We start from the raw sequence: 71188 nt of genomic DNA on the forward strand, positions 1-71188 counted from the left end.
AACGTAAATAGTAAGAAAATTTTAATAAAAAATTCTAAAAAAGAATGAAATCTTGGCATATGCAACAATATGGATACATGGATGAAGCTAGAGTATATTATGCTAAGCAAATCAAATCAGAGAAAAACAAATACCGTATGATTTCACTCGTATGTGGAAGTTAAGAAACAAAAAAGCTGAACATAGGGGAAGGGGGTGGGGAAAGAGGCAAACCATGAGAGACTCTCAACTATAGAGAAAAACTTGAAGGTTGATGGAGGGAGGTGGGTGGCAGATCAGCTAAATGGGTGATGGGTATTAAGGAGGGCACTTGTGATGAGTACTGGATATTGTATGTAAGTGGTGAATCACTAAATTCTACCCCTGGGGGAAAAAAAAGAATGGGTTTAAACTTAAGTGACCATCAACTTAATATAGACTGCTATATACAGAAGATGTTATATCCAAACCAAGAATCAAAACCCAGTAATAGATACGCAAATAAAGAGAACGGAATCCAAATATATCACTAAAGAAAGCCAACAAACCATGAAAGAGAGCAAGAGAAGAAAAGATCGGAGAAAATCTATGGAAACAACCACAAAACACTTAACAAAATGGCAATCAGTACATATCTATCAATAATTACTTTGAATGTAAGTGGACTAAATGGTCCAATCAAATGACATAGGGTGACAGAGATCCATCTATATGCTGCCTACAAGAGACTCATTTCAGACCAAAAGGCATCTGCAGATCCAAAGTGAGGGGATGGAGAAACATTTGTCACGCAAATGGAAGTCAAAAGAAACCTGGAGTAGTAATACTTACATCAGACAAAATTGACTTTAAAACAAAAACTGTAACAAGAGACAAAAACATTGTGTAATAAAGGGGACAATCCAACAAGAGGATATAACAATTGTATTTATGCATTCAAATACATAAATCAGCTAATAAAAATAAAGGAAATAATCGATAGTAATACAGTAATTGTAAGGAACTTTAACACCCCCCACTTACATCGATGGACAGATAATCCAAACAGAAAATCAACAAGGAAACAGTGGCTTTGAATGACACGCTGGACCAGATGGATTTAACAGACATATTCAGAACATTCCATCCTAAAACAGCAGAATACACGTACTTTTCAAGTGCACACAGCACGTTCTCCAGAATAGAACACATATTCGGCCACAAAACAAGCCTCAACAAATTCAAAAATATCAGGCATCTTTTCTGACCATAACGCTATAGGGGCGCCTGGGTGGCTCAGTCGGTTGAGCGGCCGACTTCGGCTCAGGTCATGATCTCCTGGTCTGTGAGTTCGAGCCCCGCGTCGGGCTCTGTGCTGACAGCTCACAGCCTGGAGCCTGTTTCAGATTCTGTGTCTCCCTCTCTCTGACCCTCCCCCATTTCATGCTCTGTCTCAAAAATGAAAAATGTTAAAAAAAATTTTTTTTAAATAAGTATGGACTTTGAGGCCACTGTACCTGGGTTCCTATCCCAGCTCTACCTCTTACTACCTGTGTGATTTGGGGCAAGTTACTTAGCTTCTCTCGGTCACATTTTCCACTTGTCAAAGCGAGAAGATAGTACTTCACTCGTGGAGTTCTTAGGGTTAAATTATTTAATATGTGTGAAATTATTTAAAACACGTGTAATTCAATAAGGGCTATTATTATTAGAAATATTTTCCTGTATCCCTTGGGTAAATTCCTAGCAGTGCTATTGCTGGGTCATAGGGTAGGTCTATTTTTAATTTTCTGAGGAACCTCCACACTGCTTTCCAGAGCGGCTGCACCAATTTGCATTCCCACCAACAGTGCAAGAGGGTTCCCGTTTCTCCACATCCTCTCCAGCATCTATAGTCTCCTGATTTGTTCATTTTGGCCACTCTGACTGGCGTGAGGTGATACCTGAGTGTGGTTTTGATTTGTATTTCCCTGATGAGGAGCGACGCTGAACATCTTTTCATGTGCCTGTTGGCCATCTGGATGTTTGGGATGAGCACTGGGTGTTGTATGGAAACCATTTTGTGAATAAATTTCATATATAAAAAAAAAAAAGAAGAAGAAGTAAAACTACAACAACAACAAAACCTGACTGGTAGGTGCAAGAGAGATGAGATAATTCTATGAATTCCAGAATAACATTGGGCATTCACATTAAATTAATGAAAAACCAAAAAAAAAAATATATTTTCACCATTGAATGGGACTTAAAAAATGTTTTTAATGTTTACTTATGTGTATTTAATGTTTTTTTATGTTTATCATGACCTGAGCTGAAGTCAGATGCTCAACCAGCTGAGCCACCCAGGCACCCCACCTGTTAGATTTTTTTTAAGACTCTAGTCACTCTCTCCAGCCAGTTAGTTACTAAATTATTTCCCTCCTTTTAAAGTCCTACTCCATAAGCTGTCCATTCTGGTTGTTGTTGCTGTGTTATCCTTTCCATATGTTGAGCGTGACCTTCAAGATCTCCTTTTTCCTCTTCTGTTTAATGTGTTCTCCCAAATTCCAACACTTGCATTAAGGAAATCTCTATTTTTCTTTTCTCAAGCATTTTCCACCTTGTCTTCTGCTGTTTCCTAAGCCATCTTTTTAGGTATTGCTATACTACAGAAAAGGAGAAATTCACCTTATTATATAAAAAGGAATTTAGGGGCACCTGAGTGGCTCAGTCCGGTGAGCATCTAACTCTTGATTTCCGCTCAGGTCATGATCCCAGGGTCGTGGGATTGAGCCCCACATCAGGCTCCACACTGAGCAAAGAGACTGCTTAAGATTCTCTCTCTCTCTCTTTCTCTCTGTCTCTCTCCCTCTGCCCCCTCCCCTGCGCTTTCTCTCTAAAATAAAATTAAAAATTTTTTTTAGAAACTTAATGAAAACCAATGATAAAGTACTTCAAAGAGTTTTACCATCAGCATTATGAACCCCAAGTCCATAAAAGCCTGAGCTCTCTTGCTTGGACCAAGTAAGTCACATAGCCAAACCCAGAGTCATTGTGGGAGGGAACCAGGACAAATCATAAATTCTGGGAGCCATGATTCATTGGAGACCATCAATATAAGAGCCTACCACCCTACCATAATATGTACATGCATCTTAACCATATGTTTCTTCTGTAACACTACATTCATGGTCAGTTCTTTCTGCTGCCTTTTCTTCAGTTTCTTTCTTAATTACTCGTGTTTCAGTTTTAGAGCTTCTTCTCAATGACCAATCAATTTATTAAATCTTTACATTTCAGTTTAGAAAAGGAAAACTGAGGGACTCCGTAATGCTCTGTGACAGATTATTATACAAGTTAGGAGAAACAGCTACACTGTGTTAATTGTAGCAACGAAGAAAGGAAATGGCAAATAGCTTAAAATAGGGCAGGGGAAAAGATGCAAAAAGATACCTCATGTCTCAGTGAGAACACAGGCATCTGAGCAGACCCTATGGGATCTACAGAATACATTTCAGCCATGATGTCTGCCATATTTGAATTAGATAATTTCTAGAGCGATGGAAAGATAAACAGGACCACCTAAGTTATGACTAACATTTGAGTGTCTTCTGAGTACCTCTGAGTAGGCAGGGATGAATGAGACAGAGCTTCTCTGAGGAGCTCATGGTCAAGTGTAGGAAACAGATTATCATAGAACTAAAATACACAGTTAAAACAAAAACATCTTATAAATATTAATGGGCAAATTTTTTAATAAAAAAATAAAATTCCCTTTATTTATATCAAACTCAGTTTGGCTAATGTGGGAGAATAGGTATTAGAAAAGGAGAAGGGGCGGGAAGCAAAAGAGAAGGGAGGAGAAGAGAAAAAAAATGGAGCACAGGGGCTGCTGGAGAAGGACTGGGGAACAGAAGGAAATGGAATCTACATGGTGATAGAAGATAAAAGGAATGCTTTGTCTGCTTCATTTTATCTAGACTGAAGGTGGAGAAGAAGTAGGCTAGATACAATTTTAAGTTCTAAACTATATTCTTGAATTCCCAATACCCATCCTCTCCTCATACAAAAGGCATTTTCTGAAGGATGGGGAATCCTATCCTGACACAGTAGACACCATTCTCAAATTGAAGGCCAGAGGGTCTTCCTGAATTGAAAGGAAGAGCCTTTAGAGACTTCCTTAATTAGAAGCCATGTCACTTCTAGGCCATGTGACAGCTTCACCTGGAGAAGTGTAGAGTTCTGAAACCAATCTTTCAGAGCCTTTCAGGCTTTGATCACTCAAAAATAGGCGATGAGCTCATTTTGGAAATGCTCTATTCCTTTTATGAAATGATGCAGAAAAACTGGTGGAAAATAACTAACAGTGGTATTTTTGATTGACATTCTAGACCCGCACAAACATTAGTAATCTAGATAGCGAGATTAATAAAATAATCTGGAATCAATAATCTATAATTAAGAAACTAGATAAAATCAAATCCCAGGGTGCATATTTTACTATGGAATTTATTCGCACTTCACAATGCCTGATTTAGGAGCAATTGTAGAAATTTACTTGTGTTTTGAGATGAAAGACACACATTGATGTTGTGCTAGAGAAATACTTTATAAAGATGGGCAGGAAGAGGCCCTGTGTTTGGATGTGTACATTATAGGGTACTTGTGAACACCTTCACCCTACCATTTCCTCTTAAATGTTTAGGAGAACAGCTGAGCCATTCTCTCCATAATGTAGACATGGTCCAACAAATGGAATTCTCAGGTCAGTTCCTGTATCTACAGACTTGAAATGTGATACAGAAGCCACTAGCTTTATAGCACACCAGCGATGAACTCAAGATGTAGCTATAATTAGGACTTGGAAACACAGAGGAAAGACAGAAGGAATCTTCAGTTTCCTTTACCATAACTTTGAAAATAGAAAACGGGTGCCATCCCTTTTGGGATGAGCACTGGGTGTTGTATGGTAACGAATTTGTCAACAAATTTCATATATATATATAAAAAAAAAAAGAAAATGGGTGCCATCTTTTGGTTATTTTAATAAGGTCGCTCTTAAACAATGACTTTCTGGAGAGGCAACTTAACAAAATCTCCTATTTCTTTCTCCTTGAAAATACTGTTAAAATTATCTTTCTTAAACTCTTGGACTTGGTACTCTTACAATCTGGAGATTTCATTAAAATGCTAGACCTACCCACATAAAAACACAATCACAATAATATTAGGTGACTACCAACCATGAAAAACATGGCAAGCAATTTTCATAATTCTTAAGAACCGCTCAACACCTGCCTCTCGGTTGCGAGCATGTTGAAAGGTAGGTAGAGGTTTTCGTAAAAACGGTGACATGAACACAGGGGTCCCTCCATCCTGGGAACTGCGGGTGGAATAGATCCAAGATAAATACCCACTTTTCAGCCCACTTATTTACTTCTAACTTTTTACAAGAAGAATATATGTTACGTTTGTAGTTAACAAAAAGAGTCACTAAACCAGGCATACGAGGTTCATCTTACCGGAGAACTGTGTTACTGGATGCTCCCCGGAAAGGTGACACCACGTGTGTGTGTGTGTGTGTGTGTGTGTGTGTGTGTGTGTGTGTGTGTGTAAGCTTTGTAGAAGAGGCACGCATCTTACCGTTAGGTAGTGTTTGTGTACTAACTTTCTGGGAGCATCAGGCACGCCACAGCCAAATTTGGGGCTGGATGGGCTATGAGTCAAAACACGTGCTCCCCAACGGAAGCCTCCGGGATCCTGGCTCAAGCGGCCAGAACTCAGACTTCTGCAGAATTTCTCCAGGAAACCGTCGTGTGGGACGGAGATGGGCGCTCGGTCCAGTGGCTGTTTTCTAATCTGCTGTCACGTTTGAGACCCTGGCCTTTCCTTCCCGGAAATGAGCCTTCGTCCCTGCAAGGTAGTGCCAGAGGCCTGGCCGGAGGCAGAGGCGCAGGCGGAGCGGGAGCCCCCAGCGGAGGAGCCGGGGCCCAGGTCAGAGCTGAGGCGGCAACCCGAGGCAGGGCCCGGGCTCAGAGCCACTCCCGGCCTCTAAGCACGAGTCAGAGCAGTTCTTCGGTGGAAGACAGGAACCCGAGATGACCTGGGCTTCGGGGCACTTGCCAGAGCCCGCTGGGGTGCCCCATTCACATCCGGTGTCAGTGAGGGGGGATTCTTCGCTGCCAGCATCACCGTCGGAAAACCAGGTGTCCGAGAGACCCCGTTGCCACACCGACTGCCTGGAGGCGCCCCTCTCCTGCCTCTTCCGAAGGCTGGGATGCGAAGTGGGCGCGCACCCCTGGATCTTCCTGCTGGTGCCCATGGTGCTGACGGCCGCTCTGGGCACCGGTTTGATTTACCTGCCCAAGGATGTAGAAGAAAACCTGGAGGAGCAGTACACCCCAATAGGGAGCCCAGCCAAGGCCGAGCGGCGCTTTGTGCAGGAACGCTTCACCGCCAAGGCGCGGAGGGGCCAGTCACCCCGCAGCCTGGCCTCAGCCTAAGTATGTCTGTTCTTGTTGCAGCTCCTTTCCAAGCCTCCCTCCTGCCTGGCTGGCTGGTTCCGATTCTGGTAGGGTCCTGGAGAGAGGGGTGAGGAAGGGTTTGGTGGCCAGGAGAGGCCTGTGGCCCCTGGGGTGGTCACAGAGGGTGAGAGCTATACCGGCTTGAGCTTTCCAGCCCTCGTGGGTCCGTCTTGTGGATCAGAGCAGGCGAGGAGGCTGACAGGGAGACAAATGATGGGGAGGGGGTAAGTTCACTCTACACACCATCCCCCCACTTTGGCTGGCAGAAGTGGTCTGGGGGCAGCTGTGGCCAGTGCTGGCTGGCTGCAGCTTCCAAGTTTCCCGGAGGTAGGGTGGGTAGGCCTCTGGTGCTCTAACTGAGCACTTGAGCCCCTTCAAGCCCGGGCGAAGGGGAGGTGGGCTCTGCCCCCTCCCAGTTCCCACGTGTCTGGAAGGGCCACACCAGTCCAGAACACTCCTGCTCCCATCACACACACATAACATACGAGGGGGGAGGGAGCGTACGAGGAGGGGTGTGGCCGTGGATAGTTAGGACTCCGCGACACCGCCGGGAGGTTTCCGGGCCAATTCTACGAGGAGAGAAGGAGTGAGAGGGGCCGCTTCCCGCGTGGGTGCGCATAGGTCCCGGGAGCGTTCTCCCGGCGCCCTCTGGCGGGTGAAAGCCGCGCTGCACCTGGAGGGGGCGAGACGCGGGGCGGCCACAAACCCCGCCCCCTAGGGCCCTTAGGTGGGCCCTGGCTTCCCCACCCTCCCACCCGGGTGGTCGAGACGCCCGGACAGAGGCCACCCGTCCGGCAGCGGGACTCCGCCTCCGTGCCTATGCGCGCCTATGCTGGGCCCTGCCCTCCGAAGCAGCCTTCCGGTGGCTCCGCCGGCGGCCCAATTTCCAAGCGACTGTTTCCCGGCGACCATGAGGGTGGGGGTGGGGCGGTCTTTTTCCCCGCCCGCCCCGCCTGCCAGCGCCCGCGAGGCCCCGCCTCTGGTTCGGTGCGGGAGCCGGGCCTGCCTGTGGCTGAGACCGCGCGCGCGGCTCGGGGCGGGTCCGCATTGGCAGAGGCATGGACCGCGTGGCCTCTGGGGTCAGCCACACCGCGGGTGGGCAACGTCCCTTCTCTGGGCCTCAATTCCCGCGTCTATTAACGGGGGCGAGAACAGAGCTTCAGGGCAGTACCGCCTGTGAGTCCCTCCTGAAAGCCCTGCCCCTGTGGGTCTGACCCGGTCTGGGGTCCAAACGCAGCGATGGACTCGCCGGCAGCGCCCCAGGACCGCCTGGTGGAGCAGCTGCTGTCACGGCGGACCCGGGCCCAGAGGCGGCTCAAGGTGTGTGTGGAGAGGGGAGTGGAATGTGGGTCAGCGTTGTGTGTGCCTGCCGGGTCCCGGTCCCAAGGGCTCTGGGACGTGACAGGGACCGGCAGGGCCAGGGTCCACCTGACTGGGCGCTGGGACCCCGAGGGTGGGGGAGGCTTGGTGCCGCTGTCTATAAATAGCCCTTGCTCCCCTTGGTAGCAGCAGCCAGCCACCCCCCGCGGCTGGATGGTGGAGGGTGGCCTCCCACCCCCTGGTACACTCAGGAGGGGTGAGTATTGAGGCCAGGGGGCTTCTCCCGCCTATGGAGGGCCTTGGATGTGTGTGAGGGGTCTGGGTCCTGGTGCCCTCTGCCCACCACCCAAGGGAGGACCCAGCCTAGGACTACTGCAGCCAGGCATCCTAAACTCTACACACACAGACACATTCTCAGGTCCCTGCAAAGCTACTCACTGAGGCGGGGGCAAGGATGCCTGTCACCCCCTTACCTGCCTTCCCAGCTCCAGGCCTTTGCTCACAGGCCCTCACCCCTTTCTGCCATTGAAACTCCCCACACAGACATGCCTCCATGTCTGAGCCGGGTAGGGAACAGGGCATCGGACTGCCCCAGGAATCCAAGCCTGCTCCTGACTTGCCTTGCCCCTGCCCCCCAGGATATCAACAAGCAGTACGTGGGCTTGGTCACACTGCCCGATCAGGTGCACCAGAAGTCTGTGAAGAAGGGCTTCGATTTCACTCTTATGGTGGCGGGTGAGTGGGCTGGACTCCCAGGTGGGGTGGCTTGGGCCATAGCCAGCTAGGCTTTGTCAGAGGGGTCCCAGACTTAACCTGACTCTTTCACTGTACCTGCTGGCAGGTGAGTCGGGCCTGGGGAAGTCCACGCTGGTCCACAGCCTCTTCCTGACCGACTTGTACAAGGACCGGAAGCTGCTCAGTGCCGAGGGTGAGTGGGCCCTATGCAGCCCTGGCATTGGTTCCCCATCCTCTGCTGTGTGACCCTTCAAAGGGGTCCCTTCTGGGTCCAGACCCTGCTCCTCTCTCCCCACAGCGTGGGTCTCTCCTGTTCAGGGTCCAGGAGGAGTGGCCCAGACCACAGTCAGGCCATGAGGCCAGGGCTAAATGCTAGAATGGATGAGAACAAGGGTCCTGGCTGCCCAGTGGGGGTGGGGTCTGAGAGTTGGAGAGACCCCTCCAAACGATGCCCCGACACCCACAGAGCACATCAGCCAAACGACAGAGATCCTGAAGCACACGGTGGACATTGAGGAGAAGGGGGTCAAGCTGAAGCTCACCATTGTAGACACACCGGGCTTCGGGGATGCTGTCAACAACTCTGAGTGGTGAGGAAAGCCTGGCTGGGGAACAGTCTGTGCCTAGGCTGATCCAGTGTCCCCCTGGCCTCACCAACCCTCCTGCCTACCTGCAGCTGGAAGCCCGTCACCGATTATGTGGACCAGCAGTTTGAGCAGTATTTTCGTGACGAGAGTGGCCTCAACCGCAAGAACATCCAAGACAACCGCGTGCACTGCTGCCTCTACTTCATCTCCCCTTTTGGACACGGGTGCGTGAATGTCCTGGGAACAGGCTCAGGGTGGGGGGTGGGGCCCGCCTCCGTGGTTCCCCGTTGGCTGCACCTGTCACTGCTTATCTTCTGCCTGTGCCCTCACAACCATGCCCTCCCTGAGCCCATCCCACCCTCTCTCTGTGCCCCCACCACCCCCACCATGCCCCTCTCCACCCCTGGATGCTCTCTGCAGGCTGCGGCCAGTGGATGTGGCTTTCATGAAGGCTCTGCATGAGAAGGTGAACATTGTGCCCCTCATCGCCAAAGCTGACTGTCTCGTCCCTAGGGAGATCCGGAAGCTGAAGGAGCGGGTGAGCCTGGCAACTGGGCCTGGGCTAAGTCTCCAGGACCCAGAACACCAAGTGTGCTGATCCTGGGTGCCAGCGCACCTGGCCCCGGGTCCCTGGCCAGCCTCAAATCTGACAGCCCTTGCCCTGCCACAGATCCGGGAGGAGATTGACAAGTTTGGGATCCACGTGTACCAGTTCCCTGAATGTGACTCTGACGAGGATGAGGACTTCAAGCAGCAGGATCGGGAACTGAAGGTGAGCGGCCTGGGGTGGCAGAGGAGGGAACTGGAGGTCAGTTTACATGGCACCAAGCATCCAGGTCCAACCCGGTGGGGGAAAGAGTCTTTTGTCTGGGCAGCAGAGCCCCTCCACCTGGGGTCGGGTGGGGTGGGGGGGTGGGGGTGGGGTACAGTCACTCATGTCCCCACTGGCTTGTGCAGTTTGGGCCCCGTGTGGTTAGCGTGTCACGGAGCACTTGCCAGGACCCAAAGGCACAGTCCTGGCCAGGCCTCCACCCTGACCCTGCTCCTCAGTCTTCTTCCAATGGGTCACGAGCAGAAGGGTCTGGCCTGATGGCCAGAAGCCTGTGTGTGCCCTGGCTCCCAGAATTCTGAGCTCCAGAGGGTGGTTGTGGCTTTGGGTGCCCCGGGATCTAGAGTGGCAATAACCAAGCCTAAGGCACGGGATAGGCAGCCACTGGGCCAAGAGCAGGGTGGAGCCCTTGGCCCCAGCCTAAGTCAGCATCAGTAACAGGAGGCAGGGGCTCAGCTCTGGGGAGGGAGGGATGGCGATGGTAGCTGAATGGAGCACTTCCTGATGGGGGATGGTGTCAGAAGGGGAGGATATGCCTGGCTGGGCACATACCCTGTGCCACGGGTATATGCCATGCCAGCTCTGGCTTCAGAGAAGCCACAAGGGTTGGGCAACCCCAGGATCTCTTTGGGGAGGGGCTGTTGATAGTGATACTGGAGGAGCGACCAGGTGCCGAGTGCCCATGTCCCTCTTCAGCCACTACCCCATACTCACACTAACTGGGCGCGAGCCCTTGTACCTGCCCTTCCCAGGAGAGTGCGCCCTTCGCGGTTATCGGCAGCAACACAGTGGTGGAGGCCAAGGGGCAGCGGGTCCGGGGGCGACTGTACCCCTGGGGGATCGTGGAGGGTGAGTTCAGGCATGGGGTGCGACAGAGGGAGTGGGGTGGCTCCCCCGGGCCTGCACCCACCCCACACCCGCTCTTGCCCCACAGTGGAGAACCAGGCACACTGCGACTTTGTGAAGCTTCGCAACATGCTGATCCGCACACACGTGCATGATCTCAAGGACGTGACATGCGACGTGCACTATGAGAACTATCGCGCGCACTGCATCCAGCAGATGACCAGGTGCGCAGCTCTGACCCGGACCTGGATCGTGCACCTCATGTTCCCAGCCAAGGCTCCCTAACAGAGGGCTGATCCTTGCTGCCTTCCCAGATCTGAACTTTGCCCCGACTCCCAAGTAGGCCCCCCACCCTGCACCTTGTCTTCCCAGAGCCGACCCAACGGTGTGGGAGCTCAGGAGGGCAGAGCCTCGGTAGTGTTGGGGGTCAGACAAACTGTGCTTCTTGTCCACCCCACAGCAAACTGACCCAGGACAGCCGCATGGAGAGCCCCATCCCCATCCTACCACTGCCTACCCCGGATGCTGAGACAGAAAAGCTCATCAGGATGAAGGATGAGGAGGTTAGTGGGGCCACAGGGGAGGAGAAGGGGTGGGGGTGGGGGTCCAGCCCCTCCTATCACGTTTGTCACTCTACCTTCTGCTATTCCCGTCTCACCTCCAGCTAAGGCGCATGCAGGAGATGCTGCAGAAGATGAAGTAGCAGATGCAGGACCAGTGACCCCAACCCAGCCCCGCATTGCCATGGATATACTGCCAGTTTCCAGGCTGGCCCTTCCCGTCCCTGGACCCCAACTGGCCTGGACTCCACCCTGGAATAAATCTGGATCTCCAACAGACCTGGGCACAACAGCAGTCTTGGAATGGTCCAGACCAGGACTGTTCCCGACTATTCCCAGCCTGACCCAGAGATGCAGGCTCATAGCCCCCAAACAACCCTAATTTATTCTCAGCACCAGTCCCTCCCCTTATTTGTATCTGCTTCCAAGGGGCCTGGACAGCAGCCCCCACAGCTGGCCCTCTTTGGCCTCGGGGGAACAGGAGCTAATTTGGGCCATGACTTTTGAGATCTACCCCTGCCCCAGAAGGTCATGAACTCCGACTCCAGGCCCTACTCAGGTAGGGGGGTAAAACAAGGCAGAATAGGGGAGCAGATCCTCGGCATCCCAGGTCTATTTCTCCATCCCAGTGCCACAGAGTGGACGTGGGAACCCTCATGTGCCCCCTCCCTCGGGCCACCCAGCTTACGCTGAGGCCTCACTTTGTGCCGAGGTGGGCCAGTCCTTCCCTACCTCCTCACCCCTCACTGGGTAGCTCAGTGGCAGGTTGGGCAACAGAAGCGCTTAGGATCCCTCCAGACCGAAGGAGAGCAGCTGGCTGCAGGCAAGGATCTCCCGGGGCTGGTGGGGCAGGGACGCCTGCAATTGCCCAAACTCCTCATCTAGGGCTGTGGCCTGGCCTGAGGGCTCCAGGAACAGTGGGTGCTGGGCAACCTGGGAACCCCTCACCCCTAGACTGCCATTCCCTGCCTGTGGCTGGAGGTCCTTTCTCCCCAGCAGCACTGTTGCCCTGGGTTGTCTAGTCCATCCCTCCCCCACCCCCAGCATGATACCTTCCCCCCCCCAATCCCAGTCTCCAGTTTTGTTCAGTTGTGAATGCTGCATCCTGTCCTGGTGACAGGAGAACAATGTTAGTGAAGTCGCAGTGGTGATCCGTGCTCCCCTGGGTTGGTGGGGGGTGGAAGCCCTGGTAGCCTGCGAGCCCTGGTGATAGCGCTCTATCTGGGGCCGCAGCGTCTGTCTACTGGGCCTCCGGGTTATTTCTGGCGGGTGGCAGCGCTGTGGTCGGTTTGGCCGGGGTGCTGGGGCCTGGCAGGGGCAGGGCGGCATTATCACTTGGCTCTCCAGCCAACGCTCAGCGCTCCAGAACAAGCCAGGTCACCATCCTCTCGCCATGGGCTCCGGTGAGTTTGGGGTCAGGCAGGCCCGGGACTGCGCTCCTTGAGCAGAGTCGGGTTGGGAGGCGCTGCAGTCATCTGGGCTGCAGTAGGGAGATTTAGGGCGGACTTCCAGTCAGCGCGCGGATGGTCGAGGTGGAGAGGCTTTCGGGTAAGGCGGGGCCCCGGGTCTCCGGGGTGTACAGGGACCCGCTCAGGTGCCACACAGGCCACCAGGCTCACTGCGGCGCTTCCCTTGCAGGGCCGCGCCGGGCGCTGAGCCTGCTGCTCCTGCTACTAGCGCCGCCCAGCCGCCCAGTCGCGGGCTGCCCCGCGCCGTGTGGCTGTGCGGGGACGCGCGTGGATTGCGGGCGCCGCGGGCTGACATGGGCCTCGCTGCCCGCCGCCTTCCCGCCGGACACGACTGAACTGGTGCTGACGGGCAACAATCTGACGGCGCTGCCGCCGGGGCTGCTGGACTCGCTGCCCGTGCTGCGCGCCGCGCACCTGGGCGGCAACCCCTGGCGCTGCGACTGCCGCCTGGTGCCACTGCGCGCCTGGTTGGCCGGCCGGCCCGAGCGCGCGCCCTACCGCGACCTGCGCTGCGCCGCGCCCCCGGCGCTGCGCGGCCGCCTGCTGCGGTACCTGGCGGAAGACGAGCTGCGCGCCGCCTGTGCGCCGGGCGCGCTCTGCTGGGGGGCGCTGGCAGCGCAGCTCCTGGTGCTCGGCCTCGGGCTCCTGCACGCGCTGCTGCTGCTGCTGCTGCTGTGTCGCCTGCGCCGGCTGCGCGCCCGCGCCCGCGCCGCGCACCCGTTGTCGCTGACCGCCCCGCTGGTGGCGGAGACGGCCGGAGCCAGCGAGTTCTACGAGTCGTCCTGAGAGGCGCTGAGCGACGCGGACGTGCCAGCCCGACAGGACCCTGCTCCAAGGAGCCCTCGCCCTGACCCGGACCGGGGCTCGTCCTCCGCCTGGGCACAGTCTTCCAGACCTCACCACCCCCCCTGCGGGCCCCGGGCCACACGCGCCCCTCTACAGCGAGGCGAGCCAAAGCCCAGGACGCTTAGGCGGGTCAAGGGGGTGAGCCGCAGCCCAGCCCCTGCGAGGTTCCCCACACCAAACTCCAGTGCAGAATAAACCCTTCTCCCAATCTGACTGGTCTCTGTGCCCCACCACCCGGAAATTCCCCTCCCAAACCACAGGACAAGCCCTAGGAGGTGATTCAAGGGGGATGCATCACATCTTCCTACACCCAACACGGGATCAGTGACTCTCCCAGACCACTCACTTTCAAAGGAGTTCAAGTGGAAGGCACACAAGAACTCAGACAGTGACCACATTATAGGGTAGTGAAGACATTGTGGGGACAGTGAAAACAGTGTTGAGACAGTGAGGACACTGAGGGGCAGTGAGGACACGGGGACGGTGAGGATACTGGACAGTGAAGACAGTGGGGACATCGAGGGCACTGCAGGACAGTGTGGTTGAGAGAGAGGATGTTTGGAGTTGGGGTCTCTGGGGGGTCAGTGAAGGGCCGTGAGGAGGCTCTGAGGACTGTTGGGAGCGTGGATGGGCAGATTTCAGGGCAGTCAGGGATGGGTCAGGGTGGTGAGAATAATCTGATGACCCACCTGGAACTCCCTGGGCATCTGAATTAGAAGCTCAGCCTCTGGAGGACAGGTGAGGCAGGTCCCTGCAGGGTTGAGTGGGTACCAGGGAGTTGCGCAGTGTCTGGAATCATGTTCTGCACTTGACCACCACTTCCCGTGGGAAGGTGCCTCTGACCGCTCGGACCAGCCTTGGTCCCTGGTCTCCCCTATCCCACCCCTGAACTCAGGCTGAGCAGCCAGGGCCTGGGACTCCTCCAGGGTGCCCCACTGTGGCGCAAGCTGCTAACAAGGGACCCAGGGTGCCCAAATGAAGGGCTGACACTTTCCTCAATATTGGAGTCCCATTCCTGCCCTGGGTGGGGCCTCCACCCGGCTGGCCCTGTAAACAATGAAGGCCACTCTTCATGGACCCAAACAGGACCCTGACAAGAAGCCTCAGGCCTGGGCCTGGGGCGCCTGGCACAGGAAGGCTCTGGCCCCCATTGGCCGGGTCGGGGAGGCTGCCGCTGACATGGCCTTTGTCCCAGTCTTTGTGGGACAAGATGGATGGCCCTCCGGTTGGGCTGATGCTATCTCAGGGCTGCCGGTCAGACGTGAGGCAGGAGCCACCCCCTCCTTTGTGGGCAGGTGCGGGGCATCCAGCCCATTGTGGGCTGTGGCCGACTGTCCAGCCGTCCATCCGGCCTTATCACTACATCAGGGATGGCCCCTTTTGTACAAATGAACTGTCAACCCCCCCACCCCCCCCACACACACCCTCAGGGATGGCCCAGCACACCCAGAGCCCCTGGTGGGGGTCAGAGGTAATAGTCTTTGTCACAGTAAGGTACACAGGCAGCCTAACTCAGTCCCAGCATGGTACAGGGAGGGGATGTTCCCCCTCACTTTCCAGAGGAGGAAACCAGATGCCAGAGAGGGGTCTTCCTGCTGGGCCTGAGCTTTCTCCACGCTGCACTGGAAGCAGAGCCCCTAGGACTCCTCTCTTACTCCTCACTGAGGCCTTCAGGGAACAAATGTAGGGCTCAGGAGAAGATGGCCTGGGGGTCTTAGGTGACCCCAAGCTAAGAGAAGGAAGCCTCCTGGGCTGTGAGCCCAGGCTCCAGCAGACACTATGGGGAGGGGTCAGCAGGAGCCGAGGCCCACTGCCCACAGGTTTGAGGGCTTCTGGGCTGTGTCCCTCTGAGAGGGTGGGCACAAGGAACCCTGAGAGCCCGGAGCTGCAGAAGCAGCTGGAGCTCCTCTGATGCAGGAAAGAGGCTGGTGTCACAGTCTGGTCAGACCTGAGGAAGAACTTCCTTACTCCCTGGTAAATAGGGCAGCTGAATTCCATGGTTCCTCCTAGACTCTCTCTCTCTCTTTGGTCAGTTCTCCATGATTTAGATTGGCTTCTGCCCAAGGTACTGACCACAGAGGGTGCTGGCCTGGCCTCCCTGGCGAATCTTTTCCGGGCTGCCTGGGAGTCCCCGGTCCCAACTTGTGACCCTGAGCTGACCCTCCATGCACTGACCCTGGGGCCTCCAAGGAGTGTGGGGAAGTGGATGGTCCCAGCTCAGCGCCCCTGAATGGCCCTGTGCAGGGAGGGGGAATGTACACCTCTACCCCCACCTCAAGGGCCTGCCATGCCCCTCCCCCCAGCGTGGTCCTCCATCTAATGGACACCACACCTGTCCCAGGGGCCCTTCCTTCCCCACTGACAGCCTGGTCCTCTCTGCGGTTTCAGACTCCTTCTCCTTCCAGATGGGAACAAAACGGTGGCCACTCAAGGCACTACGCATCCCCCCACACCTGCAGCCCCCAAGCTGTCCGATTCAGGGTCCTTTGCCCTACAGCCCAGGGGTCCTCTGACCACATCACTGCCCACCCCCAGCCTCTCTGAACAAGCCCCAGCAGGGCCAGATGGCATTCCTGGGACAGATACAGCCGTGACGTCCCTCTGGCAATCTTCGTGTCCTTGTCTGTGAAATGGGTTGCGGCCTCGGCTGAGGACCTCCCGCCCCCAAATGGGCATCCGGTTCTCCCCTCACGCGCCGCGACCCGAATGAGCCACCAGAGGGCGCTCGTGGTCTGCGGAAAACCCCCCACGTGGGGCGAGGGCAGCCGAGGTGAGCCCTGGGCGTGCAGACAACCAGGGTCCGCAGAGGAACAGAGGCCAGGAGAGGACGGATTTGCCCAGGCTGGTGGGGGTGGATCGCCGAGACGGCGGACAGGTCGCGCACCCCACGGGAACAGGGAAGGGTGCATCAAGTGGCCGCTGACAGGGAGGGGTGAGCGCGCCCCCTCTACACCCTTCCCCTCCTTTACCTTCCTCTCCCTTCCCCTCCCCGGGGTCGCTGACAGCTCATCAACAGGGAAGATAAGGGACTTCTTCCGCCAGGCGGAGGGAGTGTCAGCTCAGGTGCACCAGCCGCACTCCTGCCGCCTGTTTGCTCCGTAAACATATATTGGGCCCCTGCTGTGTGCACCGAGGCGGGGCTGGAAGGAGCGGCTGCGTGGTGGCCGGTGGCGTGGAGGGCGACTAGAAGGAAGAAGCCGGCGGGGATGGTGGAATGGGAGCCCCCCAGGGGGAGTGGAACAGACGCTTCGCCACCTCCCGACCAACCTGGGGGCGAGGAGTGGGTGCGGGTCCTTTGTGGGCCCCCTCTTGCCTGGGGAGATGAAGGGGAGCCTGGGGAGGGGGGCGGCCCCTCGGTGGGCGGAGACTTGAGTGGGGCCCGCGTGGACGAGGCCCTGGGAAGGTCTGGGGGCCCCCGAAGCCCTGGCCACGTTGGGGTGGGGTGCACCCGCCGCCCAGACAGAGCAACAACATTGGGGTGGGTGGCGGGGCCCTGGGGGCCCATAGCTCACTGCACCGTCTGCGCCCACCCCCGGCGTTTCCGATGGAAGACAGGCAGCAGGCGATAAATCACCGGCTCCCACTCCCACCCACCCAGGCTGCCTCGGGGAAGGGGGGCTGCATGTGACAGAGACAGAGCCTGAGACAGAGACAGAGACAGAGACAGAGACAACCACAGAGAGAGACAAAGGCAGCTATGGCTGGCCAGCTGACACTGGCCAGGTCCTTTTGCTCAGGGTGTCTGGCCTCCCACCCCAAGATGCCCCCTCTATCAGGCCCATCTGGAAACCAGCTGAGAGCCACCCCACCCCAACCGACCCCCAACAGGGAGGAGGAAGAGGGAGGGAGCAAGGCCTTAGCAGCCATAACTCTGTCCACCCTGGAGAACCATAAATCAGCAGGGGGCTCTCGGGAAGCACTCGCCCCCTAGGCTGAGGGGGGCCTTTAGGGTCATTGGTCCTGGTGACTGGGCCTGGCCTTAGCTCTTGTGTCCCGCCCTCCTTAAACAGCCCCTGGGGTATCCCCCAGGCCTACCTCCGTTTTTCCCCAGCACAGTCACGTGCCCAGAGCTGTCTACACCCAGGGCTGTCTACAATGGATGCAACACTCTCCTCGTCCTCACCTTCTCTGTGCACAGACAGGAAATGTCTGCAGAGGATGACGTCCTGTCCTATCAGGAGAACCCATGGGCTGGCCCTGCAGGGTCTGGGGATCAGCAGTCCTTCCCAGAGAAGCCTTCCCATGGGGATCTTCTCTGCCCCAGAGGAAACACGGTCTTTCCCTCCTTCTGTCCTGCTTTCCTGTCACCACCACCCCGCAGCGTGGTGGAGGCCAGCTGGACAAAGGGTGCTGGGAGATCGACCAGGTGGGGACCCCTCCATTACTGTGGACATCCCCTGGGGGGTCAGTACTCAGTGGGCAAAGCTTGAGAGAGCCCATGAAAATGTTCCCAAGACCTATGGAGTGTGCTCAGCACCCCCACTGCCCAGACCCCCAGTTCAGCCACTGGCCTCATGGATCCCTGGCCCAGGGGTCTGTCCTGCAGACAACCCCTCAGGGCTCTTGTGGCAGAAAGAAGGCCACTTATACACAGGGAAACAAATGTCCACCATGAAATCTCTCAAAGAGCGGAGGGAGCGGGGACGGGAGCGTCCTTCAGAGCTCTTGGAATTCTGTGCCTGAGAGAAACCCTGGTCCTCATCATGTGGATGATCCCCTTGACCCTCAGAACAAACCTGAGTGCCCCAGCCCCGGGACATCAAAAGCACTGACTGGTACGTCGAAGGCAGGTGGTGGGGAGGGCTCCTGGGGATGTTCAGGCTGAGGGAGCAGCACTGTGCTGCCAGGAGACGCCTGTCAGGGGAGGGTACAGAGGTTGCAGGGGCCAGAGGTGCCCTGGGCTCAGCCTGTAGGAGGGAGAGGGCAGAAGGGCCCCAGATGTGTAAGGGGAGCTCCATCCAGTCATTTGTTGGTTCTGAAGCATTCTTCCCAGCAGTGTGCCATCCCATCTGGAGGCTACTGTCTGCATGGTCTGGGGGGGCTTGGGGGTGCAGGTCCCTTGGACTCCAGCCTTCACCTATCAGAGGCTCCCACCCTCCTCACCCCTTGTCCTACTACAGGTGTCCTTGTGGGGAGGGCCTCACCTCACCCTGTTTAAGTGTGTTAGACAAATTGAGGGGCTCTCGGCCAGATAGACACTCATGTGGCAAGGGGTGGGGGACGGGAGGGCACCTTCAACAACAAGGACAGCCTGACTGGCTCTCTCCACCCACCCCAGTGCTGCTCTCCCTGCCTCTGTCCCAGTCACACAGGACCCTGGGATCATCCCCACAAGGTCACTGTGTCCCCAGTGGGGTAAAAAAAAAAAAAAAAACCCCTTCAGAAGTGGCAGGGGCCTGGGACATCTGGGTGGCTCAGTTGGTTAAGCGTCTGACTCTTGCTTTTGGCTCAGGTCATGGTCTCACGGCTATGTCGGTTTGAGCCCCTTGTCAGGCTCTGTGCTGATGGGGTGGAGCTTGCTTGGATTCTCTCTGCCCTTCCCCCACTTGCACTGTCTCTGTATCTCTCAAAAGAAGTAAATAAACTTTAAAGAAAAAAAAAAGAAGTGAGAGGGGCTGGAAGGGAATCCTTCAAGCTTTGCCTGAGGGAACCCCTGGGGTTTGGGGGTACAGACCTCACGGCAAGTAGAGGGTCCCCATGCTGCTTCTCTTGCCCAGGTGTGTGCATAGGCCTGGTGTGCCCATTCCCAAGAGGGAGACTATAGCCTGGGGCCAGGGGGCTGGGGAGGTGGGGGTGAGTGTCCGGGGCAGTGTGGGCATCGCCCAGGTGATTGTGCCCCTGGGCCTCTAAAACTCCCAGGCTTGAGCAGGGCTTTGAGGAGGCCTATGGGAGGCCTAAAGGCCAAGCTCTGCTGTGCTTCTGCATGGAAATCTATGTTAATGTGACTTGTATTTAGGAGCTCACTTTTCTCTGTGCTTTGTTTATTTAAAGATGCTCTTGAAGGATTCCAGCCAGATACGAGGAAAGGGCTTCTGTCTGGGCAGGGTTGCGGGGGGGGGGGGGGGGGCGGGGGGCGGGCGCCCCTGACAGCCGCCTGTCCCAACACGCCTGCGCCCCTGTGTGCCCACTGAAGGTGCTCACCGTGTTCAAGTTGCCTCATCTCCTGCAAGAGTGCGTCTTGGGGGTCCACACCCGGGAGGACACCAGTGACACAGACCAGAGCAGAGCCAGAGCCCATAGACAATGCCATCCTGAGATGTTCATTCAGGGGGGGAGTGGGGGAAGACCATTGGCTCTCTTTATAGGAAAAATGGGGACAGACTTGTTTGCGGGAGCCCTGGGTCTCTCCTGGCACAGAATGCCTCACCTGGGTACCCCTTGCTCCGGGGGTCCCTAGTGAGGGTCCCTATTTTATGAGTCTCTCTGCTGCAGATCCTTTATCTAGAGCCCCTGCTCTATAGGTCTCTTCTCTTTGGAGCCCTGGTATGGAATTTCTGGTGTAGGCGTCTCTGGTATGCTGGTCTCTCCTCTGGGGATCTCTGGTCTGAGGTCACCGTTTGGCAGGTCCCTGGTGTGGAGGTCTCTGGTCTCAGAGGTCCCAGATCGGTTCTCCAGGTGTCTGCTCTGCATCTGGAGGTCCCCAGTGTGGAGGGCAGTGATGTTGTCTGTCCTTATTTGGGGTACCATGGTTTTGCCATGGTGGTCTCCAGGATACCAGTCAGCCCCTTTGCCCCGGGCTGGGGATCCACCGCCACAGAAATCCTCCCGGGGGGCCACACTCCTGACTCTCTTGTGGCAAGGCCAGCACCCAGGGCTGCCTGGAGCCCCCCTCCCCGCTGAGCCCAGAGAGAGCCCTTTGCAAAGACATGTCTGCCTCATCGAGGATAGGTTCCTGTCTCCTCCTTTGTCCCCACAAGCACAGGCTTGCATGGGTCAATTCATACTAAAGGTCCAAGTGCCAGTTTTCAGTGACCAGTTCAACCATTTTGCAAAGCTTCAGGCCCCCTCAGATGGGGTTCCCACCAAGCCTGTCGGAGCTGAGGAAGATTCAGAAGTCCTGCCTATCACTTCAAGTGTTCCCTCCCTGCTGCATTCTTTATCCCCAATTCTAAATTCCCCCAAAGCTCTGAAACTTAAAGTGTTCGAAACTCTGTAACAAAGGCAGCCCTGGGCTGATGTGTAACCATGTGTTATGGCCTTTATTAATTCCAGTTCATGTGAATAGTCGCACTTCACTACCGACACCTTTTTTAAATGTTTGTTTGTTTGTTTGTTTGTTTATGTATTTATTTTAAGAGAGAGAGATTGTGAGCGGGAGACGGGCAGAGAGAGAGGGGGAGAGTGAGAATCCCAAGCAGGCTCCATGCTGTCAGCACAGAGCCCAAACCCGTGAGATCACAACCTGAGCCAAAATCAAGAGTTGGACGCTTAACCGACTGGGCCACCTGGACACCCCTCATTTCACTACAAACATCTTTAAAAGTTTTTTTTTTTTAATGTTTATTTATTTTTGAGAGAGACAGAGACAGAATACAAGTGGGGGAGGGGTAGAGAGTGAGGGAGACACAGAATCCAAAGCAGGCTCCAGGCTCTGAGCTGTCAGCACAGAGCCCAGCACGGGGTTCGAACTCACAGACCAAGAGATCATGACCTGAGCTGAGGTCGGACGCTTAACCTACTGAGCTACCCTGGTACCCCTCCACTACAAACATCTTAATGTGTTTGGTTACCAGCAGCTGCAGCCGGCTCCAATGAGTTATCATGTACTGTATGAGATATATGACAAATTCTGAATTCCAAACACATCTGGCCCTGAGGCTTTGGATGAGGGGTCTGAGCGGTGGAGTGTCCCCACACTGGTCACAGCTCTGGACTACATGGAGGTCCCAGTGGAGGGGGAAATGGGCGTTTGACACAGAACTTTGCAGAGCAATGCTGCTGCTTACATGGCTTTTTCATTTTCTGAGCAAACAACTCTGTGCTAGGTGCTGGTGATTCAGAGATGGAGGAGGACCAAGGGGCACACAAGGGGCTAGGGAGAAAGGAGCGCTTCCTGAGTGTGGAAGGTACAGCAGGCCATGTCCTCCTAAGGGCGCTGTCATTGGGGGAGCTGGTGACCACAGGTCTGCCTGTCCTTTCTGTGGGACCGAAGACTCCAGATATGACATCTGAGAGCACTCCAGGGAAGCCAAAGGTACTTGGGAGTGTGATAGTGACGGAAGACAGGAGGCACTCATGCTTGAGAATCTTGCCAATCACTGAAGGTCTGGGGCCTCAGTTTCCCCATCTGTAAATGGGGTGCAGGCCCTGGCCCTGCCTTCAGTGCCACTGACTGGCCTCTAGCACAGGAGGCCGAGATCTCCCTGCCCCCCTTCTCAGGGTGGTAGCAGTTCTGGCTGCCATCTGCAGAGCAGAGGGTGTACAGCTGGGGTGGGGAGTGGGGGAGCAGGCAGGCTTGAGGTCGGTCCGTCCTGTCCCAGATGTCAGCTCGGTTACTCTTTAGAAATAATCCCAGAAAATAAGCCAGAAAAAGAGAAGAGGGACAACGGCCCAGGGGCTTGGACTTTGCAGCTTGCCTAGGTGTCTCCTCCCAGAGCAGATGTGCACAGCACTGAACAGGCTGCAGGAAGGAAGCTGGGGCACAGGCCCTGCGCCGGGCATCCGGCCGTCCGTGGGGTGACCATCACCTCTCCTGCTGTGGCCAGGCGCAGGACTCCACAGGCCAGCACCTCCATCGTCCATGGTGAGGTGAGGAGCGGCTGGCAGGAGGCCGCCAGTCCCTGGGGGGCAAGGTCTTACGGAAGAGCCACACGTTGGGAAGGTCAGAGGCTGAGGCACCGACTGGGGTCCCTCGAGAGCGAGGCAGGCAGAGTCCAGGCCTGGGCATGGGAGACGCGAGGTGTGGCGGGAGTCGGGCAGCCGCCTTGCCGTGGGCTGGGGCATCGTGGGCGTCGCTGGGTTCCCGGGGGGCGCTGGCCTGCGGCTGTGAGCGAGGGCGTCGCCCGGAGGCGGCGGGCGCGGGCCCTTGGGGGGCGCCTGGGTCCCCGTCCCCGCCAGCCGCGCCGGGTCGCGCGTGGGCACGGTGGGCGCGATTGGCTGGCGGGCGGGCGCGCGCGCGGGCGGGGCGGGCAGCCCCGCCTCTTACTGCTTCTCCATCTCCAGGAAGAGCACCGAGGTCTATTTCGCTTGTATTCTAGCGGTCTCCAACACCACCTCCCTGCTAGAACCAGCAATCTTATCAGAAGACAGTAAAGTGGATGACGTGATCCAGGATCTGTATGCGATGGGGGAAAACGGAACCCAGATCCACTACAATCAGGTGTGTGCCAAGCACCAGGGTCTCTGCGTGCCTTCCAACCCACTCCTGTATGCCTGGCAGATGAACAGGGACCTCGACCTGAGAAATGTCACTTTCCCAATCTACAACCACACCGGTCAGCCCACCTACCTGGCTGGCACCATTGGAGGAACCTTCTTAGGCGAGAGGATGGGAATGAACCAGTTACTCCTGGAAGCCAAAGCCGTGAGGCTGCTCTACTACCTGAAAACTGAGGATGGAGAGGACATCGAGCGTAGTAAGAAATGGTTGACCCATTTTCTGAACCAATCTAGCAACATTGAAAAGCGTCTGGCCTCGAAGAGGATCCAGGTATCTGCTGGCTGAGTTTTATAGGGAGACCAGGAGAAGGTGGGAGGGGTAAGAACACGTTTTCCAAGTAGTAGCACTCCTGGATTATTTGTTGGAGTCCTTGACTTGCAGCTGGGAGTGCTCACTCTGTTTGGCACTTAATCCAACTTCCTTAATCTCACACACCGAAGGATGCCACACAGCATAAATCCTTAATAATATTCTGGTGGAAAACACAAATCCTACATCCCTAAGGTAGGTCTGCTCAGTGCAGACATTGATCATCAGGTTTTCCAGTCAAATTACTTTAAAACCCTTACTCTTAAAGTCTTTGCTATTTGGCGGAACCCTCTGAAATGTGTTTGGGGTTCATTGGAATAAAAGCAACAAACTTTTAAGAAGTTCCATGGTATTATTGAAAAGCGAATTAGCTCACTGTTTACCAAGTAAGTTATATAGCCTAGTGCCAGGCACATGCTAGCTATTCTGTAACTAATAGTTGTGAATAAGCCTGGTCAAAGTGAGACAACTATTGGAAAAATACCAGATCCTTCTGAAATATCGATGAAATTAAAATAGTAAAAGACAACGACCTACTAAAATTCTAGAAAAAGCCACAATTTCTGTAATTATGAATGGTTTCACAATCTTAGGTAGATCTCAGATTTTGTGTATTCAGGAGGTTTAAACCTTGGGTTTCTGAAAGAAACTATGGAAAGCGTGCCACAGATTTGTGGGAAGAAGCACACCTATGTTAATCTTCTTTATTCTAAAATCACGATTCACATATTTTGATCTTTTACTAAATCTTCACATGTTTCAATCAGTAAGCTATAGTGTTTCAATAGGGTTTGTAACTCACACAAATATTGGAATGAAAAGTTATTTACTTGACTAAACTTTTGTGGCAGGTGGTCTACTTGACATCAATTTCTACACAACGGAACTTGAAGCAACTTTGATGACAGTGATCCGTTTGTTTCACTTGGCATAACTTCTAATCATATTATTTGCAATCCTATCATGCTACAGGTAAAATGGTTTCATTGTTTCTTAACTCTTTTTAACAGATATTTTTGGGTGGCAAAATACATATAATTGATATAAAATATGCCATTCTAATCATTTTTAAGTGTATATTTCAGTGGCATTAATTACATCCACACTGTTGTGCAACCATCACAACTATCTGGGTTTTTTTTTTCATTTTTATGTTTCTACGTTTCTTTATTTTTGATAGAGAGAGACAGAGCACAAGTGGGGGAGGGGCAGAGAGAGAAGGAGACAGGATTGGAAGCAGGCTCCAGGCTCTGAGCTGTCAGCACATAGCCTGCCGTGGGGCTCGAACCCACAGACCGGGAGATCATGACCTGAGCCGAGGTCGGATGCTTAATGAGCCACCCAGGCGCCCCACAACTGTCTGTCTCTAAATCTTTCCATCCCCCCAAACAGAAACTGTATAACCCTTAGGCAGTAACTCTCCATGGCCTCCCCCCAGTCCCGGCTAACCTTCATCTACTTTCTATCTCTATGAATTTGCTTATTCTAGAGATTTCATGTAAGTGGAATCACACAATATTTGTACTTTTGTGACTGGTTTATTTCACTTGGCATAATGTTTTCAAGGCTCCTCTATATCCAGGCATGTATCAAACCCTCATTCATTTTTATGACTGGTATTTCACCGTATACATACAGCACTGTTTGTTTATACACTTAACTGTTGACGGGCACTTGGAATGTTTCCACTTTTTGGCTTTTGTGAATAATGCTGCAACGAACATTGATGTACAAATATTTTCTTGAGCTCCTGTTTTCAATTATTTTCAGTATATACCTGGGAATGGAATTGGTGGGTGGAGTGATAATTCTATGTTCAGTTCTTTGAAGAACCGCCAAATCCTACCAGCGATGTATAAAGGTTCCAATTTCTCCGCATCCTCACCAACACTTGTTTTTTGTTTTATTGATAATAGTTAACTTAATAGTGACAAAGTGCGGTTTGATTTACATTTCCCTAATTACTAATGATCTTAAGTACGTTTTCATGTGTTTATTGGCCATATGTACATCTTGGAGAAATGTCTATGCAAGTCCTTTGCCCATTTTTTAATGTGGTTGTCTTTTTGTTTTTGAGTCCTATTGTTTTTGGTTTGTATATTTTGTATATTTATATTGTACATTTATATTGTATTTTATATATAATATACAATACAATATATATTGTATATTTATATTGTACATTTATATTGTATATTTGTATACTTTGTATATTTGATTTTAAGTTTTTTTTTTCTTATTTCGAGAGAGAAGAAGTACGAATGGGGGAGGGTCAGAAAGAGAGGAGAGAGAGAGAATCCCAATCAGGCTCCACACTGCCAGCACAGAGCCTGATGCGGGGCGTGAACCCACAAACCATGAGATCATGACCTGAGCTGAAGTCGGATACTCAACTGACTGAACCACCCAGACACCTCAGTATTTTGTATGTTTTAAATATTAAACCTTTATCAGATATATGATTTATAAATATTTTCTCCCACTCTGTGCATTGTCTCTTCACTTTCTTGATAATGTCTTTAATGCACAAGAGTTTTTAATTTTGATGAAATCCACTTTATCTTATTTTGTTCTTTTGCTACTTATACTTATATCTAAGAATCCATTGACAAGTTCAATGTCATGCACATTTGCCCTGTGTTTCCTTCTAAGAGTTTTATGGTTTTAGCCCTCATATTTAGGTTGTTGATCAATTTTTAGTTCACATTTGTGTATGTAGTGTGAGTAGGGGTTTAGCTTCATTCTTGTGCGTGTAAATCCATGTGGAAATCCATGTTTCCATGTTGATTGCTGGAAATCCAGTTTTCCAAGTCCCATGTGATGAACAGACTATTCTTTCCCAGTTGATTGGACTTGGCATCCTTGTAAACAATCAATTGGTTGTAGATGTATGGGTTTATTTCTGGACTCTAAATTATATGCCATGAGCCTACATGTCTGTTGATGTGCCAGGACCACACTGTTTTGATTCCTGTAGCTTTGTTATGAGTTTTGAAATCTGGAAATCTCAGCCCTCCAATTTTTATCGTCTTTTTCATGATTATTTTGGATATCTAGGACCCTTGCAATTCCATATGAATTTGAGGGTTGGCTTTTCCATTTCTGGGGTGGGGGGGAAGGTCATTGAAATTTTGATAAAGATTGTGTTGAATCTGTAGGTTGTTTTAAGTGAGATTAACATTTTAACAATACTGTCTTCCTCCCCGTGAACTAAGGTTGCATCTCCATTAACTTGGGTCTTCTTTAGTTTCATTCACTAGATTTTTGCAGCTTTCTGTCTTTCAGCTCCTTGGTTAAATTTATTTCTAAATATTTTATTCTTTTTTTTTTAACAGTCAAATACTTTATTTTTTTTTATTTTTTTATATGAATTTTATTGACAAATTGGTTTCCATACAACACCCAGTGCTCATCCCAAAAGGTGCCCTCCTCAATACCCATCACCCACCCGCCCCTCCCTCCCACCCCCCATCAACCCTCAATTTGTTCTCAGTTTGTTTTTTTTTTTTATATGAAGTTTATTGACAAATTGGTTTCCATACAACACCCAGTGCTCATCCCAAAAGGTGCCCTCCTCAATACCCATCACCCACCCACCCCTCCCTCCCACCCCCCATCAACCCTCAGTTTGTTCTCAGTTTTTAACAGTCTCTTATGCTTTGGCTCTCTCCCACTCTAACGTCCTTTTTTTTTTTTTTTTTTTACCTTCTCCTCCCCCATGGGTTCCTGTTAAGTTTCTCAGGATCCACATAAGAGTGAAACCATATGGTATCTGTCTTTCTCTGTATGGCTTATTTCACTTAGCATCACACTCTCCAGTTCCATCCACGTTGCTACAAAAGGCCATATTTCATTTTTTCTCATTGCCACGTAGTATTCCATTGTGTATATAAACCACAATTTCTTTATCCATTCATCAGTTGATGGACATTTAGGCTCTTTCCATAATTTGGCTATTGTTGAGAGTGCTGCTATGAACATTGGGGTACAAGTGCCCCTATGCATCAGTACTCCTGTATCCCTTGGGTAGATTCCTAGCAGTGCTATTGCTGGGTCATAGGGTAGGTCTATTTTTAATTTTCTGAGGAACCTCCACACTGCTTTCCAGAGGGGCTGCACCAATTTGCATTCCCACCAACAGTGCAAGAGGGTTCCCGTTTCTCCACATCCTCTCCAGCATCTATAGTCTCCTGATTTGTTCATTTTGGCCACTCTGACTGGCGTGAGGTGATACCTGAGTGTGGTTTTGATTTGTATTTCCCTGATAAGGAGCGACGCTGAACATCTTTTCATGTGCCTGTTGGCCATCTGGATGTCTTCTTTAGAGAAGTGTCTATTCATGTTTTCTGCCCATTTCTTCACTGGGTTATTTGTTTTTCGGGTGTGGAGTTTGGTGAGCTCTTTATAGATTTTAGATACTAGCCCTTTGTCCGATATGTCATTTGCAAATATCTTTTCCCATTCCGTTGGTTGTCTTAGAGTTTTGTTGGTTGTTTCCTTTGCTGTGCAGAAGCTTTTTATCTTCATAAGGTCCCAGTAATTCACTTTTGCTTTTAATTCCCTTGCCTTTGGGGATGTGTCGAGTAAGAGATTGCTACGGCTGAGGTCAGAGAGGTCTTTTCCTGCTTTCTCCTCTAAGGTTCTGATGGTTTCCTGTCTCACATTTAGGTCCTTTATCCATTTTGAGTTTATTTTTGTAAATGGTGTGAGAAAGTGGTCTAGTTTCAACCTTCTGCATGTTGCTGTCCAGTTCTCCCAGCACCATTTGTTAAAGAGGCTGTCTTTTTTCCATTGGATGTTCTTTCCTGCTTTGTCAAAGATGAGTTGGCCATATGTTTGTGGGTCTAGTTCTGGGGTTTCTATTGTATTCCATTGGTCTGTGTGTCTGTTTTTGTGCCAATACCATGCTGTCTTGATGATGACAGCTTTGTAGTAGAGGCTAAAGTCTGGGATTGTGATGCCTCCTGCTTTGGTCTTCTTCTTCAAAATTCCTTTGGCTCTTCGGGGCCTTTTGTGGTTCCATATGAATTTTAGGATTGCTTGTTCTAGTTTCGAGAAGAATGCTGGTGCAATTTTGATTGGGATTGCATTGAATGTGTAGATAGCTTTGGGTAGTATTGACATTTTGACAATATTTATTTTTCCAATCCATGAGCAGGGAATGTCTTTCCATTTCTTTAAATCTTCTTCAATTACCTTCATAAGCTTTCTATAGTTTTCAGCATACAGATCCTTTACATCTTTGGTTAGATTTATTCCTAGGTATTTTATGCTTCTTGGTGCAATTGTGAATGGCATCAGTTTCTTTATTTGTCTTTCTGTTGCTTCATTGTTATTGTATAAGAATGCAACTGATTTCTGTACATTGATTTTGTATCCTGCAACTTTGCTGAATTCATGTATCAGTTCTAGCAGACTTTTGGTGGAGTCTATCGGATTTTCCATGTATAATATCATGTCATCTGCAAAAAGCGAAAGCTTGACCTCATCTTTGCCAATTTTGATGCCTTTGATTTCCTTTTGTTGTCTGATTGCTGATGCTAGAACTTCCAGCACTATGTTAAACAACAACGGTGAGAGTGGGCATCCCTGTCGTGTTCCTGATCTCAGGGAAAAAGCTCTCAGTTTTTCCCCGTTGAGGATGATGTTAGCTGTGGGCTTTTCATAAATGGCTTTTATGATCTTTAAGTATGTTCCTTCTATCCAGACTTTCTCTAGGGTTTTTATTAAGAAAGGGTGCTGGATTTTGTCAAAGGCCTTTTCTACATCGATTGACAGGATCATATGGTTCTTCTCTTTTTTTTTGTTAATGTGATGTATCACGTTGATTGATTTGCGAATGTTGAACCAGCCCTGCATCCCAGGAATGAATCCCACTTGATCATGGTGAATAATTCTTTTTATATGCTGTTGAATTCGATTTGCTAGTATCTTATTGAGAATTTTTGCATCCATATTCATCAGGGATATTGGCCTGTAGTTCTCTTTTTTTACTGGGTCTCTGTCTGGTTTAGGAATCAAAGTAATACTGGCTTCATAGAATGAGTCTGGAAGTTTTCCTTCCCTTTCTATTTCTTGGAATAGCTTGAGAAGGATAGGTATTATCTCTGCTTTAAACGTCTGGTAGAACTCCCCTGGGAAGCCATCTGGTCCTGGACTCTTATTTGTTGGGAGATTTTTGATAACCGATTCAATTTCTTCGCTGGTTATGGGTCTGTTCAAGCTTTCTATTTCCTCCTGATTGAGTTTTGGAAGAGTGTGGGTGTTCAGGAATTTGTCCATTTCTTCCAGGTTGTCCAATTTGTTGGCATATAATTTTTCATAGTATTCCCTGATAATTGTTTGTATCTCTGAGGGATTGGTTGTAATAATTCCATTTTCATTCATGATTTTATCTATTTGGGTCATCTCCCTTTTCTTTTTGAGAAGCCTGGCTAGCGGTTTGTCAATTTTGTTTATTTTTTCAAAAAACCAACTCTTGGTTTCGTTGATCTGCTCTACAGTTTTTTTAGATTCTATATTGTTTATTTCTGCTCTGATCTTTATTATTTCTCTTCTTCTGCTGGGTTTAGGCTGCCTTTGCTGTTCTGCTTCTATTTCCTTTAGGTGTGCTGTTAGATTTTGTATTTGGGATTTTTCTTGTTTCTTGAGATAGGCCTGGATTGCAATGTATTTTCCTCTCAGGACTGCCTTCGCTGTGTCCCAAAGCGTTTGGATTGTTGTATTTTCATTTTCGTTTGTTTCCATATATTTTTTGATTTCTTCTCTAATTGCCTGGTTGACCCACTCATTCGTTAGTAGGGTGTTCTTTAACCTCCATGCTTTTGGAGGTTTTCCAGACGTTTTCCTGTGGTTGATTTCAAGCTTCATAGCATTGTGGTCTGAAAGTATGCATGGTATAATTTCAATTCTTGTAAACTTATGAAGGGCTGTTTTGTGACCCAGTATATGATCTATCTTGGAGAATGTTCCATGTGCACTCGAGAAGAAAGTATATTCTGTTGCTTTGGGATGCAGAGTTCTAAATATATCTGTCAAGTCCATCTGATCCAGTGTCTCATTCAGGGCCCTTGTTTCTTTACTGACCATGTGTCTAGATGATCTATCCATTTCTGTAAGTGGGGTGTTAAAATCCCCTGCAATTACCACATTCTTATCAATAAGGTTGCTTCTGTTTATGAGTAATTGTTTTATATACTTGGGGGCTCCGGTATTCGGCGCATAGACATTTATAATTGTTAGCTCTTCCTGATGGATAGACCCTGTAACTATTATATAATGTCCTTCTCCATCTCTTGTTACAGCTTTTAATTTAAAGTCTAGTTTGTCTGATATAAGTATGGCTACTCCAGCTTTCTTCTGGCTTCCAGTAGCATGATAAATAGTTCTCCATCCCCTCACTCTGAATCTAAAGGTGTCCTCAGGTCTAAAATGAGTCTCTTGTAGACAGCAAATAGATGGGTCTTGTTTTTTTATCCATTCTGATACCCTATGTCTTTTGGTTGGCGCATTTAATCCATTTACATTCAGTGTTATTATAGAAAGATACGGGTTTAGAGTCATTGTGATGTCTGTATGTTTTATGCTTGTAGTGATGTCTCTGGTGCTTTGTCTCACAGGGTCCCCCTTAGGATCTCTTGTAGGGCTGGTTTAGTGGTGACAAATTCCTTCACTTTTTGTTTGTTTGGGAAGACCTTTATCTCTCCTTCTATTCTAAATGACAGACTTGCTGGATAAAGGATTCTCGGCTGCATATTTTTTCTGTCTAGCACACTGAAAATCTCGTGCCAATTCTTTCTGGCCTGCCAAGTTTCAAAAGAGAGATCAGTCACGAGTCTTATAGGTCTCCCTTTATATGTGAGGGCACGTTTACCCCTTGCTGCTTTCAGAATTTTCTCTTTATCTTTGTATTTTGCCAGTTTCACTATGATATGTCGTGCAGAAGATCGATTCAAGTTACGTCTGAAGGGAGTTCTCTGTGCCTCTTGGATTTCAATGCCTTTTTCCTTCCCCAGTTCAGGGAAGTTCTCAGCTATTATTTCTTCAAGTACCCCTTCAGCACCTTTCCCTCTCTCTTCCTCCTCTGGGATACCAATTATGCGTATATTATTTCTTTTTAGTGTATCACTTAGTTCTCTAATTTTCCCCTCATACTCCTGGATTTTTTTATCTCTCTTTTTCTCAGCTTCCTCTTTTTCCATAACTTTATCTTCTAGTTCACCTATTCTCTCCTCTGCCTCTTCCATCCGAGCCATGGTGGTTTCCATTTTGTTATGCATTTCGTTTAAAGCGTTTTTCAGCTCCTCGTGACTGTTCCTTAGTCCCTTGATCTCTGTAGCAAGAGATTCTCTGCTGTCCTGTATGCTGTTTTCCACCCCAGCGATTAATTTTATGACTATTATTCTAAATTCACTTTCTGTTATATTATTTAAATCCTTTTTGATCAGCTCATTAGCTGTTGTTATTTCCTGGAGATTCTTCTGAGGGGAATTCTTCCGCTTGGTCATTTTAGATAGTCCCTGGTGTGGTGAGGGCCTGCAGGGCACTTCCCCTGTGCTGTGGTGTATAACTGGAGTTGGTGGGCGGGGCCACAGTCCGACCTGATGTCTGCCCCCAGCCCACCGCTGGGGCCACAGTCAGACTGGTGTGTGTCTTCTCTTCCCCTCTCCTAGGGGCGGGATTCACTGTGGGGTGGCGTGGCCCGTCTGGGCTACTTGCACACTGCCAGGCTTGTGATGCTGGGGATCTGGCGTATTAGCTGGGGTGGGTAGGCAAGGTGCACGGCGGCAGGGGGGGCAGGCTTAGCTCGCTTCTCCTTAGGTGATCCACTTCAGGAGGGGCCCTGTGGCAGCCGGAGGGAGTCAGATCCGCTGCCAGAGGTTTGGCTCCGCAGAAGCACAGAGTTGGGTGTTTGCACAGAGTGAGCAATTTCCCTGGCCGGAACCGGTTCCCGTTGGGATTTTGGCTGGGGGATGGGCGGGGGAGATGGCGCTGGCGAGCGCCTTTGTTCCCCGCCAAACTGAGCTCTGTCGTCCGGGGGCTCTGCAGCTCACCCTCCCTTTGTCCTCCAGCCTTCCCGCTTTCTGAGCAGAGCTGTTAACTTATGACTTCCCAGACGCTAAGTCGCGCTTGCTGTCGGAACACAGTCTGTCAGGCCCCTCCGCTTTTGCAAGCCGTGCTCGGGGGCTCTGCTTGGCTGGCGAGCCGCCCCTCTGCCCCGGCTCCCTCCCACCAGTCCGTGGAGCGCGCACCGCCTCGCCGCCCTTCCTACCCTCTTCCGTGGGCCTCTCGTCTGCACTTGGGTCTGGTGACTCCGTTCTGCTAATCCTCTGGCGGTTTTTTGGGTTATTTAGGCAGGTGTAGGTGGAATCTAAGTGATCAGCAGGACGAGCGGTGAGCCCAGCGTCCTCCTACGCCGCCATCTTCCCAGCAACCGCAACTTCTCTTTTTAATGAGTAACTGAATTATCTGTCCTGTGGAGGAATAATTATACCTGTGGGAAAAGGGGTAATTTTCAACTCTCACTTTCTTGAATAATTTCAAACTTCTTTCCTACACCATCTACCAGAGTTATTACTGACTAAAAGTAACTAAGTTGCATAACGCTTTGTCCTTGCTTCTTTTCAATGGTATATATGTTTTGGAAGAGATTGAAGTGACAAATTAAAAACATGAGCCCTAGAAAGAAAAAAATAAAAACGTGAGAACATAGAAATTTCATTTGCACAGTAAGCCAACATATATGGAACCAGATCATAAGAGGAACTTTTTATTTCTAACAAAACAAATTTTAAAATAAGCACATTAAATTGCAGATTTACTTTAAAACAAGAGGAAGAAAAAAGAAGAAATGCTGAGATGTTGTATGAAAAAATTAGGGAGAAGTTAAGAAGAATAGAAGACCAATATCAGAAAGAAGTTGAAACAAAACAAGAATTTGAACTCGCTCTTAGAACACGAAACATGGAATTGAAGGCCGCAAAAGATCATTTGAATCAGGTAAATTACTTTTTGAGAAAAAATTGTATATTTCCATCAATACTATATAGTGTATTATGCATATATTTTATGGTATCCCTTTGATTCAATATATATTATTTAGGTTTAAAATAAATTAAAACATGGGATCATGTTCCTTGGAACATTTGTTTAAAATTTTCCTCTTCAGCTTTTGACTTTTTTTTTTTAACGGTATGAGACCAAAATCGTGATGAAATGTATCTCCAGGTTGTAGAAAAGTGCAGTGACAGTGGCAACTTTCTCCAGAACAGAAGGCCAGAGTATTACAAGATGGAAGTCTAAACAATCACTTTTACAAGCAAAAGGTGCTAGAAATGGCTCATAAGAAAACGAATTCTGAAATATCTTCTTTAGTCATTTTGAAGTACATGTGTGTACGTATTTGTATACATTCTATTTTTTAATTATTATTACTTTTTCTCCATGTATGTATATATAAATTTTAAAAACCCAACACTGTACATCATGGAAACTATAGAGGGTTTTAAGAGCACATATATTTTTGGGGAGGGGCATGGGGGACGGTGGCATTTTTGTTTCATCGGATAAAATAATATTCTTGATTAAATGCATTTGTCTGCAACAACTAGTGACATTCATAATGTCCTCATCCAAAGGAGAGGCTTGTATTACTTTCTGTAGGAATCGATGAGCTTTCCCTAATCTCAAAACTATTGCTACTAGCAACATGTGTTTTGGTTTTGAACAGTTACTTCACTGCCTTGATATATTAATAGATCAGTTGAACACTTCTGCTAATGGACAGGAGGACGAGTATAGCCAGTTCCCAGATCATATTTTCGGTATCAAGTCTCCTACTTTTGAGAAAAGTAACAGTTTGCTTCAAGTAGCGTCCTCTTTCATTACAAGGAACTTTTGAAAACAATGGTATGCTACGGTATACACTTAATGACAATTTATTGATAGGCATTTTATTCCTAATAAAATAGTGGAGTGTCTTTCCCCTCTTTTATATTTATTACTATTTTCAACATGAAGAGGAAATACAAGGTATTGCAGCAGTAATTTCATGATTTTCTAAGAGATGTATAAATTTCACCTTATTTCCTATCAGCAGTTTGAAATCCAAGACTTCTTTCATATTTGTGTATTTACACTAGAGAAGTAGCAGTGGTTGGTGCAAGAGCACTAGTTGTGGAGTGAGAAGACCTGGGGAGAGTCCTGCAGCTCACCGTTTTAATGTCTCCATTCTAGAATTGTGATAACCAAATGAGTTCTTTGATATATGGAGAAGTGTTTATATTATAATACATTGCCTAGATTTCTCAGTTATCAATAGATCTATTCTTATAACTGACTATAGAAATGTTAGCAAAGTAGATATCTATGAAATATTCTCAGAAAGAAAAGCATTTTAGGAAATTTAATCTGTCCAAATAGATGCAGAGCTAACGACTTTACTGTGGGGTAGTTGTGTTTTTGATATCTACTGTAAACTCAATTTTTAAGTGTAGTCAGAGTTATTAATCTTTTATTTCAGGCCTTCTGGTTTGTTGTAAATCAGAGAAAGGCTTTTCCAATTCTGAGATTCTGAAAACTTCTCACGAATTCTTTTTTACTTTCATGCCTTCGTTATCTTCAGTTAAAGTTCTGAACTTTTGGGAACTTATGCTTGTATAAAATTTGAGATTTGGAGCCAGCTTCATTTTTTTCCAGTTGGATATTCACTTACTGTAATCTTTCTTTCTTTCTTTCTTTCTTTCTTTCTTTCTTTCTTTCTTTCTTCTTTCTATGTTTCTTTATTCATTAGAGAGAGAGAGAGAACACAAGCAGAGGAGGGGCAGGGAGAGGGAGAGCGAGAATCCTGAGCAGGCTCCTGACTGTCAGCACAGAGCCTGATGTAGGGCTTGAACCCACAGAATGTGAGATCATTCCCTGAGCCAAAATCAAGAGTCAGACACTTAACCAACTGAGCCACCCTGGCACCTCCTGTAACCTTTTCATTGTTTAAACATAGATTATGCTTTAATTTCAAAGAAAAGCATGATAATGTCACTTTATTGAATGCGATCTGAAAATGTCCTTTGTTTTACTTAGCTTTCTGATAGTCGTGAGAAAATGCAAGATCTGTTGCATAAAAACCACATGTTGCAGGATGAAATCGCCATGCTAAGACTGGAAAGAGACACCATAAAAAATCAGAACCAGAGAAAGGAAACGAAATATTGTGAAGACATTGAAAGTGTAAAGGAAAAGAATGACAATCTTCAAAAGACCATAAAGCAGAATGAGGAAACATTATCAAAAACAATATTCCGATATAGTGGACAGCTTAATGCTCTGACTGCTGAGATTACGATGCTGAAGTCTAAACTGGAGGATGAAAAACAAAAGAAAGAGAGCCTGGAAGCAGAAGTTGAATCATACCGTGCTAGACTGGCTACTGCTGTGCACGATCATGATCAGAGTCAGACATCAAGAAGAGACCTAGAACTTGCTTTCCAGAGACCAAGAGATGAAGATGGTCACTTACAGGACCAGATGACTTTTGATGTGTCTAAACTACAAGATAACAATGAACTTCTTTCTCGGCAACTTTCTCAAGATGAAAGTAAATTCAACGCCCTGGAAATTGAGCTCCATCACACAAAAGATGCTCTCAGAGAAAAGACTGTAGTTTTAGAATGTGAACAAAGGGACCTAAGCCAAACACAATGCCAGAAGATGGAAATTGAACACATGTATCAGAAGGAACAAAGTAAAGTGAATAAATACATTGCAAAGCAGGAATCCTTCGAGGAAAGGTTATCTCAACTACAAAGTGAAAATATGTTGCTTAGACAGCAACTAGATGCTGCTCACAACCAAGCTGACAGTGAAGAAAAGCTAGTGATTAATATGCAAGACCAGTTTCAGAATGTCCAAAAATACCTTAAAGCTAAACGTGAAGAACAAGGTCTTATGCTGGGAGAAAGAAATAACGAGTTAATCAATGAATGTAAACATTTAAAAGAAAGAATGTATAAGTATAAAAATGAGAAAGGAAAATTAGAAGTAAGTATCCAGAAAGATAACAATTTTTCAGATTTCCAGAAAGAAAACTCAGGTAATATTTGATTATGGCTGACTTGTGAATCTAGTTGAATATTAAAAAAAAGACTATAAATCAACAAAAAGCATAACTCGTATGCAGCAAATAAAAATTAGACCTGAGAGGTGTTTTGATTTGAGTACAGATACTATGTCACCTATGAAACTTTAAGAGGTTAAGTTATAAACTGTTACTAGATGATAGTCTTATACTGCTATAATAATATTTTTTTAAGTTTGTTTTGAGAGAGAGTCGGAGAGAGAACATGAGCTGGGGAGGGGCAGAGAGAGAGAATGCCAAGGAGGCTCTGCACTGCCAGCGTGGAGCCCGACACAGGACTCTCAAAGTCAGGAGCTGTGAGATTCATGACCTGAGCCGAAATCAAGTGTTGCTTGCTTAACCGAGAAAGCCACCCAGGCCCCCCCTACAATAATAATTGTAATCTTTGCCACCGCATTTTATTACTGTGGTGAGCTGGTAAATGAAAATGCTCAAAGGTAAAATGAGTATTTTGAAACTTAGATCCAATTAATTGAGTTAACTGGACAGTCACTTCAGATTTCCCAGATGAAATGAAGTGTAGGTGCTCTTTCTGGTAGTACTTTTCCTTTGGTAGCTTTTTATACATTTTAAGTTGGTATGATTTTATTTTTATTCACATAAATTTCAATTTTCAGTCTCAAATCATGTGTTCCTACAACCTCTTAATTCTTTAAAGGCATCTACTTTACACTACATCATAATTTGGGACAACTGTGGTGAGTGTCAGGAAAGCCATGTTTGAGTAATCTTCCCACTGCTGTTTATAACTTATTTTAAATATTTTTACAAATAATTTGCTCATTTCGAAGCTCAGTTACTGTCATGTGGGCATAAGTTTGTCCAGTACAAAGAGAATTGTATCTCTCTGTGATTTATTAATTTGGCATTGGATCTCCATTTTCAGACCAAGGAGGGGTTGCAGGATTCTTGTTTAGCAGGAATGGAGTGAGTAGGGGAGAGAGCTGTAGGAGCTGAGGTCAGGGGAGGGGGGTGGAAGCAGGGGCCATTGGAATGACTTTACTTTACTCCCGAGATAGGAGTCTATTAGAAGGATAAGAGCAGAGGATTGGATATGTGAGGAATTCTGACGGTAGCTTAAGCCTGCAATAAAAAAAGAGAGAAACCCTTTCATAATATAGAATTTACGACTGCTGTGCCCACTATGTCCCCATTTCTTTTTGAGACTTCTGTAGGTTTTGAAGCTTTGCAAATTCACCAGTGGAGAATGGATAGTGAGGCTGAATTCATTATCTAAGTGACATCATCCTGACTAGGCAGGGAGATAACACCTTTTGTTCTTTAACTGAATTCAGTGAACAGGAATGTGTATGTGTTGCTAAAAGAAGGTGAATTGGGGCGCCTGGGTGGCTTGGTCGCTAGGCGTCCGACTTCGGCTCAGGCCATGATTTCACGGTCCGGTCCGTGATTTCGAGCCCCGTGTCGGGCTCTGTGCTGACGGCTCAGAGCCTGGAGCCTGTTTCAGATTCGGTGTCTTCCACTCTCTCTGCCCCTCCCCTGTTCATGCACTGTCTCTCTCTGTCTCAAGAATAAATAAACGATAAAAAAATTAAAAAAAAAATAAAAGAAGGTGAATTGATGTATGTGGTGATATTTCTCAAAGTACGCATGGTAGAGTTGTCTATTATTAACATAATTTAATAATAAGATGATTTAGAAAATCAGTAACAGAAATGTCTTATTAGGTAGTTGTGAGAGAACTTCAACAAAAACTGGCTGATACTCTGAAGAAACAGTCTATGTCACACGCTTCCCCGGAGGTTATATCACATCTTCGTCTGGAAGATGAGAGACGGGATCTCAAGAAGAAATTAGGTCGAATCAGAAGTCAAGTATGTAGTAAATGTAACCTGTCAACAGTTAACTTATAGCTGGTTAAATAATATAAGGTGTTTTAGGATACGAGCTTCCATGGACCGCTTTCTTTTGTATTCTCATTATAATTAATTGATTATGATTTTAGTATCTTTACAATACATTTATTTCGTACACTCTGACTTTCATTTTACTATTTGCGTTATACGTTTTTTTCTTGTAATAGTTAGGAAAGTTGAGGCTTTTGTCTCCTTCCTCACAGAAATTGAGAAACTTTTTTCTTTCTTAATGTAAAACTTATTTTACAGTTGATTTATTTATTTTGAGAGAGAAAGAGCAAGAGAGAGTGTGTGCGTGCATGTTAACAGGGGAGGGGCAGAGAGAGGAGAGAGGGAGAATCGCAAGCAGCCTCCATGCTGTCAGTGTAGAGCCAACGTGGGCTCAGTCTCATGAACCGTGAGATCATGACCTGAGCTGAAAGCAAGAATTGGACGCTTAACTGACGTAGCCACCCAGGTGCCCCAAGAGACTTTTGTCCCCTGCTAAACAATGTTTTTTAATGATATCTCTATTACCATGATGAGGCAAGCTGGATAAAATCAGAAGATAATGTTTAATGGGATGTTTCAGAGAATTGTCTTAGTTCTCATCTTCACTTTTGGGAAGAATCTGTATTGATTTCAGGATGACTTGTACAGAAAGATCACTTAACAAACCACTTGAACTTAGGCATTTCCTTCATTTTCTTTGCCTTTTAGACATGTTGTCAAAGCACATGATCTGAAATATTCAGATCATGTATAGTATGTACGCCCAAAAGCGAGAATTGAGAACATTATCTGTGTCCTGCCATTGGGTTTTTTTTTTTAAAGCCTTTTTGAGGTACAATACACATCCCATAAAAGTCACCCATTTGACACGCACAGTTCACCGTCTCTGTGTACGCTCGTGCAACCATCACTGCCATCAAGTAGAATGCTTTCCTGACCCTGAAAGGGAACCCTTACCCGTTGCCCCCAGCCTCAGGCAACCACCAGTCTACTACTTGGCCTCTCACTGGAGTTGCCTCTTGCGAATATTTCATATAAATGGAGTCACACAACGTGTGGTCCCTTGGGACTAGCTAGCTTCACTTAATGTTTTCCGGGTTCATCTGTGTTGGTTACAGCTTATATCAGTGCTTCATTTCTTTTTATTGTCAAACAGTACTCCATTGTGGGCTAAGGCCCTTGTTCATTCATCAGTTGATGGACCACTTTTTGGTTGTGTCCACTTTTTGCCTGTTAATACTGCTGCTTATGAACATTCATGTAGTTCTTGTGTGGACACCTGTTTTTAATGTCTCTGCCATCAGATTTTATCCTCTGAGTTAATTGGGTTGATTTCACCATCTCCCCGCCGTTACTCATGCTGTCTTTTTAGCTTCTGTTCCTCTTGCCTAAACCTATGTTATTCAGACTTGTCTCACAGTCTCCTTTCCTATGAACTTTCTCTGACTGTTGTAACTCCCATTAGCCTTAACTCTCTTGACACTTGTCATCTAGCCTGCGCAGAACAATATAGTTCTTTATTTGACGTTGTTTTTATTTTTTTAATGACAGGTAATTTCGCCTTCCTAAGTATAAATTTAAGGGATAATAATATTTGATACGTGTGGTACTTATCCTTGTATAAATTGAAAATATTTTAACTTAACAGTTTTTCCGATAAAATTAAGTGCTTTATGCCGTATCAATAAATTCTTCTTGGAAACATTGGTATAACAAAGCTTTTATTCTAAATGTATGCTAAGAAATGAAATACAAAATTGAGGGGTGCCTGGCTGTCTCCAGTCTTATCAGAGTCTGCCTTTGGCTCAGGTCATGATCTCCACGTTCTTGAGACTGAGCCCTGCATCGGACTCTCTGCTGTCAGCAGAGCCTCTGTTGGATCCGTTTTGTCCCTCACGTTCTGCGTCACTCAGACTCGTGCTCTCTATCAAAAAATAAATGTTAAAAAAATGTGTGTATATCTATACACACACACACACACACACTTATATAAATAAAACTATTAATGAAAGCACTTAATCAAATAGAGGAGAAATGTTCAATCAAATGTTTGGTTTTTTTTTCCCTCTCACTATGAAAAAGCTCTCTAAATTTGCCTTTCTTCCTTACACAGCCAGAACTGGGATTTACAGATTTATAACACTTTACCAACTGCAAAGATCTGGGGACAGCTTTTCTGATATGCTTTTACCACAAAGCCTTAATCTCTTCATCAGAGTACATGTTAAAGCAGCGTAACGTAAACAGTAGGGACGTGAAATGATTGAGGAACTTTAGTTTAGCAAGACTCGGTTATTTCCATGTCAGTGGCTTTCCCTTGCCTCTGATGGTCATGTAAAGGATCTACTACTCAGTCAAGGAGGTGCTCTTTGTACCTTGGTCTGTGAGCATTGTCCACTGAGTGGTATAGAGAGGAAGTAAGTTAAAAGGATTATAAATGGAAAAAGTACTGTTCGCTAGTGGCATTGGCGAAAGTTGTGTGAAGTACTGAGGAGAGATTCTGGGCCTCATGCTCCCCATTTGCTGCCACTTGCGGTGGAATGAAGAATAACTTCAGTATAATTTGTATAGGGCAACACTTGTATTGGCAGGCCACCTGCCTAAACTATCACATTGTATTGGAACGCAAAATACAGCAACAGTAATCATGCTAAATGCAGACGCTTAGAGCTGACTATGTGCCACGTACCCTTCTAAGTTGTTCATCTCTTATTTCCTAATTTAATCTTCCCAACATCCCAGTGGGGTAGATACTATTATTATTTATTTTGAGATAACTTTTTTAAGGACCTTTATTTTGAGAGAGAGAGAGAGAGAGAGAGAGAGATTGTGGGGAAGGGCATGTAGGGAGAGAGAGAAAAGGGGACAGAGAGAGAGAGAGGGAGAGAGAATCCCAAGCAAGCTCCTTGCTGTCCATGCAGAGCTCGATGTGGGGCTCAATTACATGACCCTGAGATCATGTCCTGAGCTGACATCAAGAGCCAGACACTGAACCGACTGAGCCACTCAGGTGTCCCAGTAGGTGCTATTATTACCTTCATTTTACAGATGCAGAGACTGAGACATGGAAGTTTTAGGTAGTGTGCTCAAGGTCATACAGCTCATAACGAGCAGAACTGGGAATTCAGACCCAGGCATTCTGGCCCCTACTAGGATATTGCTTCTCAAATTCTTCCATGAAATATCTTGTTGTCACTGAAAACAGCATGTTCAGTTTTTTTTTTTTTCCTTATTTTTTTTTATTTTTTTTTTATTTTTTTTTATATGAAGTTTATTGACAAATTGGTTTCCATACAACACCCAGTGCTCATCCCAAAAGGTGCCCTCCTCAATACCCATCACCCACCCGCCCCTCCCTCCCACCCCCCATCAACCCTCAGTTTGTTCTCAGTTTTTAACAGTCTCTTATGCTTTGGCTCTCTCCCACTCTAACATCCTTTTTTTTTTTTTTTTTTTTTTCCTTCCCCTCCCTCATGGGTTCCTGTTAAGTTTCTCAGGATCCACATAAGAGTGAAACCGTATGGTATCTGTCTTTCTCTGTATGGCTTATTTCACTTAGCATCACACTCTCCAGTTCCATCCACGTTGCTACAAAAGGCCATATTTCATTCTTTCTCATTGCCACGTAGTATTCCATTGTGTATATAAACCACAATTTCTTTATCCATTCATCAGTTGATGGACATTTAGGCTCTTTCCATAATTTGGCTATTGTTGAGAGTGCTGCTATGAACATTGGGGTACAAGTGCCCCTATGCATCAGTACTCCTGTATCCCTTGGGTAAATTCCTAGCAGTGCTATTGCTGGGTCATAGGGTAGGTCTATTTTTAATTTTCTGAGGAACCTCCACACTTCTTTCCAGAGCGGCTGCACCAATTTGCATTCCCACCAACAGTGCAAGAGGGTTCCCGTTTCTCCACATCCTCTCCAGCATCTATAGTCTCCTGATTTGTTCATTTTGGCCACTCTGACTGGCGTGTGGTGATATCTGAGTGTGGCTTTGATTTGTATTTCCCTGATAAGGAGCGACGTTGACCACCTTTTCATGTGCCTGTTGGCCATCCGGATGTCTTCTTGAGAGAAGTGTCTATTCATGTTTTCTGCCCATTTCTTCACTGGGTTATTTGTGTTTCGGGTGTGGAGTTTGGTGAGCTCTTCATAGATTTTGGATACTAGCCCTTTGTCCGATATGTCATTTGCAAATATCTTTTCCCATTCCGCTGGTTGCCTTTTCATGTTGTTGGTTGTTTCCTTTGCTGTGCAGAAGCTTTTTATCTTCATAAGGTCCCAGTAATTCATTTTTGCTTTTAATTCCCTTGCCTTTGGGGATGTGTCGAGTAAGAGATTGCTACGGCTGAGGTCAGAGAGGTCTTTTCCTGCTTTCTCCTCTAGGGTTTGGATGGTTTCCTGTCTCACATTCAGGTCCTTTATCCATTTTGAGTTTATTTTTGTGAATGGTGTGAGAAAGTGGTCTAGTTTCAACCTTCTGCATGTTGCTGTCCAGTTCTCCCAGCACCATTTGTTAAAGAGACTGTCTTTTTTCCATTGGATGTTCTTTCCTGCTTTGTCAAAGATGAGTTGGCCATACGTTTGTGGGTCTAGTTCTGGGGTTTCTATTCTATTCCATTGGTCTATGTGTCTGTTTTTGTGCCAATACCATGCTGTCTTGATGATGACAGCTTTGTAGTAGAGGCTAAAGTCTGGGATTGTGATGCCTCCTGCTTTGGTCTTCTTCTTCAAAATGACTTTGGCTATTCGGGGCCTTTTGTGATTCCATATGAATTTTAGGGTTGCTTGTTCTAGTTTCGAGAAGAATGCTGGTGCGATTTTGATTGGGATTGCATTGAATGTGTAGATAGCTTTGGGTAGTATTGACATTTTGTCAATATTTACTCTTCCAATCCATGAGCAGGAATGTCTTTCCATTTCTTTATATCTTCTTCAATTACCTTCATAAGCGTTATATAGTTTTCAGCATACAGATCTTTTACATCTTTGGTTAGATTTATCCCTAGGTATTTTATGCCTCTTGGCACAATTGTGAATGGCATCAGTTTCTTTATTTGTCTTTCTGTTGCTTCATTGTTAGTGTATAAGAATGCAACTGGTTTCTGTACATTGATTTTGTATCCTGCAACTTTGCTAAATTCGTGTATCAGTTCTAGCAGACTTTTGTTGGAGTCTATCGGATTTTCCATGTATAGTATCATGTCATCTGCAAAAAGTGAAAGCTTGACTTCATCTTTGCCAATTTTGATGCCTTTGATTTCCTTTTGTTGTCCGATTGCCGATGCTAGAACTTCCAACACTATGTCAAACAACAGCGGGGAGAGTGGGCATCCCTGTCGTGTTCCTGATCTCAGGGAAAAAGCTCTCAGTTTTTCCCCGTTGAGGATGATGTTAGCTGTGGGCTTTTCATAAATGGCTTTTATGATCTTTAAGTATGTTCCTTCTATCCCGACTTTCTCAAGGGTTTTTATTAAGAAACGGTGCTGAATTTTGTCAAAGGCCTTTTCTGCATCGATTGACAAGATCATATGGTCATGATGGATGTTTTGAAGAGCAGCACACCTCAACAAAGTAGGCTTAGAGGAACCATACCTCGACATAATAAAGGCCATATATGGAAAATGAACAGCTAATATGATCCTAAATGGGGAAAAACTGAGAGAAAAACTTCTTAGATCTTGCTTCTAGTTATCTGCTACTTCTCATTAGCACTGTTGGTTGTTAATAAATTAATCTTAACATTTATTACATCCTACTTTAATGGAGACCAACTTCTCCTATACAAGTTTATGTGTCTTATCTCTTTTTTTTTCATCCACTGTTCCATTTATCATTTTTGTTTCTTTCTTAACGAACTCCCCAAAGGTTAGATTTCTTTTGTTCACAAATCTGTTAGGAAAAGCGTGGCCAGGACAGCTAGTGTCTGCCCTGCTCAGCTTCAGGTGGGGCAACTGAAAGGTTTGGGGCTGGATCCATTTGAAGACTTGTTCACTAACATCTGGTTGTTGATGCTGGCTGTTGCCTGGGACTTCAGTTCAGGAGGCAGCAGAAACACTTAAAGTGACACACCTAGACCCTCTTTGTGGCCTAGACTTCCTCACTAGATGGGGAGCTAGATTCCAAGTAAGCAGCCTGAGATACAGAGCAAGGCAGAATCTGTATCGCCTTTTGTCACCTAGGCTTGGAATACACACAGCATCATATTCACATATTCTGTTCATTAGGAGCAAGCCACTAAGGTTGTTCCATGGTCTTTTTTTTATGGAATTAATATTTGAAACCTATGGACACCTTTAAAAAGCAGTATAATTTACCCACTGGCCACAAATGTTTGTATTCCTCCCACCTGAAAAATACATTCACTCCCCTCCCCCTCCAATACCTCCTGCAAGTCTCAGTTATCATGGCATCAGGTTCAGGGCTTGAGTCCAAGATCTTACCATCTTAATCAGGTGCAGTGGGGATAAGCTGCCTGGGTTATGGTATCTAAAGTATAACCCCTTGAGTGCAAGTGTTCTCAATATGAGGACTTGAGAACGAAAGAGACAGTTATTTACCACTCACAAATGCAACATTCTACTCAACTGCTGAAGACTCTCCCATTCAGAAAAAGAAGATAGGAAGCACCCTAGTCCATAAGAGTTTTGAAATATAGCCTGATGCATGCTGTCAGTTCTTAAGATAGGATTTAGTCCTAACCACGGGAATACTTTCTCCATGTCTCTTCCCTTTCTTTACTCTTTGACTTCTTGGTTCCTTCCTTTTCATAAGGAATGACCTGTATTTGCAGCTGTTTTTTCATCCTGCTTCCTCCTTGTGGGACTTCTAAGACCCAAAGGCCTCTTTTCCTTTTGCACGATTTGGTCTCTCGTAGTCCAAGCTAGCAAATAGTATGTTTGCTACAATAAATTTCTTACCTTTTTTAGTTTTCTATAAATAGTACTGGATTTCATGCCGTGTTGTAGCAAAGCGACCCTCCCAAGTCCTTTTGAGATCAGCTTTTCGCTTCAGGTTTCCTGTGAAGCTCTTATGTGACAATGCCTTTAAAATTCGTCTACTCTTGGGGCTCCTGTCTGGCTCAGTTGGTAGAGCATGTGACACTTGATCTCTGGGTGCTGAGTTTAAGCCCCATGTTGGGTGTGGAACCTTCTTTTTTTTTTTTAATTTTTTTTTCAACGTTTATTTATTTTTGGGACAGAGAGAGACAGAGCATGAACGGGGGAGGGGCAGAGAGAGAGGGAGACACAGAATCGGAAACAGGCTCCAGGCTCTGAGCCATCAGCCCAGAGCCTGACGCGGGGCTCAAACTCACGGACCGCGAGATCGTGACCTGGCTGAAGTCGGACGCTTAACCGACTGCACCACCCAGGCGCCCCTGGAACCTTCTTTAAAAAAAAAAAAAATCTTATAGTCTTAAGATCCCTAAAGAAATTGGAGGCATACCTTGAATCTTTCTGTTTTCCTGGTAGCACCCTGGATTTTCTCGTAACCCAAAAACCATTTCTTCATGTTGGCATTATTTGCCAGTTCCACATGTAGAGAGGCTGTAAATGAGAAACAGATACTTGAACCCAGTAAGTCCTGGTTCCTTTCAGTTGCATAGTCTTTCTTTAGTTTCTCTTTCCTATCCGCTTTACTTTCAGGTATTTTGTAACATGACTTCCCTTTCCTCCAGTGTCATTTTCTTCACTTGCTTAGAAACCCTTGCCGTCAGCCTCTTCACAGGCCATCAGGCTTCCACTAAGAGTCTTGTGGAGGCCCTGTTTGGGTCTCATTCTTATGCTTTTCTACATCTTTCCAGGTTCCACCTACCTCCCGGTTCAAAGGAAGTTTAGTTTTAGGTTTTTTTCAATAGCAGCACACCGGTTTTAGTATCAGTATCTGTGGTAGTAATTTACTGCTGCATAATAAGCCACCTCAAAGCCTAGTAGTTCAAAACAGCATTTATCTTGTTCACCAATCTTTAGTTTAGGCAAAGCAGGGTAGGGCAACTCATTTCTTCTTCATTTGGCATCAGCTGGCATAACTGGAAGCTGGAGACTAGAATCATCTAAAGGCTTGTTCGTGCACGTGTTTGGCTGTTGAGGCTGGCCTTTGGCTAGGACGTTGGCTAGTCTCAGCTGGAGTATCTACATGAAGACTCACTAGGTAGCCTGGGATTCCTCACAACGTGGTGGCTGGGTTCTAAGGGTGAGCTTCCCTAGACAAAGAAAGTCAGATGGAAGCTGTATCACATTTTCCAAGCTGGCCTTAAAAATCACAGCACTTCTGCATATTCTGTTCACTAGAAACCAGTTACTGAAGCTAGCATATATTTAAGGGGAGCGATGTTCACAGAAGTATCAACAAATTTATAAAACGACCACATCCACTCACCTTGTCTTACCAATCATATGTAACGGATGGAAGACCTTTCCAACTCAGCATCACTGAAACTCCAGCCAGTTTTGTTGTTGTGGTTGTTGTTGTTGTTGTTTAGTATGATCTCTTATTTTCTAGAAAGTAACAAAGGATTACAAGATAACAGTATTGAAATAAGTTTTTATTTTGCCTCAAAAATATGTGGATTATCCAATTAAAGTTTTATACTGGGAGATGTGATTTCTTAACCTGGAGAATCATTTCTCCTGGGAATGCAGTTCAAATTAGCATTAAAACATTTGCAGCTCAGAAAAAGGCCGTGGCATTAGAATCATTACCTATAGATTCACGAATTAGAGTCTTATTTTCAGAGTCTTATCTTGGGACGTATTTTTGGACGCGGGCAAACATAAGTCAAAATGATATTGCTAAAACTTCTTTAAAAATGATGGAGTGTTAAGATGGGGGAAGGGCTAAGAGACTTTCTCCTAAGAGGGGACTTATTTATGAAAGAAAGATATGAAAGAATGATAGAAAAATAAAAGTATAGAATCAAGTGCAAATGTTGTGTAGTAAAGACAATGATAGCAAAGATCTATTTCAGTAACACCTGATGGCTTTAAGTTTGCTCTTGATGTTCTGAGTTGTTTAAGGTTCCACATTCTAAGACAGGTAACATTTTATTGCAAATGAGTTTATTTAAAATTTTGAGTGCCTGGCTGGCTCAGTTACTCTTGATCTTGAGATTGTGAGTTCAAGCCTCACACTGGGCTTAGAGATTACTTAAAATCTGAAAACAAATTTTGATCGTAGTTTTGAGTTAGACTCTTTCCACTCCACTTCCAAACTATAGTGTTTTATCCATGCAGGCTGATGTCCTTACAACAGAACTGGAAACTACATCTTCAAAATGTCTACACCTGGATGCAAAAAATCAAATTCTTCAACAAGAGTTATTATCAATGAAAGCTTTCGAAGAAGAACGTGAAAAACTAGAGAGCAATAACAAGAAGTTACAACGAGAAGTAGTAAAATTGAAACAATTTATGGAAATGAATATGGTAGAACGCAGTCAAGTGGAACAGTATAAACGGGAGATTGAAGAAAGAGCACGACTGGACATAGTACAAAAATTACACGAAGTCAACCTGTTTTTACAGGTTAATTGATTGATCTGTAATGTGCTTTCGTTCATTTCACTGCAAATTACATTTTGGATAGATGTATTGTACGGGTTTCCTCTACTTGCTTTATGGAAATTTGTAGATTTCTGGAGGCATTTGTTCCTCCCTTTAAAGATTTCAGTTTTCATCATTGTTCCTACTAAATCGAGCGGATAAGAAAAAATGATGATTTAAACAACTAGTCTCAGTATGAAGAGGAAAAGAAAACTTATGATTTAAAAATTGCACTCTACTTGGATTATTCTTAAGTTTATTGTTGACTTTTAAAATTTTGTCATTGATTCTATTATTTGAATTATCAGATTGCGTGAATACTAATACAAGAATGATTGAACTTTAATTTTATAAATCATATTTAATTCAGTTGACATTGATGATAAATATTTTACACTTGGGCTTTTTTTTTTCCTTTAAAATTGCTCTGTGAATCATTGACTCAGAACTAAAGGAAACAGGTATAATTAATTATTCAGATTATAGCTATTTTAAAACTATCCTGTCAATTTGCTTTAGGCACAAGCAGCAGCTCAAGAAAACTTGGACCAGTTAAGAGAAAATGCTCATGCTTCAACGAGAAGTCAAATGGAACTTCGAATTAAAGATCTGGAATCTCAGGTCTCTACAATGAAGACGTCTCAAGAAGATTCTACTAAAACAGAGTTGGAAAGCTACAGGCAACTCTACCTAGAAGAATTAAAAGTTAGAAAGTCCTTGAGAAATGAGCTGAACAGGTAAGCCAAAACAGAATCATAGACAAGAAATTTAGCTTATTCATTTGCCTCTAAAGCATAATTTCTGTGGAGCCAAGATCATGAGATGAGTAGGAAGTGAAAGCCAACTACATCGTGTAATTTTGGAAAATGATGTTTCTAAGTGAACTTACCTTTGAAATGTTAGTCCAGGACAGTTTGCATCCCTCCTCTTCTTTTTGGTTTTACAGGACCTCTTCTCCCACCCACCCCCGCACCCCCCACCCTGTATATTTTCCATTGATCGGATCTGCTAGTCTTCAAGTGCATTGTTTGAAGCTTTCTCATTTAGAAGCATATTATTATAAAATTGCTTGTCAGAAGTACCCTAAATAGAAATGCCGATGAGTTCATTTTTGGAAGATGACATCTTTAACCTAAAAGGTCAAGTACTACTACTACTCATCCTGGCAGCTTGGTACATTTATTCTCTTGATTGTGAACTTTGGTATTATTACTAGAGTGGGCCTTGAGACAAACTATCCTTTATGGTTTTTCTATTTTACATAATGGCATACATGTGAAATACAGAAAGACTCACACAGGGCTGAAGGGGAGTAGAGTTCCCAAAGTGGCTAAAAAGAGCACCGTGGTGGGAGGGAGGTATGTGGAAGACTGAAGACAGAAAGGGCAGATTCTGCCTCCAGTGCCTTGGTAACTGTTATAAGCTAATTGCCTCTGTAGCTGTTTTAATTCTTTCTGATCACACGTCTGCCATCTACTATCTCCCCTAGAGATGGTTGGTCTCAGTGATTCCTCGGTGTCAAATGCTCAGTTTCTTTGAGATAGTAAGTGAAATGTACAAGAGTGGTGAAAGCAAACGCTTGAAAATGTCTTTGAGGGGTGGTTTATTTTTATATCTGTAAACAGGTTTACTAAATATAAGTGTGTATATATACTGGCATCCTGAAGGATGTTGTCAGTAGAGCCATTCCAGAAGACAGCAAGTATTATTCGTTAAGCCATGTACATCACTGATAGCCACTTCTCTCCCTTCCCTAATTTGAATGGTTAGTTAGGGATCCCCCTGGAAACATAAGTATTTCTTTAGAACAATTTTAAAAGTATAATTTTAACCCAGTGAAGAAATGGGCAGAAAACATGAATAGACACTTCTCTAAAGAAGACATCCAGATGGCCGATAGGCACATGAAAAGATGTTCAGCGTCGCTCCTTATCAGGGAAATACAAATCAAAACCACACTCAGGTATCACCTCACACCAGTCAGAGTGGCCAAAATGAACAAATCAGGAGACTATAGATGCTGGAGAGGATGTGGAGAAACGGGAACCCTCTTGCACTGTTGGTGGGAATGCAAATTGGTGCAGCCGCTCTGGAAAGCAGTGTGGAGGTTCCTCAGAAAATTAAAAACAGACCTACCCTATGACCCAGCAATAGCACTGCTAGGAATTTATCCAAGGGATACAGGAGTACTGATGCATAGGGGCACTTGTACCCCAATGTTCATAGCAGCACTCTCAACAATAGCCAAATTATGGAAAGAGCCTAAATGTCCATCAACTGATGAATGGACAAAGAAATTGTGGTATATATACACAATGGAATACTATGTGGCAATGAGAAAAAATGAAATATGGCCTTTTGTAGCAACGTGGATGGAACTGGAGAGTGTAATGCTAAGTGAAATAAGCCATACAGAGAAAGACAGATACCATATGGTTTCACTCTTATGTGGATCCTGAGAAACTTAACGGGAACCCATGGGGGAGGGGAAGGAAAAAAAAAAAAGAGGTTAGAGTGGGAGAGAGCCAAAGCATAAGAGACTGTTAAAAACTGAGAACAAACTGAGGGTTGATGGGGGGTGGGAGGGAGGGGCGGGTGGGTGATGGGTATTGAGGAGGGCACCTTTTGGGATGAGCACTGGGTGTTGTATGGAAACCAATTTGTCAATAAATTTCATATATATTAAAAAACAAAACAAAACAAAACAAAACAAAAGTATAATTTTAGATAGTAGGTGTGCTCTATCACATGTTCAGTGTTAAAACACTGTTCAATGGCAAATGCTATTTACTATTATGGAAACTTAAAAAGATGTAAGTCATTTAGGAATGATTTAGGGAAAAAGAAAATGTATTTGTGTTTTTTAATCTTCACAGGACTAATGAGAGACTGTCAGAGAGCAATACAAAACTTCTTGAGGAGAGACAGCAGCATCAAACTTCACTCAGGACTCTCACTATGAGCCTAGGCCTGGAAACACCTTATTGTGGACATTTTGAAAATAATTCAGTGCTCAATGGAAACCTTACTCCAGGAAGAAACTTAGTGATTCCTACCTTAAACCCACGGCCGTCATATGCCTACTGGGAGACTTCCTTGTGGAAGGTTAGTTATATTATCTGTTTTACTCTGGGTTTCAGATATCTGATATAATTGTTGCTTTTAATTTGGTGAAATTCTGAGTTGTTTAACTAACTAATACATACGAAGTAAAAGTCATAATTATATGTGCTAAGAAAGAACTGAGGTAAATTTTATATATATATAAATTTTACACACACACACACACACACATATATATATATATATATATATATATATTAGTCCCTTGATCTCCCATTTCCAAGAGATACTTATTTTTATTTTATTTTAGCGAGAGAATGAGTGAGTGCATGCAGGGGAGGGGCAAAAGGAGAGGGAGAAAGAGAATCCCAAGCAGGTGTCATGCTCAGCACTGAGCCGAATGTGGGGCTCAGTCTCAAAACCATGAGATCATGACCTGAATCAAAATCAAGATTTGGACACTGAAAACAACTGAGCCACCCAGGTGCGCCACAAGAGACACCTAGTATTAACTGTATTCAATAAATATAACTAAACTGATCCATGTTAAATTTCTTGAAAACCTTTCATTTAAATTTGATTTTAGAAAGTAAATGTTATTGCCTGTTGACCACAGGTACACTTAGATGCTTGGACTTATTTTCGGTTGGCAGTGGTTCATAAACATTTGAAGGTTTTGCTATCATCCAGTTTTTGCACCACTGTATGTCAGTGAATGATCGTCCTCCAAACACTTAACGACATATGAATGTTTACTATTTAAAAGAATCCAAGGGGGTGCCTGGGTGGCTCAGTCATTTCAGCGTCTAACTCTTAATCTCAGCTCAGGTTTTGATCTCAGGGTCATGAGTTCAAGTCCTGCATTGGGCTCTACACTAAGCATGGAGGCTACTTTAAACAAAAAAAAAGAACCCATGGTAAGTCCTTTTTTTATGAATTAAATCAACTTGTAACACTAAAAAGGTTAATTTCTCTTTTAAGTTAAATTTTTGCTATTTTCTTACATGAGAATACATCTTTAATTGCTCTCTTACTTATGGCACTCTTTTTTCTTTTTCCTTTTTTTTTTTTTGACTCATAGCACCTCTGTTTCAATTTTATAAAATATCTTGCTGAGCGATTGTAGAGCATTTTATAAATAGCTAAATCAAGCAAATATTTGAATTTTTAAAATGAAGCTTTTATTTCTTCAAATGAGTTCTTTGCCCATTTCTCTTTTCTTTTTCTGGAACCCCTTGAATGCAAGTATTATTACACTGGATGTTGTCCCACAGGTCCCTTAACCTAGTCTCATTTTTAAAGTTCTTTTTTCTTTTTTGTTTTTCAGCTTGGATGATTTCTACTACCCTGTCTTGCAAATTGTTGATCTGTTCTTCTGCATCTTCTTATCTGCTGTTGATTCCCCCAGTGTATTTGTCATTTGTTATTGTATCCTTCAGCTCTGATTGGTTCTTTTTTATATTTTCTATCTCTTTGTAGATGTTATCACTGGATCCATTCATTCTCCTCCCAAGTTCACTTAGCATCTTTATGACCTTTACCTTGAACTCTTTATGAGGTACATCACTTATCTCTGTTTTTTTTTTCTTAGTTTTTTTTCTTAGTTTTGTTAGTTTTCTTTTTCCTTAGGTTTTGTCGTGTTCTTTCATTTGGAAGGTATTCCTCTGTGTCCTCAGTTTGTCTGACTTTCTATGTTTGTTTCTAAAATGGTTTCTTTCAACTTTTTCTCTCTTTTGAGTGGGCGTTGCTTTTGAACAATGTACATTAGTTATGAAGTCAAGGAAGAAGAGAATGTTTCTGTAAGTGTTGTCTAGTCATTTTTCTTGGTGGAGCTGTGACAGGTGACACTGGGTAGGCGACAAGTAACACTGCTCTTCTCTTTCTAAATTCAGAACACAGGAGACAGGGAGACGGAGAGAAACTTAGTAGCTTTATTACTAATACACACTAACAAATTGGAGGATATGATTTAGGTTATGTTAGCCACACGGGGCTTCCTCCCAAATTGGGCACTTCCCCACACAGTTGTCAATTGAGGAAACAAATGCTTGACACCCACCCCGGGGGGCAGGGTGCTTACCACAGAGCTGAGAGCAGACCCAAATTCATGTTACTGTGGGCAGGCACATCTTTTCAAAGAGGAGACTCAGAAACACATAAGCACTGCTTAGCTCCTTCTCCCAAATTCACCCGTTAGGTAAGTCTCCCTTCCTGTCGGGAGGGAGAGAGAGAGAAGTCCAAATGTGAGAAGTGAAGGTTCACCTATTATTTCTGACTGGATTTCAATTATAAATAAAGTGAATTGTGTCTTTTGTACATACCAACTAATGATGAGAGGTTAGACAGAAGCATGCTAGATGGGAAAGAGAAATCTGTTGGGTTTTAAATTTTGCTATAAATAACCACACCATGGGTTCACTCATTTGTTGATTGGTTTTGATAAACCAAATTTCTTTGGAAGAAATAAATCATTCTTTCAGGAAGAATTTCCTCAGTTTCAGCTTGCTTGCTTCACCTGAAGATTTTCTCTCTCAAGTTCTCTGTCCTGTCGTTTAAAAAAGTTGTGCTTAAAAATTGACTGCTACTAAAAGGAGTTAACATAATTTCTGTTCCTTTATTTTTATTCATGACTTTAAAATTTGTAATTTAGTTAGAGAGCAACTATTGTGTGCCTCATACCTAAACATTATTGAGCCACATGACAGAGTTTTATGTATTCATTTCCTCTGAGTTATACTTAAAATACACATATTTTTCCTGACTATGAGGAAGTAACTGGCATAGAACTCTAGGCTTGGTAAGACCAGAAGTGTATTCCTGGTCTGCATCTAGTTGGTTTCATGACCTCAGGCAAAGAACACTCTCTCTGAGCCCTTTTTGTCTATTACGCAAAATTCGGGATTTTGACTAAATTAGTGATTTTAATACCTTCAAAATAATTTTTTTTCTAAGAATAGAACGTAATTTTTTTGCATTAAACTGTATTGTGTAAAACAGAGAGAAGTAGAGCTGTCTAACTAAAGGAGAGATGGAGGCTATGGCTGTGACTTCCTTGTCCCTCAATCCTGCAGTGTCCCCAACTGAACCTTAGATTTCTGTGGGCCATATTTGAATGCTAACAGTATTGAGAAAATCCTTCTAATTAAAAATTCTCTAAAAGTGTTCTTTGAATTAAAATTTGCTGATATATAGTTTTTCTGTGTATAATTTTCTCACCCTCTTATATTTCTGATAAATGGAAAGGTGTACATAAAGGTACACATGTGTCCTCATTCATGGACTTGAAAGCTATTTTCACCATCGAAACACAGTTTTTACCTAGAAATAAACATAAAGGTCACAGAGGTAAATATTTAGGAACAGAGCTTTTGGGGAAAAGATGCAACATTACCTTGGTAGTTCCTTAAGTCATGTCATGTAAAAAACGTGGTTTATATTTTATATCGAATTTATTAATGGTAATATAAAATTGTTTGAATAAAGCCTTCCCCCATCATCTGGTATTGAGTTATTAATTTTATAAGTCTGGTATAGTAATGCTGTCCCATTCATTTTATAAGGCCTGAATATAATGCTATTGTCAAAAAAGTGTTATGGTTCCTCAAAAACTTAAAAATAGATATTCATTAATTCCACTACTGCGTATTTACCCAAAGAAAATGAAAACACTAATTTGAAAAGTTGTGTGCGCCCCTATATTTATTGAAACATTGTTTGCAATAACCAAAATATGGAAGCAACCTAAGCGTCCATCGATAGATGAATGGATAAAGAAGATGTGTAATATGTATACAATGAAATATACCTCAGCTATCAAAAAGAATGAGATCTTGCCATTTGTGACAACATTGATAGACCTAGAGGGTATTATGCTAGGTGAAATAAATCGGAGAAAGACAAATAAATACCATCTGATTTCACTTACATGTGGAATATAAAAAAACCAAACAAGTCAACAAACAGAATCATAACTACAGAGGACACATTGGTGGTTGGTAGAGGGGAGGTGGGTAGAGAGTAAGGACAAAATAGGTGAAGAGGAGGAAGAGGTACAAATTCCAGTTATAAAATAGGTAAGTCACAGGAATGAAGAATACAGCATATGAAGTATCGTCAATAATATTGTATTAATGTTGTATGGTGACAGAGGGTAACTACACGTACGGTAGTGAGCATAGCATAGTGTCTACAATTGTCCAATCTGAATTTGTATACTGAAATGAGTGTAACATTGTCTGTCAACTATACTTCAATTAAAAAAAGGTATTAGGGAAAACAGTCTCTGAAAATATTGGGAAACATGTCAGCCAAAACATTTGTCCTCACACCTACATTTGTAAAGACATTGGAATCCTTATCACCAGTGTTGATTATGTTCAGTACGCTATTTTGGGGCCCGTTTGGGGCATTCAGGGAGAGGCTCCCTTGTATAAGAAAGATCTAAATAAGAACATTCTAGACAGGAACAGTTGTAATATACAGTTGACCCTTGACCAACATGGTTTCGAACTGTGAGGGCCTACTTTACTTACACATGGATTATTTTTGGATACTCTATAGTACTGTAAGTGTATTTCCTCTTCCTTCTGTTTTTCTCAATGTCATTTTTTTGCCCTGGCTTATTCTACTGTACAAACATGTACGCATCGACTGTTTATGTTACCAGTAAGGCTTCCGGTCAACAGTAGGCGATTAGTAATTAAGTTTTGGGGGGATGAAACAATTATATGCAGGTTTTTGACTGCACCGCAACCCCTGTGTTATTCAAGGGTCACCTGTAGTTGGAAATATTCGTACACATTTCATAAGTTAGTAGATAACCATAACTTTAATAAGTGTTTCCAAACTTGGTCCTAATTTGGAGAAAGGAAACAAAGTTACAAATGAAAATTGTATATTGTTTTCCTTATCTCTAATTGAGAAAGTTATAAATCAGAAGCTAAGTTTGAAAACTGTTGCAACCCTCTATTTTTCCTTTCTTCAAAGAGATTTTCTGAAATCTTTGTGTGCATATGAAAAGAAATAAGTGTTTTAGTCATAATACAGATAGCAAAATATTATCACTCAATTTTTTGCCAGTAGAATTTTCCACATGACAGTATGACAGTCCCACTTTCTTCATTTTATATGTATTTAAGAGTCAGTCCTGAAAAATTAGTAGCAAAAGCATTCCTTCAAATTTTGTTTTTCTAAAAGTGAAAGAATGGAAAGCCCATTTTAAGGAACAATTCATTCAGGTAAAAAACTGATTAAACTTTCATAAATGGCAGGTTTTCTAATCATTTCCAAGTAATAATTCAGTATACAATATGATTCTTGTTTAAACTGTTATGTACCAGTAAGATCAAACATCACCTTTCAGAGATTATACACATTTAATAGATCAATATTAATTGTGCTTTTGATCAGATTCACTTAAATAGCATTATACATATATATATATATATATACACATATATATATAATATACACATATTATATATACGTATACATACACACACACACATATATACACACATATATACGTGTGTGTATGTATGTATCTGTTCTCCATTACCTAAAACTAACATAAAATAGGTAGGAATTTATTTTATTCATGTGATTGTCTTTCTATGTAAGCAATCCCTAACTTTGGTTTAATCTCTACAAGTTTTGTTTCAAGACCACATGTCGTAAGCTATATATAATTCCTACAATGTCTTTTGTTTACCTTACACATTCTAAATAATATTTGACTTCTCTCAGATGCAGCGGGAGTTGGACAAAGGAGTAACCAGAGCACTAGAAGAAGGTATGTTTCCAAAAATGTATGAAGTTAGATATCATTGATTTCTGAAATAAACTATAAATAGTAAATGGCATCCCTTTCCATTGTTTGGATAATGGATACTGCATTCACATTTTTTTTGTACATATCTAATAAAAAATGTAAAAGCATGAGCATAATGAAGAACACACTTCTTCCTCATTTAGTCCTCATGTTCCATAGCTCTTTTAAAATCTCCCAAAAGTCTAGGGGCACCCAGGTAGCTCAGTCGGTTGGGCGACTGATTTCAGCTCAGGTGGGTTCAGACCCTACAGAGGGCTCTGTGCTGAAAGCTCGGAGCCTGGAGCCTGCTTCAGATTCTGGGTCTCCCTCTCTCTGTGCCCCTGCCTGCTCGTGGTTTGTCTCTCTCTCAAAAATAAATAAACGCTAAAGAAGTTTTTTCAATCTCCCTAAGTCTATATATCTGTTATTATTTCTGGCGATAATCTTCCTTCACTGGTGCCATCCCTATGGAACTGTCAACCTGCACAAGTCTCAGAAAAGGTGTGCTTTATCAAATTGTTGTTTCCGCTAGTGATAGAAGACCCAAAAAGCCAAAGTCGTCTTAGTAATGCTTGGTTAAGTAAGTAGAGGTCATATAGCTGTCACTTGACAGGTAACAGGTTTCAATCTTCACTCATTGACTTTGTCATTGCTTTTGCCCTTGGGTAAAACTTCAAATTCCTTAGCATGGAATGAAAACACCCAAATCAGTTTGCTTCTTGCCAGATTATTCAGCCTTGTCTCACTATTTGCCCTACTCTCCTGCTTTGCTCTAGCACCTTGTCAAACTAAACTACTCATAATTGCACAAGTGTTCTTCCTCACATCTAGCTCTTTCTATGTGCTTCTTCACTCTACCGAGCATACTATTTTCTTGTCCTTCAGGTGTCAGCTTACATATCACCTTCACCAAAAAGCAGACAATATTGATGCAAAACTGGGATGTCCCTTCTGTATGTTCCAGTAGTGTTGTGTTTTATACCTGTCACTTACATCTGTATATCAAGGAAGGTCCTGTTCAGAAATGTTTGGAAATGCCTGTTTGATTTTTCAGTTTATAGTTTATGATTGTTCAGGGTGGACTGTGTCCTCATCTTGTAATTTCACCTTGTAATGAAAAAAACAGAAACTCTGATATTTATCCACAATAGCAATTCATTCAGTGTGCAACCCTGAGCAAAATATATTTAATACTAATCTTGGGTTTCAAATTGCAGTTGTACATAGTTATTTTTCAATTTTCTTGACACCTTTTCATAAAGGCCCCAACTTTCTTTTTTTCTTTTTCTTTTCTTATCTTTTCTTTTTTTTTTAATTTTTTTTAACGTTTATTTATTTTTGAGACAGAGAGAGACAGAGCATGAACGGGGGAGGGTCAGAGAGAGGGAGACACAGAATCTGAAACAGGCTCCAGGTTCTGAGCTGTCAACACAGAGCCTGACGCGGGGCTCGAACTCACGGACCGCGAGATCATGACCTGAGCCGAAGTCGGCCGCTTAACCGACTGAGCCACCCAGACGCCCCATCTTTCTTTCTTTTTTTTTTTTTTAAGGACTTGTAGTGAAAAGTATTTTGGAGACAGAAGATAATTCTTTCTTTTCCTTTTCAGCTGCTACCGAATTTGAACGAAGATCCTGTAGAACTCCTTTAGTATCTACTGATGATTCAATTCTAAATCAAGATCCAGTATGGAAAGCATCACGAGAATATGTACAGATTTTGAACAAAAATTATCTGATTTGAAAAATAAATAGAAAAAATTTACTGGGTGCTTACAAAACATTTTCATTGTTTCCCAACTGAACACACTATATGGAAAAATCTTGATTAAAGGATAATGTTTTTGTGTCATATGTGTGTAATGAAAATCTGTATAATATTTTAAACTATGTTTCTTGGCATCTCATTAACTTTTAAGCACATTTTGTACGTGGAAACCAGCACTAGAGGGTTTGACATACATCAGACTGTTCCACTCCCTGCTGTTTGAACAGCACCCAAACAACCAAGTTGTCATTAATACTTCAGTAGTGTCTATGGATGGCTTTTTTGTATTTTCCAATTTTTATCACTATATGTGGGCCTAAAGATTTAGACGTTAGTTTGATGTATTCCTGCTATGGCTATTGCCAATGTTTGTACCTATTAGAATTTTTTATAGAGCCATAAAACCTATTTATAACTTTAATTGTAAACAGTGATTCATAGCTCTTTCCACATGGAGAAATGAGATTTGCCTAAGGCTTTTCACCTTTTCTATTTATTTAGTTAGTTATTTTTGATTTGCTTTTTGGAAACAAAGTTAGAGAAAAGAAAAAATAGAGAAACAAACAAAAAAAAAGAACTCCCCCCCCCACCCTTGCCCCAGAGCCATTTGCAAGTAAATTACTAATGGGATGCCTGATTCCTGTAGCATTTAAATCCTACAAGTCAGTACATTCCACATAACTACCATACAACCTTCACAATCAGAACATTAACTCTAATACACTTGTCGCTTGAACAATGGGGTTAAGGGCTCAGAGCCCTGGCCCCCACAGTCAAAAAGCCATGAACTTTTGACCCCCAAAGACTTAACCACTGCTACTACCAATGATCTTTTGTATATGATATGTATCGTACTATATTCTTAAAATAAAGTAAGCTATAGAAAAAAATACCGTGAAGAAAATTATAAAAGAAAATACATTTCCAGTACTGAAAAAAAATCTGTGTGTAGTCAGTGCACCCATTAAAACTCTTTTGTTCAAGGTTCAGTATAATTCTATCATTTATTCCTCATAATTCTTTAAAGTTTGCTCACTTATCTGTAGTATACGTAATACCAAGGAAGGTCCTGTTCAGAGCCATGTATTGAATTCAGTTGTGTGTCTTAGTCTCTTTCACTCTAGAACAGTTCCTTTGTCTTTCCTTGACTTTCATGACTTTTAACCTTTTTGACGAGTAAACTCCAGTAATGTGGAATGTCTTTCAATGTGGATTTTTCTTAGGTTTCCTTACGGTAAAATTCAGATCATACATTTTTAGCAAGAGTATCACTACAACCTACCCTTTTCATTGCATCCTATCATGAGACCTACAATTCTGATTTGTCCCAACACTGGGATATTAATGTTGGCCACCGGAGGTAGTATCTGCCAGGTTTCTCCCCTGGAATGTTAACTTTCCACTTTCCAATTATTTAGTATTTTGTGGGGAAGTACTTTGAGACACGTACATACCTCCTTTCTCAGACACCCTGTGGCAGGCCACCTCTTCTGCAGACGGTTTGCCCCCCTGCAGGTTCTAAAAACCCACGCTGGGCTATTCTTCCCCTGTGCAGATGCCTCCCCACCCTGTCCAGTCTGTGATACTTCATTATTCTATATCATTCACTTTTCAGGGATGCTCTCACTTGAGCTCCAACACTGTGCAGGGTGACCGTCCCACACGTAATGCCTTCCCCATTCTGTCTAAGCTCCAGCACCTCACTCTGGACCCCCACAACTCCATGCCTCTGTTTCTAGGACTGGGAACTAAACTGTTGGGGATGAGAAAGAAGAAAGGAAGGAAGGACTCCACAGGTCTTCTTTAATCAACTTAGCAAGCTCTCCAAAGCCGTTTCTCATCGGAGTTGCATTGAATCTGCCAATAGTTTGTCAGGAAAGACATTTCGTATATTGATTTTTCCAAATAACTAGTCTTTTAATTGTCTAAGCTTATTCCCCACAATATATTGTTTCTTACTCGAGTGTCTTATCTGCATATTGCTTTGGATTTGGGGCATGCAGTGACATATCATCTATAAATAGTGGCATTTTCGTTTCTTTCCAATTCCTAGAGCTTTCTTTTTTTTTTCTTTCCTACTACAAGAATGACGTTGAGTAAATGTGAGGATAGTGAGTGTTCATGTCTTCTTGAAATTGCAACATGTAAAACTAGTTTTCTAGAACTATGTAGATAGTGGGGTTTTTAAAAGTGTGTATCTTTTATCAGTCTCTTAGTTTGCTCTTGCCGTTTACAACAGATCACCATCAACACAGTGTCTTACAGCCACACACATGTATCTCACATTTGTATGGGTCAGAAGCTGAGCAATGGCTTAGCGGGGTCCTTTGTTCAGGTTCTCACAAGGCTGTACCCAAGGTGTCCGCTAGACTGTGCTTCCCCATTTGGGTGCTTCGATGGGGAAGAATCTGCTTCCAAGCCCATTGCGTTTGTTTTTAAGAGAATCTCCTGGAGACTGTATGACTGGACTCATTTCCACAGGTCTTTGCTAGTTGTTGGCTAGTTGGAGGCTTAGGTCCGAAGCATTCCCAGACACTTGTCTTACTGCTTTTGGGCTGCTCTAACAAAATACCATCGGCTTATGAAAAGAAGTTTTATTTTTCACAGTTCTGGAGGCTGGGGAGTCCACAATGACGGCACTGGCAGATTCAGTGTCCAGAGACGGCCTGCTTCCTGGTTCATGGACGGTGGTCTTCATGCTTGGCGCAGGGCCACGGCAGCTCTCACAGCCCTCCTTGGTAAGGGCACTAATCCCATTCATGAGCTCCACCTTCATGACATAATCACTTCCCAAATCTCCCACTTCTAAATACTATCACGTTGAACATTAAGATTTAACACATGAGTTTCGGTGAGTGGGGACACAAATATTCAGCCTAGAGCAAGGCTGTTCCTTGTTTGTGGCCATGTAGACTTCCTCGATATGGCCGCTTAGTTTAGGAGGCCAGCAAGGAGAATGTCACTTCAGAGAAGGCTCAGTCCTCCTTGAAGGGTGTTCACATGATCAGATCAGGTTTGCCTAGCATAATCCTCCTTTTGGTTGACTCTGAATTAACTGAAATAGGTCTGCAACATTCCTTTATCTTTGTCATATTATCATAGCTAGAGTCAAATCATAGATCTTAAGAGAAAAGAATTATAAACAAAAGGTGACAACACTAAAGGGCAGATATCATGGAGTCACTTAGGGTCTTTCTGCTACAAGTATATTGAGGAAGTTCCCTTATAATACTAGTTTTCTAAGTTTTGTCATGAATGAATATTGAATGCTAACAGATGTTTATTTCACATTTATTGAGATAGGTTTTGTTAACTGTTTATTTTGGAGAGAGACCAAGCAAGCCAGCAGGGGAGGGGCAGAGAGAGAGGGAGACAGGATCTGAAGCAAGCTCTGCGCTGACAGTGGCATGCCCAATGCGAGCCCCACGTGGGGCTGAAACTCACACACTGTGAGATCATGACCCGAGCCTAAGTTGGATGCTTAACCGACTGAGCTACCCAGGCACCCTGAGATGTGTTTTTAAAATATTTGTGAATGGGGGAGGGGCCAAGATGGCGGAACTGCATGGAAGTTTTGTGTGTGTCTCGCATCCATGAAATACAGCCAGGCCAACACGAAACCATCCTGCACACCTAGAACACTGATTGGAGGACTAACACAACAATCTGCACAACCTGAGCCACAGAATTCAGCAGGAATTTACCCCAAAGGAAAGAGCATGAAGAAACGACAGCCAGGGATTTAACCCACACAGATAGAAGCAAGATGTCTGACCCAGAATTTAGAATCACGATAATAAGAATATTAGCTGGGGTCCAGAATAGATTAGAACCCCTTTATGCAGAGATAAAAGAAGTAAAAAATAGCCAGAATGAAATTAAAAATACTATAACTGAGCTGCAATCACGGATGGATGCAGTGGCGGCAAGGATGGACAAGACAGAACAGAGATTCCGCGATATAGAGGACAAAATTATAGGGAATAACGAAGCAGAAAAAAAAAAGAGGGAGATTAAAGCAAAAGAGCACGATTTAAGCATTAGAGAAACCATTGACTCATTAAAAAGGAACATCAGAATCATAGGGGTCCCAGAAGCGGAAGAGAGAGAAATAGGGGTATTTGGGTAATGTGAGCAAATCATGGCGGAAAACATGTACAAAAGCTGGGGAAAGACACAGACATCAAAATCCAAGAAGCACAGAGGACCCCCATTAGATTCAACAAAAACCGACTATCAACAAGGCATATCATAGTCAAATTCACAAAATACTCAGGCAAGGAGGGAATCATGAAAACAGCAAGGGGAAAAAAAAAAAGTTCCCGAACCTCAAAGGGAAGACAGATCAGGTTTGCACCAGACCTACCCACAAAAACTTGGCAGGCCAGAAAGCAGTGGCGGGATATATTCAGTGTGCTGAATCAGAAAAATATGCGGGGGAGCCTGGGTGGCTAAATCGGTTAGGCGTCCAATTTCAGCTCTGGTCGTGATCTCGCGGTCTGTGAGTTTGAGCCCCTCGTCGGGCTCTGTGCTGACAGCTCAGAGCCTGGAGCCTGCTTCGGATTCTGTGTCTCCCTCTCTCTCTGCCGCTCCTCTGCTCATGCTCTGTCTCTCTCTCTGTCAAAAATAAATAAACATTAAACAATAAAAATAAAAAATAAATGCAGCCAAGAATTCTTTATCCAGCAAGGCTGTCACTCAAAATAGGAGAGAGAAAAAGTTTCCCAGACAAACAAAAATTAAAGGAATTTGTGACCACTAAACCAGCCCTGCAAGAATTTTTAAGGGGGACTTTCGGAGGCAAGAAAAGATGAAAAAAATTACATATACATACATACATACATATATATACATATACACACAGATATACATATATATGTGTATATATGTATGTGTGTATATATATATATATATATATACCAAAAGCAACAAAGATTAGAAAGGACCAGAGAACACCACCAGAAACTCCACGTCTACAAGCATCATAATGGCAATAAATTCATATCTTTCAGTACTCACTCTAAATGTCCATGGACTCAATGCTCCAATCAAAAGGCATTGGGTAACAGAATGGATAAGAAAACAAGGTCCATCTATATGCTGTTTACAGGAGACCCAGTTTAGACCTAAAGACACCTTCAGCCTGAAAATAAGGGGATGGAGAACCATCTATCATGCTAATGGTCAACAAAAGAAAGCTAGAGTAGCCATACTTATATCAGACAATCTAGACTTTAAAATAAAGACTGTATCAAGAGATGCGGAAGGGCATTATGGCATAATCAAGGGGTCTATCCACCAAGAAGACCTAACAATTGTAAACATTTATGCGCCAAATGTGACAGCACCCAAATATGTAAATCCATTAATCACAAGCATAAAGAAACTCATCGATAGTAATACCATAATAGTAGGAGACTTCAACACCCCACTCACAGCAATGGACAGATCATCTAATCAAAACAATCAACAAGGAAACAATGGCTTTGAATGACACACTGGACTAGATGGACTTAACAGATATATTCAGAACATTTCATCCTAAACCAGCAGAATATACATCCTTCTCCAGTGCACACGGAACGTTCTCCAGAATAGACCATATACTGGGACATAAATCAGCCCTGAGTACAAAAAGACCGAGATCATACCGTGCATATTTTCAGACCACAACACTATGAAACTCGAAATCAACCACAAGAAACTATTGGGAAAGGTAACACATACTTGGAGACTGAAGAACATCCTACTAAAGAATGAATGGGGGGCGCCTGGGTGGCGCAGTCGGTTAAGCGTCCGACTTCAGCCAGGTCACGATCTCGCGGTCCTGGAGTTCGAGCCCCGCGTCAGGCTCTGGGCTGATGGCTCAGAGCCTGGAGCCTGTTTCCGATTCTGTGTCTCCCTCTCTCTCTGCCCCTCCCCCGTTCATGCTCTGTATCTCTCTGTCCCAAAAATAAATAAACGTTGAAAAAAAAATTAAAAAAAAAAAAGAATGAATGGGCCAACCAAGCAGTGAAAGAGGAAATTGAAAAGTATATGGAAGTCAATGAAAGGGATAACACCACACCCCAAAACCTCTGGGACACAGCAAAGGTGGTTATAAGAGGAAAATAGATAGCAATCCAGGCCTTCCTAAAGAAGGGAGAGAGATCTCAGATACACAACCTAACCTTATGCCTTAAGGAGCTGGAAAAAGAACAGCAAATAAAACCCCAAATCAGCAGAAGAGAGGAAATAATAAGGATTACAGCAGAAATTAATGCTATCGAAACAGACAAACAAACAAACAAAAAACCCCACAAAAATACCAGTTGAACAGATCAATCAAGCCAGAATCTGGTGCCTTGAAAGAATGAACAAAATTGATAAACCACTAGCCAGTCCGGTCAAAAAAGAAAAAAAGGAAAGGACTGAAATAAATAAAATCAAGAATGAAAGAGAAGAGATCACAACCAACACAGCGGAAATAAAAACAATAATAAGAGAATAGTATGAGCACTTCTATGCCAATCAAATGGGTAATCTGAAAGAAATGGACAAATTCCTAGAAACATATACACTACCAACACTGAAACAGGAAGAAATAGAACATTTGAACAGACCCATAACCAGTCAGGAAATCGAATTAGTAATCAAAACTCTGCCAAAAAACAAGAGTCCAGGGCCAGAAGGCTTTACAGGGGGAATTCTCCCAAACATTTAAGGAAGAGTTAGCACCTATTCTCTTGAAACTGTTCCAAAACATAGAAATGGAAGGAAATCTTGCAAACTCTTTCCATGAAGCCAGCATTACCTTGATTCCAAAACCAGTCAGAGACCCCACTAAAAAGGAAAACTATAGACCACTTTTCCTGAGGAACATGGATGCCAAAATTCTCAACAAGATATTAGCCAACCGGATCCAACAATACATGAAAAGTATTACTCACCACGACCAAGAGGGATTTATACCTGGGATGTGGGGCTGGCTCAATATCCGCAAAACAATTAACGTGATTCATCACATCAAGAAAAGAAAGGGCAAGAACCATAGGACCCTCTCAATAGACGCAGAGAAAGCATTTGACAAAACACAGCATCCTTTCTTGATAAAACCCTCAAGAAAGTAGGGCGAGAAGGAGCATACCTCGAGATCCTAAAAGCCATATATGAACAACCCGACGCTAATATCATCTTCAGTGGGGACAAATGGGAGAGTTTCCCCCCTGAGGTCAGGAACAAGGCAGGGATGTCCACTCTTGCCACTGTTCCTCAACATAGTATTGGAAGTCTTAGCCTCTGCAATCAGACAACACAAAGAAATAAAAGGCATCCACATCGGCCAGGAGGAGGTCAAACTTTCCCTCTTTGCAGATGGCACGACACTCTATACAGAAAACCCCAAAGATGCCACCACAAAACGGCTAGAATGGATTCATGAATTCGGCAAAGTTACAGGATATGAAATCGATGCGCAGAAATCGGTTGCATTCCTATACACCAACAATGAAGCAACAGAAAAAGAAATCAAGGAATCGATCCCATTTACAGTTGCACAAAAAGCCACAAAATACGTAGGAATAAATCTAACCAAAGGGGTGGAAAATGTATATACTGAAAACTATAGAAAGCTTATGAAAGAAATGGAAGAAGACACAAAACAATGGAAAAAGAGTCCATGCTCCTGGATAGGAAGAACAAATATTGTTGAAAGGTCGATACTACCCAAAGCAATCTACATCCTCAATGCAATCCCTATCAAAGTAACACCAGCATTCTTCACAGAGCTAGAACCTATACTCCTAAAATGTGTATGGAACCCGAAAAGGACCCGAAGAGCCAACGCAATCTTGAAAAAGAAAACCAAAGCAGGAGGCATCACAATCCCAGACTTCAAGCTATACTACAAAGCTGTAATCATCAAGACAGTATGGTACTGGCACTAGAACAGACACTCAGATCAATGGAACAGAATACAGAACCCAGACATGGACCCACAAACCTATGGCCAACTAATCTTTCACAGAGCAGGAAAGAATATCCAATGGTGTAAAGACAGTCTCTCCAGCAAGCGGTGCTGGGAAAACTGGACAGCGACATGCAGAAGAATGAACCTGGACCACGTTCTTACACCATACACAAAAATAAACTCAAAGTGGATGGAAGACCTCAATGCAAGACAGGAAGCCATCAAAATCCTCGAGTTGAAAGCAGGCAAAACCCTCTTTCATCTTGGCCGCAGCAACTTCTTATTCAACACGTCTCCAGAGGCAAGGGAAACAAAAGCAAAAATGAACTACTGGGACCTCATCAGACTAAAAGGCTTCTGCACAGCGAAGGAAACAATCAGCAAAACGAAAAGGCAACTGACAGAAGGGGAGAAGGTATTTGCAAATGACATATCAGATAAAGAGTTACTATCCGAAATCTACAAAGAATGTCTCAAACTCAACACCCAAACAACAAATAATCCAGTGAAGAAATGGGCAAAAGCCATGAGTAGACACTTCTCCAAAGAAGACATCCAGATGGCCAATCGACACATGAAGAAATGCTCCACATCACTCATCATCAGGGAAATACAAATCAAAACCACACTGAGCTACCACCTTACACCTGTCAGAATGGCTCACATTAACAACTCAGGCAACAACAGATGTTGGCGAGGATGTGGAGGAGGAGGATCTCTTTTGCATTGTTGGTGGCAATGCAAGCTGGTGCAGCCACTCTGGAAAACAGTATGGAGTTTCCTCCAAACATGAAAAATAGAACTACCCTACAACCCAGCAATTGCACTACTAGGCATTTATCCACGAGATACTGGTGTGCTGTTTCAAAGGGACACATGCACCCCATGTCTATAGCAGCACTATCAACAATAGCCAAAGTATGCAAAGGAGCCCAAATGTCCATCGATGGATGAAAGGATACAGAAGATGTGGTATCTAGATACAATGGAGTATTCCTCGGCAATCAAAAAGAATGAAATCTTGCCATTTGAAACTACATGGATGGAACTGGAGGGTATTATGCTAAGTGAAATTAGTCAGTCAGAGAAAGACAAAAATCATATGACTTCACTCGTATGAGGACTGTAAGAGACAAAACAGATGAACATAAGGGAAGGGAAACAAACATAAAAACAGGGAGGGGGACAAAACAGAAGAGACACACCAATATGGAGAACAAACTGAGGGTTGCTGGAGGGGTAGTGGGAGGGGGGATGGCCTACATGGGCAAGGGGCACTAAGGAATCTACTCCTAAAAATCATTGTTTCACTCTATGCTAACTAATTTGCATGTAAATTCTAAAAAATAAAAAATTAAATTAAAAAAGTAAAAATAAAAAAACCAAAATAAAGTATTTGTTACTGTGGGGAATTACATTATTTGCTCATGTTACACCAACTTTGCATTTCTCAGACTAACTGAATATAGTTGTGATTTCATTCGGTGTTTTTCATTATTTTATTTTATTTTTTTATGTTTATTTTTGAGAGGGAGAGAGACCGAGCATGAGCAGGGGAGGGGCAGAGAGAGAGGGAAATGCGGACTCTGAAGCAGGCTCCAGGCTCTGAGCTGTCAGCACAGAGCCCGACGCAGAGCTCATACTCACGAACTTCAATATCATGACCTGAGCAGAAGTGGTCACCCAAATGAGCCACCCAGGTGCCCCTATTTTATTTTATTTGGGAGAGAGAGAGAGACAGAGAGACAGAGAGAGACAGAGGGAGAGCGAGAGAGAGAGCGAGAGCACACAAGAGTGGGGGAGGGGGCAGAGGGAGAGAGAGAGAGAGAGAGAGAGAGAGAGAGAGAGATTTTTTTTAATTTTTTTTAACGTTTATTTATTTTTGGGACAGAGAGAGACAGAGCATGAACGGGGGAGGGGCAGAGAGAGAGGGAGACACAGAATCGGAAACAGGCTCCAGGCTCTGAGCCATCAGCCCAGAGCCTGACGCGGGGCTCGAACTCACGCACCGCAAGATCGTGACCTGGCTGAAGTCGGACGCTTAACCGACTGCGCCACCCAGGCGCCCCGAGAGAGAGAGATTCTTAAGCAGGCGCCAGGCTCGATGCGGAGCCACACACAGGGCTCAATCCCATAACCCTGGACTCCTGACCTGAGCAGAAAGCAAGAGTCACATGCTTAACCCATTGAGACACCCAGGCGCCCCTCGAGGCCTACATTTTCATTTGGCACTGGGCCCCACAAATTCTGTCACTGCAAAGTCCCCACCAGGCCACGTCCCCCCTCCCCTCGACCCCACCCACACACTAGTCTCCCTCAGAATGAAATGCAAACTTCTCTCTGGGCCCACAGACCCCGCCAAGCTGGTCCTCGAATCTTTGCTGCCCTCGCCGCCCTCATCCACTGGGCTCCAGTCACAGTCCCCACCTTTCCGTCGCAGGGTGCTCCCACTGGCTACTCCTTGGCCTGGAATGTGGCTGCCTGCTCAGAGGGGCCTTCCTGGGCCTCCAGCTACAGTGGCTGTCCCCCGCCCGGGTCTTCTGCTCCCCAGCACTCACAGCGCAAGCTAGCCTGCTCCTTGTTTACCTCTTCCTGGTCTGTCTCCCCCACCCACACCCTGGCACTCAGAATGTCAACAGGAGAGCAGGGTCATCTTAAGCCTGTAAGCCTCACTCACAGGTCACTGGTCGAGGTGGCACCCCACCCCCTAGGACAAAGCCTGGCCAGGAGCAGTGCTCCCTAAACAACTGTTGTGTGACAACACACCTTGCCTGAGAAGTGATGACAGACTCTGAATGACAAGTACCTTCTAGTGTGGGGCGGCAGGGCCGGCCAGTGCAAGCCCAACCTGGCAGGGTGTTCTCCCCTGATCCCAAGCCCAGAGAACCCACCCCCCTGCCCCCCCCCACTCCCCACCTGGATCCTCAGTGCCACTGAGATCAGCACAGGGTGTTGGGCAGTGCCAGCCCCTCCCACCAGGCTCCCCCCTCCCCCAGGGGTCAATGTACAAAGGGCCACTTCAGCAAGGAGCTTCAGCTCCATCTCTAGCCCACAGGCCTGAGGTGGGGGAGGGGGGGGAGGGTGTGCCCCAGCCACCCTCTGTCCTCAGGGAGCCTGCTCTAGCACAGGGCCAGGAGGGTGACAGATTCAAGCTGTAGTGCGGAGAGGCTTTGTTCCAGGACCTGCGCGCCTTGAGGAGTGGGGGGGGGGGATGCCCTTGCACAGTGAGGGGATGAGACACATCAAAGCACAGGGTCGGCCTGCCTGGGCAGAGGGCGGTTCCCGTGGACCCAGGCAGCAGGAGTGGAGTGGCGCTCCCCCATGTGGACAGGGCACAGTTGCGAGGTGCAGCCCTGCACTCAAGACGCTAAAGTGCCTGTAGGGTTAAGGGAGAGAGAGGAGCAGACCTGGCAGGGTCTGGGCCAAGCTGGAGGGCAGAGGCCTGGGTGCAGAGTCGGCTCCCATCCTGCCTGGGACCCTCTGCCGTAAAACCAGCCACAAAGAACTCACTCAAATAGTGCTTCCCTAAACCTGAGCTGATAACCCGAGATGTGACCATCCACCCAGTCTCCCAGTCCAGGACCCCGGCAGCCATCCTGAATCTGGCTTCTCGCTGACCTCGCGCTCCCCATCGCCAGGCACGTCTCTTCCATGCCCAGGTACTTGTCGTCCCACCCGGCCCCCTGTGCCCCTGTCCCACGCTGCCTGCACCACCAGCCACACTCACCTGGACAACAGCAGCAGCCTTGCCAGGGAAGGGGCTCCTGGCTTGAGCCCCACGAGCCAAGCAAAAGCCACATCTGATGCTGCCCCTCTCAGCTTGGAACACCTGCTCCCAGGATAAAGTCCAAATCCTCTAGGAGGCTCCAAGTTTCTGTGTCATCTTTCACTCCCTGCCCAGGGAGGCTCAGCTGAACTGCACTTCCCCCAGGCTGAGGAAGGACTGAGCTGCCTCACCCCACACTGGGCGGTGCTGCCCAACTCTCCTGGGTCCCCAGCAGAGCCTGATGCAAAGGAGGCGCTGACCTTGGCCTGTTGAATGAATAAACGACACCCCCCCCCTCCACTCCCAAATCCACACACCTGCACCTGCAGTCAGTGCTGCTGGGCTCTCAGAACTGGTCTGGGGTTCGAAAAAGTCTAGTCCTGCCTGGGCAAGGCACACCCCGATGAGGTGGTTCATGTACAGGAACTCGATGGGTCCCCCACAATGGGAGGGAAGTGGTGGAGAGCAGAGACACGGGGAAGGACTCCAGCCTTCCAAGCGCTCTGAGCAGGATGGCTGATGGTCCGGAGGAGACCCGGCAAGGAAGGAGGGGAAACAGGAAGGGATCTCGGTTCCCCCCTGGGTGCTCAGTGCCTGGCACCATGCCCGGCTGCTGCTGGCTCAAAGGACGGGCTGGAACCCTGGCTCCAACGCTCCCCGCCCCCAACTCTGGAATCCTGCTCTCTTGGAGGCAGAAAAGCGGGGGCTGGTAACGCCGCCTCACAGGGATCTGGGGAAGTGACCGGGCTGCTTCTGGCCCAGATCCTACAGCTCCAGCTCTCTGGGAGCCCGAGCAAGGTCGTCCACCTCCTTCAGGAGAGGTGGCCTGGAGCAGGTGCACCTGGGGAGCCTCCGTGGAGCTGGAACAATGAGCCCTTTCTCTTTTCCCTTCCCAATCCACCTCTGCCCACCCCTGCCTTCGAGGGGCCGCGGCGCCCTCGGCTCAGG

At 45.4% G+C, this 71188-nt stretch overlaps 3 protein-coding genes and 1 pseudogene across 4 annotated transcripts; all 4 read left to right on the forward strand.

Moving 5' to 3' along the window:
- Positions 1-6125: 6125 nt before the first annotated feature.
- On the forward strand, positions 6126-24789 carry LOC124518521 (patched domain-containing protein 3-like; annotated as a pseudogene).
- On the forward strand, positions 8476-11615 carry LOC124518450 (septin-5-like). The gene is made up of 10 exons (XM_047088473.1): positions 8476-8516; positions 8623-8709; positions 8983-9106; positions 9193-9327; positions 9524-9641; positions 9774-9875; positions 10685-10781; positions 10867-11002; positions 11239-11341; positions 11443-11615. Exons 1-10 carry the CDS (start codon positions 8507-8509, stop codon positions 11479-11481), a joined length of 951 nt encoding a protein of 316 aa, XP_046944429.1. The 5' UTR covers positions 8476-8506; the 3' UTR covers positions 11482-11615.
- LOC124518452 (platelet glycoprotein Ib beta chain-like) lies at positions 12539-13861 on the forward strand. 2 transcript variants are annotated; one of them, XM_047088477.1, is made up of 2 exons: positions 12539-12741; positions 12977-13861. In XM_047088477.1, the coding sequence occupies exons 1-2, from the start codon at positions 12732-12734 to the stop codon at positions 13591-13593; spliced, it is 627 nt and encodes a 208-aa protein (XP_046944433.1). In that variant the 5' UTR covers positions 12539-12731; the 3' UTR covers positions 13594-13861. The 2 variants fall into 2 exon arrangements, with proteins under 2 accessions (XP_046944433.1, XP_046944432.1); XM_047088476.1 differs by lacking the exon at positions 12539-12741 and adding an exon at positions 12748-12886.
- Positions 24790-33151: 8362 nt separating the features above from the next.
- Positions 33152-58727, forward strand: LOC124518449 (ankyrin repeat domain-containing protein 26-like; the record flags this gene model as incomplete). The annotated part of the gene is made up of 8 exons (XM_047088472.1): positions 33152-33340; positions 35420-36376; positions 38159-38305; positions 47579-47869; positions 48407-48624; positions 50764-50992; positions 56696-56741; positions 58369-58727. Coding segments are annotated over 8 exons (2211 nt in total), but the record flags the coding sequence as incomplete, so codon positions are not given.
- Positions 58728-71188: the final 12461 nt, after the last annotated feature.

The sequence above is a fragment of the Lynx rufus genome, unplaced genomic scaffold, assembly GCF_022079265.1.
Source record: "Lynx rufus isolate CCGP_SWC_20201006 ecotype Redwood Valley unplaced genomic scaffold, mLynRuf1.p SCAF_24, whole genome shotgun sequence".
Classification (NCBI taxonomy): domain Eukaryota; kingdom Metazoa; phylum Chordata; class Mammalia; order Carnivora; family Felidae; genus Lynx; species Lynx rufus.

Bases quoted from the DNA above. Each gene is read 5' to 3' on its own strand.
- LOC124518450 (XM_047088473.1), top strand. The intron at 9,642-9,773 runs GTGAGCCTGGCA...GCCCTGCCACAG, and splicing joins TCCGGAAGCTGAAGGAGCGG to ATCCGGGAGGAGATTGACAA. The intron at 10,782-10,866 runs GTGAGTTCAGGC...CTTGCCCCACAG, and splicing joins CCCCTGGGGGATCGTGGAGG to TGGAGAACCAGGCACACTGC.
- LOC124518452 (XM_047088476.1), top strand. From the start codon at position 12,862: ATGGTCGAGGTGGAGAGGCTTTCGG. The intron at 12,887-12,976 runs GTAAGGCGGGGC...CTTCCCTTGCAG, and splicing joins CGAGGTGGAGAGGCTTTCGG to GGCCGCGCCGGGCGCTGAGC.